The 72,089-nt window shown below is 37.0% G+C and overlaps 2 protein-coding genes across 6 annotated transcripts in view; one reads left to right on the forward strand and one right to left on the reverse strand.

Moving 5' to 3' along the window:
• The window catches only part of LOC131696567 (ETS-related transcription factor Elf-1-like), a 50,764-nt gene extending 48,988 nt beyond the window's left edge, over positions 1-1,776 (forward strand). For all 5 annotated transcript variants that reach the window (XM_058989323.1, XM_058989324.1, XM_058989322.1 and 2 more), the window contains one exon: positions 1-1,776. This exon is cut by the window's left edge and continues 1,370 nt beyond it. The gene's annotated coding sequence lies outside the window, so the exon portion shown is untranslated.
• Positions 1,777-13,210: 11,434 nt separating this feature from the next.
• Positions 13,211-54,402, reverse strand: LOC117963357 (tenomodulin-like). The gene is made up of 7 exons (XM_058989327.1): positions 54,272-54,402; positions 51,182-51,316; positions 33,482-33,622; positions 29,355-29,462; positions 24,164-24,317; positions 21,885-22,021; positions 13,211-14,850 (listed from the first exon to the last, which is right to left on the reverse strand). Exons 1-7 carry the CDS (start codon positions 54,317-54,319, stop codon positions 14,641-14,643), a joined length of 933 nt encoding a protein of 310 aa, XP_058845310.1. The 5' UTR covers positions 54,320-54,402; the 3' UTR covers positions 13,211-14,640.
• Positions 54,403-72,089: the final 17,687 nt, after the last annotated feature.

A 72,089-nucleotide genomic window follows, 5' to 3' on the forward strand; every position in this document is an offset into this window, starting at 1 on the left:
CAAAACATGCTGCGTTTCACTTACAATCCTACAATGTTCTTCTAAAACTCATCAGGACTAGGAGTTGTGTGTTTTTATTAAGACAACTCGCTCGCAGTCAGAACTATTAAAATGCAAGCCATTTTAAATAAGTTCCGTCGCAAACGATTGCAGAAGAATTTTTTTATATGAAAACCTTTTATGCAGTTGAAGCAGGGCTTCCAGTCAAGTGTTCGATCTGGGGGCGCTAAGCCAAATGGGATTGTATTTACTCCTTCTTACTCTCACAGCGGATTTTCCAAAAAAGGGGTTTAATGTGAACCCCAATTTGGACAGGACTCCCCCTTACTCCACAGTGGCTTTACAAAAGTCCCCCTGTGCTTTTCAGATGCCCCTCTATGCCTCTCCTGCTTCACAAGGCTCCAGAGTTGGAGAAGTGGCCTTCTTGTCGATGTGGTTGCCATGGGTACTGGCATTTTATGTTCTCTGAGACATTGGTGTGTGTGTACATAGCCATAGACATTGACTTCAGTACAGCTGATAGGGTTAAGAAAAGAGTGCTACCTCTGCTTCTTAACTTGAGTCAATGTCACATTTCACAGCTTTAAGAAATGTTAATAAGAAAGGCAGATATATATAAAGAAATATAGAAGAGTGACAAAATCTTAAGCCATGGGTTTATTTATTTTAGCAAATTCTAGAAGTCTATATTAAAATAAATAAATACATATCAAGGGGCACGTTTTGTCAAGATTGTAAATAACCAGTAACAGAGAGAAAATGTCTGCGGATAATATTATTATTATTATTGTTGTTATTATTATTATTATTATTACTCCTATAATACTAATAATAATAAAAATACATGATGCAGTTCTTTTAAAATGCCACTGCTTTTTCATTTTAAAATACAATAAGAAAAAAGAAAGCTGGCAGATTTTTATAAGCATTCCAATCCAGATACTGTAATCATCAGTTTGTTTGTTTTTTTAGTTTTGTTTTTTAAATATATTTTCTTACTTTTTTAAAATCAGAGCAAAAAACTAAATGTGAAGCTGGGACCCTTTTCTATGCAAAGTTATCTTGCAGTTGTTTTGTCTGTAAATATTTTATGTGGCGTGTCAAGATTCTGTTCTGTTTACCTGCTGTGTCTTCATTGGGTTAGCAGTACAGCTGACATAACCCTATCACCATGTCAACAGTGTGCCCAAATACAGCAAGACTTTTTCATTGGACACTTATGCTTTAACCCCCCCCCCCCCAATAAATACAATAAATTAAAAAAAAAAGAAAACCCTCATTCATTTTGATTTGCTTAGACATTACACTGACTCTACTTAACATAACCCACCTTAGTCAACAGGCAAAACACAGATAAGCGCAAAAGCTACATAAGTTGCATATATCTTTTGTACACAAATCCTACATCTTTGACATATAAATTTCCCATTTGTGAACCCAGGTTTCTTTTTGTATAACTTTTTATTGGGCCAACTTGTGTTACAAAATTTTCACAAGCTTGGTGAGCTCAAAATTGAATAGAGATACCTAGTTCTGTTCACCAGGGGACGGTGGAAGACAGGCACAGACTGAAATGCTATTAGAAGTCAATAGGGGTGGCCCCGCCCCTATAGGGAGAGCTTCTCCTGTGACAATCGGCACTGGATCTGTATTTGGTGTCTAGAGCACTTTGTGACTTGGCTCACCTGTTGAGTGGAGAAAAAAAAACACAACCAAACAGATTTTTTTACACTTTCATATACAATAGATGAAGAAAAGAGGTTAGAACTAAAAATACAGACATTTACAATACACAGTATTGTGGAGTACAGTACAGGGGATATATATATATATATATAAATGTGAACTTATATATATATATACAGACTTTTTTGTCGAGAGCCTTCATCAGTGAACTGTTTGTATTTTAGATATGTGTGTCTTCATTGTACTATTGTAGTGTAAGAAAACACCCACTCCTCCACACTTCCTGTAATACCCCCAAACCTCTCCACACAACAAGCCGGTCTGAGCTACAAGCAGACCCGGCCTCAGTGGGACCTGTGCCGCTGTTGGTCTTGCAGTAGGTGATATGGCAGCTGTGTCTTTCTTTTTCTGCGCTAGTTTGAGCTCTGGTTTGCTTTGCTTTTAAGAATAGAAAGTATTGTAGTGAATTTTTTTGATTATAAAAATAAAACTTCTTTGCTTTAAGAAAAAAAAAAGAAACAGAGGCTGCATTCTCCTCGTTTTTATTTGCGACTGTTGCTAATGGTTAAGGTGACCATGCTGTACAGAAGATAATGTAGGTTTTTGCGGCTCGAGCAAGACCCTTGCTGACACAAAAGCCTCAGTTTGCTGCAATGAGCAACTTCTATCTTAGACACACACACACACACTCCATCTAGTAGTTCAACTCCATTAGTAGTTTTGCAGACACCTCACAGTGCTAGGGCTTACCCATGCAGTGTATGTCTGTGACGCTTTGTACTGGTGCTTTGTACTGGTCAAGTCATCTGCTACCAGGGCGTCCTGGTAACAGCACAGAGAACAGCAGACTCAAGCAAACAAGCCTTTGATATTTCCCTAACGATGTCCTACACCAAAGTTACGTGCATGCACACATATTACCGTATTACTTTGTAACCCTCCACACTTCAGAACTGTCTAAGCCCTATTTATCTCGTTATGGATTTGTGTTCTTATGAGTCAGGGGTCCTCTCAGCTATTTAAAAACATCTTTCTAAAAACATATGTTTTGCCAAATACAATTTTCCCTTTAAGCCATCTGCTGTCCTTCCTTTTGAGAGTGCAAAGAGTAATGCTACAGAGGCTGTTGAATGGAATACTAAACCTCCACAAGTGTATGTGTCATTTGTCATAAATCCCAGCTTGCTTTGAAAGAAAATGTAGTTCATGTTGAAACAGAGCATACATCTGTTTTGGGCTTAATATAGCATTAAAATCCATAAAAGTTGTGTCTGCCCAGGTTTATTTTTTGCATTGGACAGATTGTGGGAGAAAGTCAGTATAATTGAATCATGACTTTGGTACAATAGATTTAGAATGATGACTTGTATAAAAGGTTGTGATAACTGATACAGTATGAATGGGATACAGCTATCAGAAATGTCCTGGTATTGGATGGCTTGTGTTACACAGATGTTACCTGGCAACTGAGATTCTTAAAAGTCGATACAGTTTATTAGACTAACTACAGGTGTTTACAATACTTCATCAGATTTCTAAATTACAAAATCCAGTTACTTCATTGTGTTTATCCAAAGAAAGTGTTATTTAAATGAGTGAGTAAGAGAAAGAAGGAAATTAAGAGGCAGAAACATGGTTGTACTGTCAGGTGAAGTTAGAAAAGAGGTATTGTGTTCCATTCACTTTTATTGGGATTCCAAGTGGTGTTGTCCTGCAGTAAACCAATAAGATACAGTTTGGATAAACAAAAGTCTCAAAGATAGATAGCAACAGCAGCCTGGTGCCAAAGTGACTTTTAAAACCAGGATCAAAGAAAGACCAAAACTTATGTTATGAAACAGCAATAGCTTATCACACGAAAAAGCTGTATGTTTCTACTGTACATGGAATTATGGCCTACCTAAAACTATGTATAATTTTGCCTCTGCCTGTGTACATATTTATATAGCACTGAGAGAAAGGGATCACGAACCTGCATACAAATTCACAGCACTGCCCCTCTAGATGTGCACAAATTCCCTAATTTACTTCACATTTTCGACACAGGTTCCCCAGAGCAGCAGCAGTGCGTTCTGAAGCTGGCAGTTTATGTGGGTCAGGACAGAGCCAGTGGCCAGGGGCCTGATGATGAAGGCTCTTGGGGGGGGGGGGGGGGTGGAGCTGTCAGGATGGCCACCTCTCCAGCTGCCAGGAGCTGTGATGCTCGGCACAGCTGCCCCAGGGAAGGTATCTGGGATCTGTGATATACTACGGACTCAAACAAAAAGGTTTCTTCTATAAAAAAAAATAACCTTTACATATATATAAAAAATATATATATACAAAACAGAAACAGGAAAATGAATAAACTCAAGCCCTCCTAAGTCAAACATCACCAGCATTGTCCTCACCCCTTTCTGCCAATCCAGTAAGTTGCCACAATGCCACAATCCTTTGGTTCACCTAGCTTTTGTACCTAGCTTATGGAGCATTCATTTTATATCTTAAAAATAAAAGAATAACCGCTAAAACATCTCAGTCCAGTATTATTATTATTATTATTATTATTATTATTATTATTATTATTATTATTATTATTATTAGTAGTATTATTTATTTATTTATTTATTTATTTATTTGTTTATTTGTTTGTTTGTTTGTATGTTTGTTTGTTTGTTTGTTTGTATGTTTGTTTATTTATTAGCAGACACCCTTATCCAGAGCGGCTTACAGTTACAAAATATCACACAGATAAGAGCAGTTATAAAATACAATGAAGTCAGTAGTAAATAAGAGAAAATTCAAATAAGAGAAAATAAAAAATTACAGTATATTACATTTGAGAGCGATTTCGACCAAGAGCAGTTAAACTTATAGTAAAAAATATGTGCTTATAAGAGTAAATTCCATTAAAGTTTTAAAAAAAGTGGTCAAAATGTAAAAAAAAAAAAAAAAAAAAAATTAAAACAATACACACACCTTACGTAAACAGTTGTAGCAACACATGGGAACATGTAACACAATAAAATAAAAAGGTCCTTATGTACCCTTTAATGACTGAATATGAACTTAAAGACAGCATGGACTTTAAGACTCCACTGGTCATCAGCATGTTTCTTTCAGCCAAAGAGATTGGATCAACCTGTTCTTTTTTCTTTTTAACATTAAAAAAAATACAATCTCAAAAAAAGAAAAGTCAATTACGTTTCTACTATCCATAGAGTAACAACTCAATACAAGGGTTTTTGGACAATGACTGAAAAGAGCCACAAGATGGCAGATTTTACAAAGACATGCAGACAGCAGCTGGTCTAATAAATAGCTGAAATACTTTGCAGCATCTGGCAAAGCTCAATGCAGACAACAAGAGCTCTGACATCGCCCATTCACATTGTATTCACGCTTTCCTCAGGAACTGAGCGACCCATGAGGGGAACAAAAAGCAACAACCAAACCTAAATGAGGTTTCGACCCACCCATTACCAAAAAAAAAAAAAAAAAACATTTTAAAGTAGCCACACAGATAATACAGTAACCTACAGTCAATTTCAACACAAATTCACATAAAAACAATGGCAACCCAGGCAAACACATTCGTCTAAACACCTAAAGGAAAATACATTAAAAAACAGAAAAAATCTGACAATATTATAGTTTTTTTTCCATGGCTGGGTTTAATGGAAGATGTATTTGAAGGATCTCTGATGCTTACAGTGCCCTATAAAACAGTTTGCTGGCAGGGAAATGCTCAGAGATATACATGATAGTATACATTTTATTACAAAAAATCATTAAAGCCTGTGGGAAAAATGGCAACATCCCCCGTTAATGCCTTTGTTATACTTGTTGAGCTATAACAAAGCATGATGAGGTAATTTATAACCTTCGACTGCTGCAGTCGTACCACCAGTGAACTGCTGTCCTTTCAGTGGACGCAGAAGCTTATGACCTTGTTGTGGCTAAAATCGGAATTGAGTCTGTGGATTCATGCAGTGGATCAGGGTGCTGTCTGAGTCAACATAATCCCAGCACAAATATCTTGTACAAAAAGGTGAAAATCTAAAGTGAAACAAGTGGCAATACAGTAGAGTAAGTTTGACAAATTATTACCTTTGAATGACCATTCATGGCAAGTAACTTCTGTGTGTTTTAAAAGCTGATTGGAAGAATATTTTCGTCTTATCCGGCGCGCTGACATTTTTACTGCCTTACTGGCATTCTGATGCCATAGACTGACAATGAAAAGTCAGTTTACTGCCTTGATACACCAGAACGACAGTACAATTCTCCCATTAATGCTTCAGCATTTCAGTTTTAAGAACTCGGGCATTTTCTAGACTAAAACTTCAGTTGATTTTTTTCTAATGCACACCTGCATGTAGAAAAACAGATTTAAGTTGAGAAAAAAAAACAGTAAGGTGAAGCACTGGTTTGACACAGAAACAACATTTATTTATAGCACAATCTACCTTAATCAAAGGTACCTCGCCTTCTCTTTCATACACAATCTGAGCTTGTGAAACCGTTGCATTAATGCATAAACTACTAACCATTCTAATTCAGTTTTTTTTTAATAAGATTCCAACTACGGGGTCCACGCCTACGCAATTTGGAAGTGCAACTCGTTAGGCGTAGTCAGGTATATTAGTATGCATTATAAATCATAATAAAAATATATATTCTTGGTTATTGTTGGTTTTTTTTTTTTTTAACCTCACCCTTAGTTGAGTCAATAGATTTGCCACAGAAATATCAATACATGCTTAAAAAAAAAAAAAAAAAAAAGAAAGCAGTTTCTGTTAAACAATTGATTTTAAAATTCTGCATTGTATACATGTACCTGTCATAACATCCTGGGGTCTATTCTATTGAAGTAACTCATGGCAAATCTAAGTAGTGCCACTGGTTATACTGTATAATTAATACAAGCCCCTTTGTCTTATAAAATATGTATATATATATATATATATATATATATATATATATATATGGTCCTATTTTAAATTTTTAAACAGCAGCAGTATTTACATCTGTCATCGATTACAATTGAATAGATTGCCCCATGTCTTATGAATAAAATATTTAAGGCAAGCTAATTTATCAGGAAAATGGTATGTGCTCCATTGTATACATAATTAGTAGTACGTGTCTAATGAATACCAAATAAAGTTGTTTATCACTGTCTTAGTTTGTCAAGACTGATGGTTATTATTATATGCATCTCAATGCAGACGAAAAAATACATACATCCTGATGGTTCTCAAATGCAAACTTCACAACTAGTGTTACTTGAACCACTGACTGTACTGTTTAAATATTCCTATTTCACGATATTTCATAAAGAATTATATAGTATAAGGTATGGTAAGAGAGAAGCTGTTTTTTCCAAGAACAATGCAGGGAATTGGAGAATTCTTTTATTTATGAGATTGGTCAGCAGCTACTTTGAAAATGGTATTTGGATAGTGGAATCCAGAGTTGTCAAAAATGTTTGATTTATTTATAACTCTTAGTGTTATGTATTAACATCCACTGGTAACAGTCTATGTTAATACTGCTAATATGCCACACTGTGGTCAGTATTAGGTAATTACTTTTGGGACTTACTAGGTTCAAGTTTCTGGATGTTATGAGAGGCTGTAAGATGGTGGCCACACAAATAATAAACACACTTTGAGGTTGTTACACAGACTGTGACTGAGTTATTCCAGTAATAGAGAAAATACTACACTTAGAATGTAAAGGCTCTCTCTCTCTCTCTCTCTCTCTCTCTCTCTCTCTCTCTCTCTCTCTCTCTTTCTCTTTCTCTCTCCTCTCTCTCTCTCTCTCTCTCTCTCTCTCTCTCTCTCTCTCTCTCTAAAAGCAGCTAAGGCTTTCATTTGTGTTGTCTGCTCTGTGTGTGTCCTGTTGTTGAATTTGTACCTGCCACATACCCCTGTCTGGAACATGTTGAAAATGAGGCACTATTGTCTGCTGTAGAAGCGTTCTAGCTAGAGATTCTGTAGAGAGCTTAAAAAAAGCAGGTGTTTCAATCATTCTACATTAGTGTTTTCTGCTACTGTGTATAAATTCAAGTATGAAATTAAAATGTGGACTATAGTTATTCCATGCTTTCAGATGCCTTCCCTCAGGTTGGTAAGACAACGGGGAGAGGAAATTCAGATCAAGAATCACCAACCAACTCACCTTACAAAGAATGCCAGCCTCACCAGGCAGGCAAAGCAAGCTGTTGTTCTACATTACAATTCAAAATTAGAAACACTTCATTCAAGGTTGTATCTTTGCAGGCATCTGCTGTTTCAATACTGCAGTGAAGTCTCATCTAAACACATTGCTTTGTTCTCTCTAAAAGACAATCTTCAATAACATTTAATAGCATTCGAGTTTTCTATCATCTCGCTAACTGTATAGCAATTTGAGCTTCATGATCAGCATCAGATTGGCTCTAACAACAAGCTATCAGACTTGTATTAAGAGATTCCATGTGCTGTTTGAACGCTCTATTGGCAATGAACTCAGGCAGCTAATCTAAAGTGTCTATTTATCAACAAGTCCTTGCTGAATTGACAAGGTATGATAGATTTATACTGGCTATCATCTGAACACTTTTCGCGTACAATAGCCTGGCACAGTTTATTTCAGCACAGGCATTTGCTTTTGTCCATCATCTCCAAGGCTTCAAACTTACATGGCCTTTTCAATTCTTTGCGTTTTGGAAAATCAGAGCTGTGAAAAGTAACAGAAGAAAATCAAACCATCTGAACCAGCAAATGGGAGCACAGATACAACGTCTTACCCGTACAGATATCATTTGGGTTTAAGTATGTTAAGCAGACCCATGACATCTTAAACAACCACAGCCTACAGCACAGCCATACCCTTGAATTACATTTACAGTCAAGAAACAATAATATCAGGATGTTTTAACCAGCTGAAGGTCAAACCTTAAGGCAGGCCAAATATAGTCCTTCAAAATAATTGATGACAGATATCAATCACCCAGCTCCTGTACAGCTCCAAATGCAATCTTTTCATTCACATCCTTAAACATTTCTAATATGTGATTTTATAAGCAATCCCTGTTCAAGATTTGTCAAAATTCCAGCGCTGGAGCTAGGATTTACTGGGTCCTGGTGCAAGACTGTGAAGTAGGGTTTGGCCATGCTCCAGATCTGGAGCCCTGGAGCCAGCTCTGAAGCCTGGAGCCAGAGCATAGCTTGCCAGTGCTTGAGTTCTGGAGCTGGGGATGCTGGAGCTGGGTCACTGGAGAGTTATGGAGCATGGAGCCTGAGCTGAGGTTCTGGATCAGCTCCACTATTTCCTGCCTTTCACATTTAAAAAAAATCCTTTTTGAATTATTCGGTTCAAATATTTGAATGAATAAAATAGTATGTAAATACCTAAATGTTAATTCATAAGTACTTTAATATACATAATATTTCTGCTGACATAAGGGGTTATCTGCAGCCATTACCTTTTATAAAACCCAGTCCAGGCATATAGACAGCCTCATAATCACATATTATTATTATTATTATTATTATTTATTTCTTAGCAGACACCCTTATCCAGGGCGACTTACAATTGTTACAAGATATCACATTATACATTATTTCACATTATACAGATATCACATTATTTTACATACAATTACCCATTTATACAGTTGGGTTTTTACTGGAGCAATCTAGGTAAAGTACCTTGCTCAAGGGTACAACAGCAGTATCCCCCACTGGGGATTGAACCCACAACCCTCCGGTCAAGAGTCCAGAGCCCTAACCACTACTCCACACTGCTGCCTCTCTATGGCTCTCACATAGTAAGAGGACAGTGATTGAAAGATTATTATAAGAGAGAATATTTTTGGAAAAGCGGAATACAAACCCCCAATGAACAATGAACTCCTGTCCAGTTTATGTAAATCCTTAGCAGTTCATTGTAGGATCAGTGGTTTTGGTTCTTGGTCAATGGCACTCTGAGAGAGGCGAAAACAGAGGCTATTTTGACCTATTTGTGATTAGATCATCGGTTCTACTCTCAAAAAGAGAGAACAATTAAAGAACCCTTACAGTATCCGCTCCCTGCTTTATGGGCTGCAGATAATTGCAGGAAGCGTGTATAAAAATGCTGACATCAGAAGCAGGCCCTAGGTTTTAAAAATGTAATTACAATACTGGTAGTCATTTTAAGGTAAATTATATTTCATAACAGTGTGTTTACTATTTAAATGGAAAAATACATATCCGTGTCAAACGGGATTGTATTCGTGAAGGCCTAGTTAGTTCAAGAGGTTATACTTTAGCAACTACAAATAAATTGCAAGAAATAAGTTGTGTTTTCTACACTGATTTCACAATAAAACTCAGTCGTATTGCTGTAATTTTTGGGGAGGTTTTTGGTTGAAAAAAGCTGTCATCTCATGTATAGAACGTAAAAGACATGTCCAAAGTAAAAAAAGGAAACCTTTTATTTTATGTTTAATAGTAGTTCCTGAGTGCAAGATCCTTTTCTGTCATTTATAATAAGTTTGTAGTGCCAGGTGTTTTCTTATTGTAAGAGACAGAATTACGCACAGTCCAAAGCTTGGTTTAACAGTCCTCTTGCCCAAACTGCATGAGATGACATCTCTTATACAATAAAAGACTACACTGCAGATATTAACACTGTAGATATTAACTACATTGTTATCAGATTCCCCTGAAAGGGACAGTATCACAGTTGTATAGATGTGTAACCCTGGTAGTTTGCAGATGTAAAATGGCATAGAGCTTTTTTAGCCAGTGTCCATGAACAGTGGAGAGCTGCAGTGGGACGCCTCACGTGGAGTTTCACCAGCACTCCGCTTCGGACTCCATTTAGGTAATGCATTATTGAAGCTTTTCACAAACCTGAAAGCGATAATACTGCACTGTGAAAAGAGGGCAACTAAAAATCCATTTGCGCTGCTGACCTGTGGAGGTGAACAGGTAGATGAACTAAAGTAGTTTTTAATTGCTCACTCACTCAAACCGGCATTCCTGTGCCCGGCTGCCACTAAAAGTTTACCTTGTGCACGCCTCGGTGACCAGCCGCTGCACTTACAAAGAGATCCTTGCTGCTGGTTTATTTTTCTTTCTTGCTTACTTGTTTTGCACAGACAACTCTGATTATCTTTCCCCGTTCCTTATATTCCCTAGTGTCTGCATACGCTATCCTTGCAAATGTGAATTCTGATTTGGAATGATTTTTTTCTGCCTTCTTCTAAATGGAAACTTTTGTTTTTTTTAACTTCCTTAACCTCACAAATCCCTTGCCTGTACGTAGTCTGTCGAATGCATTCCTGCTGCTAATGTACCTTTGCTGAAGTTGGAATCGAAGACAGAAAAAGAGTAGGTGCATCTCAGACGGGGAAAGTAAGCAGTTTTGGGTGTTAGCAACAGGTAATCCTTAAACTTGCAGAAGGTCAAAAGATTTACATTTTTAAGAAGGATGAACACATTTCCCAAATCATAATACCAAGGATTATTTCAGCAGACACTGCGGTCATTCAATAAGCAATGAGAATGGTACCCTTGGGTTACTAACAAGGGAAAAGACTTAGTGCTTCAGACGGCCTCATCTTGTTACCGGCATTTTCTTCTAAGTGTAAGAGCAGGAGCAGGCTGCTGTTAGGATTTGAGAAAGACACTTGCTGGTATTAGAACAAGTAATCCTTTACATTTGGAATTCCAATGAAATTGACTCTATCTGTAGATATAAAAAAGGTAGACACAACGAGTAACAAACATATGGAAAACTTTTGCAAGGAAAGCCATTTGAAGAAAGAAGCACCGTGCGTTCAAGAGAGAAGAGTATGGGCTGCAGATAAAACAATAATCTACAGAACAGATGAGCTTCAAGGTTTCAGTCACCTGTGGATTTCCTTCCTGTCAGTCATTCCAGTATTAAAAATCAGTCTGGGTACTCAAGTAACCTCCAAATACTGCCCCCCCCCCCCCCCCCCCGTTAGTACATGCTTGTCTGACTCCCACTCATGAATAAAGAGACAACAAGTGCTGTGACTGTCATTATCAGATACTCCTTCAGTCCTACCTGAAATCAATTGCTGCTTTTTTGTGCATTGGATTTTTCAGCCCTGGTATAAGTGGAGTTAAACATGAAACACTCGTCTATGAATACTAAGAAAAAAATAATGTTAATACTGCATCTAAAAGATTTTCTTTTGTGTGTTGTTTTTCAACGTTTGAAATGATGCAAAGTGGTGTGTGTAGTGCTAGCCCTGCTGTGAGGTTCTTTCCTTCGGCTGTGTCGGGGCTAAGGTCAGGTAGCACCAGGCTCATTCTTCTTTTCTCTCGCACAATATCGGTTTTTTTCTTTCTTTCTTTCCTTTATTTTATTTTTTAAAGCACTGGGATGCTTCACTGAATCTGAACTGTGATACTGTCCAGTGTATTTCTGTGCCAGCCAGCGAGTCAGAGAGTGAAGCAAAACCTTTAAAATGTGAAACAAACAAACACACAGTGGAACATTATGCTTGAGTGGGGCTAACGATTGCCACCATGTGCAATGTCACATCGAGCCAGTCCTGAAGCTCTGCTAAGACATGTTTTGGATGTGTAATGCGTTTGTAACTTCACTTTTTTTTTTTTTTTAAATAAAGCTGACGTGGCCTTTCCAAACAGTCTAAAAAACAACAGCTCTGGTATTCCACAGCCGTTCTCAAACAGCATGCTTTATCTCTGGCTGGAAATTATTTTAAAAAATTTGAATTTTTGGGGGGATTGGCTATCACTGGGGTGCACAGGCTGCATATGTTTCCAGCCATTATCATTCCTAGTGGGTATTCTGCTATTATGAGTCCAACTTGTGAATTCAATTTTGGTCAGCTTACTTTTCTTTACAGAGAAGCCTCCAGGGTACTGTGAAACTTGTACCGCAGCAAGAAGAGGAGCAGGATGAATGTCGGCAGAATGACTGGCGGGGGTGGGGGAATTAAAATGGGTGCTGCATTTGTGACTGACAACAAGGTTACCACAATCCTTTGCAGGACTGTTTTTTTTGGGAGGGGGGAGTAAAATAAGAGCCCCTACCACAAATTCTGGGTACTACAGCACTTTTCCATTCAAGGATACCACGATATTTAAAAAGTGGCCTGAGTATGTTAAACTTGGATGCAAATGTCCATTACCCACCGTTCTGGCCTTGCAATCTACAGTTGTACCAGTAATAATAAAAAAAGGCTAACAACTTCTCAATTTTAAACCCTGTTTAATGTAATAATGGATTAAGCAGTAGCAGTAATGCTGTCAGAATTTTAATGTCTTGCTCTTGTCACAGTAACCTAAACTGCCGTTGCAGTCAAATATCTAGCAGGAATGCCTGCTGCCTCTGGTATTTTTGCATACATACAGTCTCTTCTAAGTTATATAACACAAGTGCCACCATCCATCAATAGCACTTAAAGAAACAGCTGTAGTGTTCAACCAAGGGCACTGCTGCAGACAGCCTGGGTGAAGCAAAAATGGTGTTTGTTAACATTTAATATGGAAAAGAGAATTCAACATAATGCTTTTAAACCTGTATTTTATTGAAGCATACATATATTTTCACATATCATATTTAGAACAAATATTATAACTCGGGTTTATATAACAGTATTGTTTTATACCAGACATCGCAAACTGTGTTTAATAGACTGGGGTTCAGTGAGTCGTGCTTCAGCAACAATTTCAAAAGCTTTGTCACAGGCAGTTTAGTGGAGATAGTTCTAATCTTACAATGAAATGAGTTAGAGATTTTGGTTTACATATTCTTGGTGCATGATGATCTAAATGGAGATAGCATTTAATCTGTCACTGTTTTGATCAACTGAATTGACCCAGATTGTCTCCAGCTTAAAACCAACACCCTATCACAAAACATAACAAGAAAGTGGAGCTTTTGACCTGAAAGAACTACTGTGGTTTTCGGTATAATGTACATTGCTGAAATGAATGCCTGCAATCCCAGTTACCACTCATAATTTGTAGAGGAGACCTGAACCTTGGACCCTCTGGCTGACAAGCAAGAACTGAAGCAGCACATCTGCTGAAAATGGTCATATTTCTGTAGACTAGCAGATTTGTTAAAGTTATTCTGTCTTCTGCAGGGCTTCTGTTCCATAGCATTACTGTTAGAGCAGGAGACGTGGGTACAGCAACATATTTGATAGAATAAGTCTGAATGCAATCAAGCAGTGGTAATTCCCCAGTCTACACAAGATTAAGTACATTGTATTGTAACAATAAGCATGCATACATATGTACAGAAAAGTAATTTAAGGCTAATTCTCATTTATTGTAAAAAATAAAAGCTGCGATTTCGAGTACCAGTGGGTAAATTGAAAAGCAGTGTTGTGGACTTTAGTTAGGGTTTGCGTTTCTCTAAGGAGAAGACAGCTAAATGTATAAGAATCCTAAACTACAGCTGTGCTGAAGCTGTTCCAGTCCCACCTCTCAATGACAAGTGTGATATCTGAGGAGGGGTCCCATCCTCACAATTACAGAATTGTAGTGCATGAAGTGAATATCAGTTAATGGTAAGCACTGTGTAAATATGTGCAATTAATGTGCCTGTGTTATGAAGTTATGTATACTAAAATGTTATTTACAAGCTAGTTTAATAGCCCACACTAAAGCTTCCCATGCTTATTCTATGGGAGTGAGATTTCTTTCATTGAGGTTCATTAAGGTTATTAGGTTATGTTAAAATATGTAATGTTACAAGACAGAGTACAGTTGTAACAAGCTGAAAAACCAATACATTTGAAAAGGTATTAAAACAGCATAGAATAAGTGAAAAACGAACATGAATTTAATAAACATTAGATGGTATTTCAAAAACAGAAAAAGCTGCCCACTAAAAGATTAAAAAGAAATTAAAAGAAAATGGGTAAAACAATGCCTCAGGTCCATACAGGTGCAGTACAGTATGGAATGCAGATCCAGTAAACAGTTTCTACACTCTCCCGAGCATCCGGGCTATCCACCAGTTGCACGGCATGACGATTCGGCAGATCACTCTGCCCCCCTGGTAGTAGTAAGGGTACGGCATGTAACCACGAAGAGGTTCGAAGTAGCGCTGGCAGAAGCGGTAACCACGGCGACAGTACTGGCAGCAGATCCCCCTTTCGTCCAGTCTGTCGTCCAGCTCCACTTCATTCTCCCTCTGTTAGAAACAAGGAATCATTAACCCTGAACACTGCCAAAGCCATTTTACACTCTCCCACACTGTGTCCCCTGGCAACTGCAAAGAAAAAAAAGTTTGGGGCAAATTATAATTACCTTGAATGTGGAGCCTTGATATGATAGTCTTCCAAATTTAGACTGTCCAAGTACAGTAATCACCACAACAGCTCAGTATAACTGGAGCACAGGGGGAGTGTTCCATGACAACACCAGTATTGGGGAGAGCTACGTAGCAGCCTTGCAGGTATTAGACTGCCTAACCAGGGAGCACCAGAGTCACTGCAATGCTACCTGTGCAACCCCTGGCTAATATCGGCACAGCCAAAAACACCACACAGCCAGGACGTTCCTCTGTGCTCCACTGACTGTACCCTTTGTGCCTTCACCAGGCTAATCACTCAAGGACCCCTTGAGGGTGCAGATATTATTAAAATATTTCTTATTGTAGAATCAAGAATGTTTTTGTTTGTTTGTTTGTTTAGATACATATAAAAGATTGGCTTATGGAGTGGCACTAGGAGCTCATTCAAATTTTACAGATGTACTACATTTTCATTTTATGAGACGGAAACAAAAATATAGTGTTACCGACATAATTAAATATCCATTTGTTCTGTTATAATTTTTGAGCAGCCCCAACAAGGAATACAAAAGCATAGCCTGAGAAGGCTGCATGTCAGGAACAGGAAATTAAATTGCAAGCAAGCACTTGTTTAACCCACAATCCATCACACTGCATTCCTGGCACCCGACACCCATGTTATAATCAGGTGTGTCGTTAGGCTAACACAATGTGGAGTAGGGCTTTACAAATGCGCTAATCTCGATTCAGCTAATAAGCACATATGCAAATGGAGATCTAATTAGATGTAAAACAAATTAACTTAAACCATATATTCATCATGTAATTAGGTATGGCACCAGATTTATATATTATAGGCTTGCTGGACCTAATATAAGCGCTAAGCTTTAACTGTGCTGCAGGCAATGTCTGGTGATTTTAGTCACTTCAAATAACCTTGCTACTTAAATGTTCCACTTGTTTCTAAAAACACAATAATGAATCTAAGAAGAATATACAGTATTGAAGAGGTGACGGTACTGCTATAAGAATGTCCAAATATATAAACAGAACGTACTAACACACAAAACAAGTGGACGAACGTTTAAACAAGTACCGTGCTGGCACTTCCAGCACGCTGTAGCAATTGTTATTCTTTAGCTTTTAATTCTTTCTCCTTTCTCTCTCCCGTTCTCCACTCACGAACACCCAACCCCGAGTGAGTGCTACGTGTCTCTATATATACGTTGTGCTGGGATTCAATTACTAATTAATTATTCACTTGAATCCCAGCACGTGAATTCATTACGTGCAACCCTGTGCTGACATATTATTACGTGAAGTAATGTGCAATCCCGTGCCTAAATATAATTATACAATTTAAATACCACGTGAAACACAGACCCGTTTATATCCCGTGTACCAATCTCTATACACCAACATTTAACACACCACACGCAACATACAACACAGAAATGCACACAGGGGTGGAGCACATTGCCACACCAATACAGAGAGTTCAGCAAAATACTGCATCCGTGGTTTGATTCTGCAGATTCTATATTGAGTATTATGGCCATAAGACTTACAAGACAGGGACCTCCTCTCCTCTGTGCTGTTTCAAAACTCCTGTGCAATAACAATCAATTACTATTGAGAAGTGTTATGGGAAGCAAGCCATAGGTACAATAACAGTGATTTAACCTTTAACACTCATATGAAAATAACCAGTGTGAAACACACTAAGAGTGTATTGGCAATTCCCTTGATGTGGTTTACCAGGGCATAACACATAATAACACAATGCCCTTGACCTTGCCCTTGGTCTGTGCCAGTGACACAAATCATTCTTCACTTCCAGCTTTCTCTCTGACCCTTGGCAGCTCAACACTATTTTATTTGACGCCCCTTCAATTAAAAAGAGCTTGACAGAGCTGGATAAGAGGATAATTACACAATTGCTTCCATCACCCCCACCCCCCTATAATTTCAGCATACAAATGAAGGCTTTCTTTTTCCACTGTACCGTCTATCTTCCTGACCTTGACTTTAAGTGAAGGGGACAATCCTAAAGCAATTAACAGAATAATTATGGGCTAACAAGAATCCTTTTATTTGCACTTACCGAATGGGCCAGAATTTAAATAAGGGGTAAGTGAAACCCAAACGAAGGTAAATTGAGTAGAATTAATAGATTGTGTCTGGGCCTGATAAAGCTGTTACTGGATTAAGCATGGCAGCCTGTGATAAGAAAGACCTTGACTTGAGCACAGCCGGAACTTCCACCCTACTCCAGTAGGAGGTGCTCACTTACGGAGACATACAGTGCACATTTCAAGAGCAGGGCATGTGTAAGATGAAAATCCAGGGACACTGTTTACATGCAAAAGCTTCCCATTGAATGAACCAGGCACAGGTTCCTTTTTAATGGTACAATCAATAGTAATTTAATGGTACAATCCACAGAATGCAGGTTGCCTGAACTTCAACTGGACTGTTCCAGCACTTTATCTCTACTATGACTATACAGTAACGGTATTAACTAAAATATAGAAATGAGTGGGGACAGCTTTTTCTCACCTTTCACAAGTCATACAGAAAATGCACTTCAATATTGGTATTACTATGTTAAACTGTAGTTAATAATCAAAACTACAAGTGGCATTGTACTGAGCAATGGTTCTAATGTTGTTTTGTATTCAATATGAATAGTTACATACATCCAGTCACTGCATTTGCTCCCACTACATTTAAGAAATAAATGTTACAAAGAGCCCAGCCTGGGAAGTCTGGACTTGTTGGTGCCTGAGAGCAATGAGGCAAATTGGCTTGAGAGTGCAAAGGACATTGCTCCCTGCAGGTCCCAAGCCAGAATCTCAAGCCAGACTTGAACCACCCTTGCATAACTCATGCTGCATTCTAAACCACAGTGAGTCACCGCATTTATTATGCAATTCTGACAAAGTAAATAATAATGGAATGCTCTAAAATAAATAAATAAATGAGCAAATTCACACAATTGGGACAACTCACTAATTATTTCACAGTTTCAGGGCTGCTAATCCCAGTGGTACAGTAATTGAATACTGCATGTTCATTGCAGTTTATATTTATATGGATTTATACAGGTACTGTAGGTATTCTCAGTGGTCCTGTATAAATATGATGCACCCAGCCACCACTCTTTACCTAACTGAATCCCTTGCTCCCTACTAAGACTATAAAAAATAACCAAATCCAACATTAATGTGCGTTAAAGGCCTGAGTTTATCATGGTAAGTAGCCTCTGCTTATGATAAGAACTATCAAAGAGCCAAGGACATTTAAGAAAGTTCACCATTGTTCTTAGGACTTAAGTCTCCAATTTACATACCCATACAACTGTATTTGTTGCTACCTAACTTAAATCTCTATCCCGAGGAAATGGTGTTAGCTTTTCATGTAAAGTTGATTAAAAATGATATTGCTAGATTGTGGTTTAACATAGTGTTTCCATTTTTTAAATTGCTTTCTATAAGAAGAAAATAGAAAAATCAATAAATCAACTTACACATCCTGCATAACCAAATAATGGAAATGAATGGGTACCTTTGCATGACATAATAACGTAACTAACTCCTATCCATTCACATTTCAGTGAAATGTTAATATATACAGCATTTGCAAAAGGAAAATGTAACAATGTGAAAATTGTATCAGTATTATTCTAATACGTTATAGCCACTGTTTTACATAGCTGTCTTGTTATGTCTTGAATATCTGAAAATTAATTGTGACTGCCACTTTAGTAATGCATTTTAATACCAATAATATTGGTCATTGTGTGACACTTTAAAATATGTGTCTATGATGCATTAATGATGATTAAAGGTTTAATATGAATATGTGTTTAATTGCTAGAATATTTCAAAATAATTTAGTATGAATAAAAAAAATACTGGAGCATGTTTTCAGAACATTCACTACAGTCTTTAATTAATTCATTGTTAATCAAAAATGAGAAACAAACAACTTGAGAGTGTTTAATAGACCTTGGCCCATATTCATTAAAAATTAGCATGCCAGTAAATGCATTGAAACCTGCTAAAGCTCTATGAACATAGACCCTTGAATTATATCCTTTGCTTGTTCGTTCCTTTATATATATATATATATATATATATATATATATATATATATATATATATACAGTATATATATATATATATATATATATATATATATATATATATATATATATATATATATATATATATATATATATACAGTATATATATATGTGTTCTATGTCTGGGTGAGGCATAGCTCTGTGAATAGGTTTCACAGTAAGGTTTTTGCTTTGTTTTTCCATGCAGAAACTCTTTGCCTGCAGGTTCTCATTGAACTGCCTGATCACCTTTTTCCGATTTCCGAATTGGATTCGGAGACTGAGAGCGCAGTGGAAATCGAAGACTTGGACGCGCTTCTTGCTGTTAGAAACGCACAAGGTTTGATCTGAAGCACAGGGGTCACATTGAAGATGCTCAGCCTCCTCTGAAATTCCTGTTGGCCAGGATTTACAAGCCAGGGAGCTCGGCTGGAAAAAGGACCCAATCATCTCCAAGGCTTATCTGAGGAATCTAGGTCAGGGACCATGTTACAGTTTCTCTGATGTGCCTGGATGACAGTTATTCAGTTTGAAAGGTGTCCAGGAATGCTTCGGGATGGCAGCAGTGTTGAAAGGTCAGCTGTGTATTTCCTGTGACCTCTGTCACCAGAGCTTTAATGATTATTTATGAAAAGTACACAGCAGGGAAGATTAGTTTGAAGTATTAATACACTGTGGCAGGCTCTGAAGACATCGTCTGTTAAAGGCCTGAGTTATTTCAGTAATGACCAGGAACACATCGGAACTGTATACCCATACCTTTAATATCTGCTGCAGGTTCAGAACAGCGGCTTTGCGTTTCCACAGATAACAGCCTGTGTTCTTTGACAAAATAATGAGTAAATTGAGGATGCTGTGAGTTGTATACATGTTAATAAGACACAATGTATATTTAAGCTACACATGATTCTTGAGCCTGGTCAATGGACCACAGCCAATCTTAAATCAATCAATTAACCAATAAACCTAATTAGCTTCTCTAAAGGGAGTCTTGCAGAGTCATTCTACTCCAGGTTCAATCGATATATGAAATTATGAACTACTTTAGGACCTGGTTGGATGTTTAATTAGTTCAATTTAACAATTTAGAACAAAGGTTCTCAAACTGGGGGTCGGGACTCTCTGAGGGGGAGGGGGGGGCACCAAACTGTTTTGGGGGGGTAGCGAAATGACCACATCACAAGCCATAAAACTTAATGGTATTTTTTTTATAAACTAGACATTTCATTCAAACACTATCAGATTAAGTATACTACAGTATAACATTTTGATTTATTTTTTAGCATTTTTATTTTCCATGCTTATGTGTATACAATAAAATCTGAATTAATATATTTCTATCATTAGAAATGTGCTTTCTTCAATAGCAAAAGTCACGGGAATAGGTTTGAGAACCACCAATTTTATAACATGATTAAATTGCAGTCCCTGAGATTGATGCAGTTAGGTCCAGATTATTATTTATTCATATTTTGCTTAAGCGTCCTACTTTTCCGCTCTAGACCCAAACTGCTCTGCTTCTTCTATCTGGGTGTTTAAGGAGCAGGGAACGCAGCAGCATCACAGGGCACGCAGCAGCATCACAGGGCATGCTGCAGCATCACAGGGCACGCTGCAGCATCACAGGGCAGGCTGCAGCATCAAAGGGCACGCTGCAGCATCACAGGGCCAGATCTACTGTGTTTTCAAAAGCTGCAGTGTTGGTTTACTAATGCGGCTGTATGCCGGAGTGAGATTAGACTGCAGATGTGCTCCTCCCTAACAAAGACGTGCATGTGTGTTCAAGTGTGTGTTTGTGTGTAGATCTGCAGCAATCACCTGGTACTTGATTGTGTGCTTTGATCAGTTGAGTTACTTCATCGCCTGAAACACCCCACTGAGACCAACTACTTCCCTTGATAATGATGATTTATTCATAAAGGCATTATTTAATTGGATTAGAAAAGTTGTTAAATGCATCATTAATATGGTAAATGTGGTTTTATTGTGTTAGTGAACTGATTTTATAATTGAGCATTTTTAAACTGTGAAACGGATGCTGTTGTGCAGTTGTTATGCAGCCACCAGAGCCTGCCTGCTACAGCACTGAAGCACTTTTGCCTACAGAGTTTTCTCCTCATTAATTAACAGATAATTAATAAATAAATGGATTCATCCATTAGTTAATAACCTCAGGAGGATCTTACGTTAAAGGCTATTCAAAACTGTTAGCACCCGAGAAAAAATATTTAAAGACACTGCACAATTTTGTTTGCAATAAATTATTTCATCAACGTTAAAGGGCCAATTCTTTTTTTTGGAAAGGTAAAGGATCTTTGTTGATCTAAATAATGCATTCTTCTTCTTATTTAGACCTATCTTGTCTTTTCTCTTAGTTCTGCTAACCTGTCCCACTGCAACACTTCATTGGATGTTAGAAATACCACATTTGTTCTATGTGGTATATCCTTCTGTTGTATGTTTTGCATCCACTAAGGCCCAAGTGTTACAGGTGGACAGGTTATTGGTTGCACTCTGGTATACCAGGTGAACTTAGACAGAAATCATGTTTAAGAACACCAGCATGTGATGACTGAAACAGAAACTGATATGGAAAGTGAAGCTTAAACCACAAGCATAACAAGTAGTTAAAAAAACTGTGATACTGCATATCTAAAATTACTCTTTAAGGTGAACATCATCCCATTTTAAATTAAAGCTTGCTTTTTGCAAAGCTAATAATTCGCTATTGATTTCTCAGTTAGTGTGGAAACCGAGAAAACAGCACTCTGGTGCAGAGCAGTGTACAAGGAATCTGACCACTTACATAGTCGTTGACAGGGAGGTGGTCATTAATGTCTCGGGCCTTGCGGTTTCCTTTTGGTTTGGCGAGTAGGGAAGAATCCTCACGAGCCTCATCATCCTTAGATAGCTCTACATCTTCAATGTCATGGAACTCTGCATCTGAAATGTAAAGCTTTTTTGAATTAGCAAATTAAAACAGGAGATGAATGCAGGATACCCATGCAATCAAACATTTCCATTAACATTGTCTTCCGTGACTCCCCATCAAAATGTTTGTCATTTTTTAATAATCTTCTATTAAGTTGAACCTGTGTGTAGGAGGAAAGCAGGCAACAGTACTACTTGAAACTGAAAATACACCCACTCCTCGTTATACCGCCCCACGCTATACTGCGGGTTCGGATATATTGTGGTCCTGGAGTTGGCTCCCCATTTTTACAGTCTAACCACGCATGCCTCTGAATATTATTCAGTGCATTAGATCATCGATCATGCGACGGTTGAATTTGCTGTACAGAACTCAAACGTAGTTAAAAGATGGATGCAGAAAACGACAGCGACGAAGAAAACACATAGACTGTCATGACCATGCCAAGTGCCAGTGAAGCTTTACAGGGTTTACAGCCTTGCAATTCCTTGAGAGCTGCGGTGTCGACACAATTCAACTGATGGAGATCCGTAACATGATGCGCATTTTTCAGAACAGCCACGTGAATTTACTGTTCCACATTTTATTTGATCTTAATGCTCCTACAAGGCAATTAACATGGGAGTCATGCATTAAAGGAATCGTTTACAATGATGACAAATGTGTTGAAAGATGCCTACTAGAGACCTAAGAAACCATCAACTGTGGCCAGTTGAACAACTGACTTAAAGACTTGCGTTATTACCTTCAGAGCTATTTGTGCATTATATAACGATTAATTAATAATTGACTTTATTTCTGAAACACTGGAGAATGACTCCATCCATGTCTTGATTCAGTAAACGGAAGACTTGAGGAAGTAAATCAACTGTATCCAGAAAGTTGCTGCAATTCCTTTACTTTCTGTAAAAAGATCAAACTTTTCTCTCCTAGAATGTCTGTCTGTCTGTCAAATTATCATGCAGAATATTCCATGCTTTAAATCTTCTGTCCAAAACTGACACTTATGTAACAGGGTCAATAATGCCCCTGTAATCTTGCACATATTTATTTGTCATTTGTATGTTTAATTTTGATAATTTTACACTTTGATTTGATTAGTGCACGTTGTATATGTTGTTGACTAACACTTTGTAATTGATTTATCACTTTCTAGTAGCTTCTCCACTCAGTTCACTTGTTATGCCTTATTGGTACCGACTAACTGAATTATTGATAGCTTTACGCACCTGAAGATAAATAGCCCACACCTCTTGCAAACTGGATGGCCATCCTGGGGGTTTGTGTCTGTCTGTCCTTCCTTTGTTGTGTTTTGGTTGTGCAGGAATGGGAACACAATTTTAGTGTTTGGAACGGAGATTAACAGAGGGAAGTGAAACAAACCTGTACATGGACTTTCCTGATGATGAGTATTCAGCTGACGTACAGTATGCCGGTTTGAACAATGCGTGAATTAAGAGTTTTTAACCTGTCGGTAGCTAATCGTGACCTATGGTATGGAAAGTAAAGTAAGAGTTTGTTATGCAGAGTTTTCTCTCACTCTGATGCTCCGGCCCCTGCACAGACAATGTGTTATATGTTTTTTGTTTTTACAATAGTCAGTGTTGGTGTTTATTATTATCCTCTATTTTATGCCTGGTTAATGAACCGTACCCTTACTACATTCACTAAGCACTTTCCAAAGTGAAATATTGCCGTTTGCACTTTTGGTGATTAAAATTACTTTCAACAAATCTTAATGATGATGACCTGTTAATGGAAAATCTGTAATTGATCACTTGCTGGTGAACTGAATAGTTGTGGTCCTATATAAAGGTATTGAACAATGCGTTGCTGTTTCTTTTAACTGTGCTGTCAAATAGAAACATTCTCATTGATTTTATATGTTTCTATTGTCTGTGTTTTTCTTGGTGACACTGTTCCCCGTATTCAACTCTGTATCCGAATAAAAAAAACCTGATCAATTATTATTGAATATTGTTCTGTGCTTATCGCACTGAACTGACGTAGTCAGACTACATATGAAAAATAACCCCTCATTTTACAAGCTGTGTTCCCTAAAACTGCTACCTAATCAATATGGTTCTCAGTAATTACCAATTAGAATCAAAGCAGCCACCTGGAGTTTAAAAGACTAAGCAGGCACAGCATACCTTTGAGGGATGATGGGTGGATCCAGTGAATAGGCAGGGTTTCACAGACTTCAAAGATTTTCGAGTCCAGCAGGAAGGCACGGTTCTCAATAGGTTCCTCAGCTGGCACCCACACTTGAGAGTCCTCAAACTCGGTTGCTGTGATATCCTCCTCCTGCCGAAAAAAAAAAAAATACTTGGCAGACTTTTGTGCTCCCTTCAAAGGTCTTAGAGAGGTGCATCAGTCAAGTATAGTTTGATCTTTGTCTTTTATCCAGGGGAATAGTAACAAAGACTCTCCAGTCCTGCACTTGACAACAGACTCACATTTGCAGAAAGATTGTTTCCTGTGGTGCACCCTTGCATTTATTTTTTGCAGTATACCATGGTGTAAGGTTTGTTTTCTTCTTAATAATAAGAAGTCAATCTTCTTCAGGCAATTTCAATCAAAAGAGTTTTATCACATGGAACAAAGCAAATCCAAAGACAGTACAGGATGCAATCATGGGAATACTATAAGCAAAGTTACAGGTCTCAGCAGGTGAAATCTTGAGCAACAAACCTGCAGGTAAACCTAAAGGTCTCAACAGGTGGTCTTCGAGCCCTGAAACAATAGTTACAGACATTAATATACTGGGCAGCTAACTGCCCACAATGAGTGGAACTCCACCTTCACCAATGAAAAGGAGTCAGCCCCCCCTTTACTGGAGGTGCGCCAGCAAACGCCCCATGACACGGCACAAACAGCACAGTGTGTCACCCATAGCAGAAGTTTGTGAATTCAAACCAGGTTTGGCTGGGTTGATTGGGGTTCGCACCTATTGATTAAAATGAGCTTTTTAAGTAGAAACAACTTATGCATAAACAACATCCACCCAAGGTCACAACTGCTCTCTGAGCCATGAGAAACCAGTTTCTTTCTTACTCTCAGACACAGAGGCACCTCAAGCTGCAACAGAGCCACAAGGACAGGACAGCGCTAAGTAGTATATTTGAAAGCCTTACATTAAATAAGAAAATCACACAATGTTCAGACACAGTTTCAATGATTTCTCACTTCTTTACCATTTAAAGGGGCACATCAAATTATTACAATTGATATAAAACCTTACAATGGCAAATGGATAGCAAAGACTAATAGAATATCTCCGCCATTCACTTTCATCGGGATTAGAAATGCTTTTATACTGTGATAAAACTATATGGTTCAGTATGCATAGACACCCATCATGAAGAATCTATTGACAGCATAGCGACAGCATAGTGACATCAGCCTGGGAGTCGGGCAGCAGTGTTGGAGTAGTGGTTAGGGCACTGGACTCTTGACCGGAGGGTTGTGGGTTGTGGGTTCAATCCCCAGTGGAGGACACTGCTGTTGTACCCTTGAGCAAGGTACTTTACCTAGATTGCTCCAGTAAAAACCCAACTGTATAAATGGGCAATTGTATGTAAAAATAATGTGATAACTGTATAATGTGAAATAATGTATAATGTGATATCTTGTAACAATTGTAAGTCGCCCTGGATAAGGGCGTCTGCTAAGAAATGAATAATAATAAAATAATAATAGCTGAATGACAGAATCAGCTGAAGCAGCACTTACCTGATCTTTCTATTACGAAACAATAATAGCTATAATTGAAAGAAGCATCAAGTGCACATGGAAATAACAGTATTTTATCCACTCAGAAGACTGTTGTCCTCATACACTGTGATGCTCTTTATGACGTTTCCTCTCTGTATTTCTCGCTTAATTGAAAGCATGGTGAAGCACAGTGTATTAAAATATAGTACAAAAACCTGATTAACCATGGTAAGAAACGGCAAATACACAGTATAAGCATGGTAAACACATGACAATTAAAGTAGAAATTTACCAGTGTAAACTCTTATCAGGGTCTTATATTATTATTTATTTCTTAGCAGACATCCTTATCCAGTGTGACTTACTATTGTTACAAGATATCACATTATTTTTACATACAATTATATTTTTTTACACATTATTTTTTTTACATAAAATTACCCATTTATACAGTTGGGTTTTTACTGGCGCAATCTAGGTAAAGTACCTTGCTCACTACTCCTACAATTGTTAGTACTGGTACCGACATACATGACAAAAACCAGAAAAAATGGTAACGCATAATTGCAAAAATCATGGTATACAGTATGCAGAATTTAGGGTGATAAAAAGGAACTATATTATTAGAAAATGGAATACTTGAGTTTCTTTCAATAATTCCTCCCAAACAGCTTATAAATCTACTTCTGAAACCAATCAACACCTATTCAATATTAGTCTTATTCCATAGAGAAATGGCCTTCTAATTCACAAAAATAGAAGCCTTCTTCAAGAGTGGAATACAATGTGTTTTCCACAGCAGCCCTGGTAAAGTATAAATAATTATAATTTGATAGTTTGTAATCAATTATCTGTAACTGGGTGTGCCTCCAAGGACCCTCAAAGAATAGGGACAATATCATCTTGTTGAGTTCTTCTTGAAGAAATCATTTTAAATTAATATAAGGGATAAACAGTCATCTGTGGCAGATTTTTTTAATTGCTTAATAAATAGAAAGCAGATTGTGTGAAATAGCTTTTATTTTGTATTAATCAGATTAGTTCAGCTTGTTCACCTTTCCTCAAAATAATAATAATAATAATAAAAAAATCTGAGAAATCACCATAGAGAGCATATGATTGCTTGTCATTCATTTATGGTATGCTGAGGCTGTCAGCTCTCTCTCTGTATATATATATATATATATATATATATATATATATATATATATATATATATATATATATATATATAATAACACATTAAACATGGGAGTACTACATAACCTTACCTACCATGTAACAAGGGACAGAGGGAGAGTAATGTTTGATCTAATATTTAAGGTTATTTTTTATTGTCAATCCTTCTGGGCATATAAAGTATACATTGTATAGTTTCACATCTGCTGTCCACAAAAAAAATATATTTTTGAAGTAAACTTTAAAAGGAATATACTATAATGAGTTTTGGTAAATAATATAATAATATTTATGGACAGCTATGAATTAAAATGAGGATGAATTAAAATTAATTTGATTCTGTTTTTCTCAGGCTAGTAACAGAAAGACTTATGCCTCCTTGCAGTTTATTGTCAGGCCTCCAACAAGATAGATATCCATATGTTTCTTCAAACCCATTCACAAACATTAAGGAAAAAGGCTTGAAATTCCCAGTTGATTAAACTAAGTGCCGGTGAAACTGGCCGTCTGGTTGAATCCCAGGAAAACCTGCCCTCTTCAATATGCACACGCAGCTTACACTAATCCTCCACACTCTCTCTTCATCGCCTCCAGTACCTCACACAATCTACCCAGTCGTCTCCCACTGCAACCTGAGCAAAGCTCTGTTTTGATGGATTACACAGCTGTGAATTAGGGCTAAACAGAAAAATCTAATTAGGTTGTAAAACAGCAATGCAAAAAATATTAGGGACATATGGCGTTGGGCAATTAGTATTTTCAAACACAGATTAAACCTTAAAACTGAATGGAGAATAAAAAAAGGAAAAGACCAGCTTCTTTGTTGTGTCAGTGTTGTTTCAAGAAAAAGAAAAAAAAAGACATGGATAACACTATGTAACACAATTTTTGCCTGTTTTCTCATTGGAAATAGGTAAATTTCAAAATATCACTGTCCTGGTCACAAAAGCAAAGTTTGTGGTGAATAATAGCCATTTTCTATACTTTTGAGGCATAAGCAATTAGGAAATAACACTTACTACCCAGGAACCAAAAAAAAATAAAAAATTGTTACACGGTGTAATCAAGACAATGCTTATATTGCGGCAGACTAGAATTCAAAAGACAATTGAAGTTTATTTACGAACAGAGATGCAGCAAAACAAGTCCCCCAGCCTGGAAACTTCCCAAAGGCCTGATGCTCTGCCAGGGACCGAGCTTGGGGGGGGTTCAGAATCAGAGAACAAACTGCCAGTTGATCTACAGATCAAGCCCACCTTACGGAGCAAATTAAACTTACACACAGCTGTCGCGACTTTGAATATTTAACAGGAACAGCAGAAGAATTTGTACAAAATGGTGGAGAATGTACATGACCAGCAGAAAAATTTTAAATTCAAAGAAAGGAGCCTTGCACAGCTGTAGCTGTCATGTATGGCATTTAAGAGCTGTGTGTGTTATCTCCCACAGGCAGCCCACTTAAGCCTTACAGAATAGCCTAACCAAGATATAAGTCCACTTCCAGAAGGTGTATGCACAAAGCAATGCCTGGTTACTGAGGGAATATTTAAGACACATGGTCAGCATTAAGGTTACCAGGTGATGCTGCTTGATTAAGGTATTTCTCTTGGGAAATTATAGCCTCTGAACTTCTATCTGTGCAGGTTTAGAAAGGACAGCTGCTGTGAGCTGAGGATGACGGAGGTGGCACCGCAGCGGGAAGCCGAGAACCATGGCAACATATATTGTGTCTAATTCTATTGTGATGCAAGGTTTTAACCAGGGCTATAGTATAACTGCATGGCTATGATTACACATTTAACAGTATAACTGCATGGTTGAAGGTATATTTGCATGGTATGGTTTTGATTTGTGCTGTTGCTGTGTAATAAATAAACGTCAGTCTGTGCTCTGAGTGGCTGAACTGACATTGAGTGTTGTATAACATTAAATAATTGCTTTGGGTCTTTGTTTGAGGCTTAATTGGTTCAATTATTCAGTTAAGAACATAGCTGGATCAAATACCTGCTCTGGAGAGGTCATATTTGCCCATCCCTGACATAGATGGAATTGAGTAACTTCCATCTGAAGAGGATATATGTCAAATTTCAGAGGAGGGAAATACTATATATGAAATCTTTGCTGAAAGAAACAACAGCTGCGTTTTTTAACAATTATTTTTATTCATTTTCCAATTTTCTCCCAATTTGGAATGTCCAATTATTATTCAGCCAGGAGGTTCACCGCTGCAACCCCTGAGTCGACTCGGGAGAGATGAAGACAAGCACTTGCATCCTCTGAAACGAGTGTCGTCAGCCGTCCGTTTTTTTCACTCTGCAAGCCCGTCGTGTAGCCATATCCAGAACTTACAGCATCGGAGGACCGCGCAGTTCTGAATCCCGGCCAGCCACAGAGTGCAGGATGCACCACTAGGGAGCCCCAGCCCCTATTGATGTTAATAAAACTCACCAGCCCCACAGCATCTCCACTCTCCAGTTCTGTGATGTTGGGAAGTTCTTTGGTTTGGGTCCTGATGTAACATTTCTGATGTTTGGCAAAGCGGATTCCAGTTATTCCCTTTACACAGAGAAAAATAAAATAACTTAGTACGGGACAGAAATATTCAGAAACTAAAATGAACAAATTATTTAGAGAGATGGGATACACTTAAAAATACAGGTACAGAAAAGAGCAGCTTTGCATGGGTCTGAAATACATATACAGTATGTATATTGAAATATAGCAGTAGAAGATATCACTAAAGAACCGAAGAGGTTAACATTTTCACTGCTACCCAAAATACTTTAATACTTCAGGGCTTCAAGTATTTCATTTGAAAGCAGATTTTTGATCCACAGCCAGTTGGATACTCTTTCCATTGCAATTGTAGAAAAAAATGTTGGACATTCAAATATTTCATTGGATTATTTTATCATAACATTTTCCATCTGCTTTCCTAGACCATCGCTGCTTTTAGAGTAAGACACTAGTTAACCAAGAATAAACCATATCTGACTGTAACACAGAGCGAGATCAAGGTTTTAGTCTTATACTGTATGTGGCCAAAGATATTTATTGTTTTTGTTATTCAGTAGTGTATTTTAATTCCTTACCAAGGGGGCTACATTCACATGAAGGGCTTAATAAATTATATTCACATACTGTGAAAAATACTATAGTGCCATTCTAAAAAAAAAAATATATAGTGAGTTTCTTATTGTAAACTACAGTACATAGTTCAATATTTTACAAGATACCATAGTGTTTGTTTTTACTGCATGGGTACTGTGCATACATACTGTAAGTAGAAAACAAACTACCAAATAAAGTTTCAAATTCATTTGAAAGCGTCTAGTTTAACTTGAAAATAAAACCCAGAGTGTGTCTTCCTTTTTTTGTGATCAGTCCCTATTTAATTTGTTGGTTTGGAAAGAAATCGTCTACATAAAGAAAGGCTGTTTCTGAATCTACAGATAAGACACAGTGATTACTAGAGTTACTCAAGCAGAACATAAAGAAAGAGATGTAAAAGAAACTGCAACGGGATGTGATTACAAAATGCACCAAGTGTCAAAATAATTCCTTGTCATTTGGCTGATTAAACGTACAAACAGAAACTCTGCATTTCATTGTGTAATTATCTGGTTGTAATCACATATTGCTTACTCCTCAGTGTAATGGTTAAAGACCTTCCTTTTAATCTGGGTTGTATCTTTCTGTTTGCATTTTCCATGCTGTCAGCTCAAACCATGGAAGATCTACGTTATGAAGGAAATGGTATGCATGATGTTTTTTCTGTTATCAGATTGAGATATCAACATGTCTCCTTTAAAGAACATTTTTTAAAAGGAGACAACTGATCATCTTTCCTTTTTATATGGTAATAAACATTTCCTGGCTGGTCAGGTACACAACCATTTTAATCTATTTTGTATGCACAAAATAATGAATTATTACGAAGGCTATGGAGACAACACTAATTCCTGCTGTGGTCTTAAAATCCAGTCAATCCCATGCCAAGAACTTCAAGGAATTAAAGAAATGAAACCACAGCGAAATTATTACAGTGAATTTAACAATAGGGATCTAAAAGCAAGTCACTTGATACATTGAATCTAAAAGCTTGCCGTACAGGGATGTAGTTGAATTCTGAGAACCAGAACATTCAATATAGAGTCAGTTCTGGGTGTCTAAGAGCAAGTTTTCAAAAGGGAGAGGAAAACGTAATTCTGTTACCCCTGTAAATGTCAACATTATTTGAATTCTTGTTTTACTGAATGGGGAGCTTTTTTTGTTATTATCATTATAGTATAATATTCTGGAATTGTTCTTTTGTCTTTAATATTATTCTAAGAGCCGAGTTTTGCTATATCAACCCGTTTTAATAGACACGCCACAGAAAGAAGCTAAGGTCTTCTTTCACACTCCTATATCCCATACCATATACCTTTGCTGCATTCATATCTGCTGCTGCAGCAAATTTTTATTTTAACTGCTTCTTATGTATTTTGTTCAGTCCTCCAGTTTTTTCTTTCTTTCTGAGGTATCTCTCATGTTCTCAAGCAGCTTTTCTGTTGTCCTCAGGACATCCACATTAGCCTAAGAAAATTGAAATGGAACAGTGCTTCGGGTCCTGATGGCATTTTCTCCCTATTTCTATTCAGACTTTCTAGCCTTGGGTCTCAGAGAGGATTGTTTTTAAGGTGGCTTTAGAGTATCTAATGACCTGCAACATCCGTTCTCTATAAAAATCAATTTCACTCTCTGCCTTCAGCTAACACTTAGGAAGTTCCTGTTTTTTCAATGTTTCTAAAAAAAAAAAAAATCTTTGTTTAGTTGTGTTTTTTATCTCGCTCTCTTGGCACACCCCTCAACAAACAAATATAATAAGGTAATGTTTTTTTTCTTTTTTAATCAAAAATCTTTTGAACTCTTTACTTGCTTTGTCTTTTTTTCTTCCAGGTGTCTCTCGATCCAATAAATCTTCATGCACTAATAGAGACTGGAAATAACCAAGAACAGCCAAGGTAGAATTGAAATAAATGAATACAGCTTGGAGGTATTTTTAGAGTGGGGAAAAAGAAAAAGTGTGTGACTCATTATAAAGGGCCAGTAAGACTTTACTTTAAGTGTCTTTAACTACACTGCAACTACATTGTAGTTACACAATTATTACACATATGAATGTGTAGTTACAACATGTTTAATTACACAATGAAAAATGTTACTCTCCTCTTTTGTAATTACACTGTGTTTCAATGTGATTTATTATTTACAATATAAATACTATGTAACAGCACATGTAATTACAGTATAATTACAGTGTAGTTAGAGACACTCCATGTAAAGTCTTACCAAAGGACCAAACTAGATAGGAAATCAAGAACATATAACCCAGATGGTTAGAATGGCATCATTCTTATGTTTTTATATACCTGCCTTCCAAAAAAGCATTTTAATATCTGTGATAGATTATAGGCAGGCAACAAGTGTGCTGCTCTTTGTTTCATTCCCAAAAGTAATCAGTTATTTACAAAAGTGATTCACAGATGTTTCAGTATTAAAAAAAAAAGTATGTGAAATGATATATTTGGGAGTAATGCACTGCAATAAGAAACATGATAGAGCACATTCAAATATTTTGTAAGGTTCCTATATTTAAACAGGTTGCTTTGAATGTTAGCTAACTGGTGTCTGAACAATTTAGGAGCTGTTTCTTTATGAAAGAGTTTTTTTTTTATTCCAACCTCTTTCAAGAGTAGTCTGTTGCAAAAAAACAAAATTCGTACTTTAATATTTAATAAATAATGAAAACGTTAAAAAAAGCAATTTATTTCTAAACCACGGAGATGAAGGATGTGTCTGTGTATGCCGTAGGTTCATTGATATTGTTGTGAAGTTGTCAAATAGAATAGAGAATGATGTCTTTCAAGTAGCAGGTATGTATTTCCAATCACTGCTGTGATGCATATTTTTTTGTACCATCACTACAGTAATGGAGCACAACAATACACAAAACTACAGGGCGGATTCAATCACTAAATCTGTTTGAACCATTACAAAGTTTGCCTTCACTGTTTCTCAAGGGGGAAAACAATGTAAATGTTACAAAAACAAACCAGAAGCAGCCCAGAATGCTAATGTAACTGCTGCTCCCTAAACCCAAGCTAGTTTTATAATATAAAAGAGAAAGTAGCTCAAAATGTCATTTGCATTCTTTATTCTTTATTTGTACTGATGTATGCTGTTTGCTACAATTCCAAGTGGTTCTAAACTTGTCATTGATATAGGAAGAGAGTTGGTGGGACTGGCGGAGTTGAGAGGTCACATTGTCACATAATTTATAAGGAATGCGGCATGCTGGATTTCAGGATTCTCTAGACAAGCTCCACGTAGCTCAAAAGCAAATGCAAATAAAGCAAATAAAATGACATCTGAAGCTACAGTACTTCTTTAAGATTGAGGCAAACTTAGCACTGATACAGTACAAGCAGAAAATAAAGCAAGACTAAAATGATACCTTTGGTTGAACGTTGCAGGGGATAACTGTACTGTATTGTTTGAAAAAAAGACCTCATGCCAAGGATGGTGCTCACGTTCTTGAAGTCGTGGATCTCCAAAACCTCTTCACTGCCATTCCCAGTGCGGAAGACCTCGATCCTGTTCGCAGAGTCGATCTCCATTAAACTGTCTCTCTCTTCTCCATCGATCAGCACCTTGTACTGCAGGTCATACACCTGGAAGAGGAGAATCAGGAGCTCAGACAGTGGTAATGGAAAGGAGCACTTGTTCATACCCATCTGAAAGCCTTGTAAAGAATGCAGTGAATAAATCAACCTTTAGCACAGCTAGCTTTTTTACAGCATTTTACAGCACTGAGAAATCACCTTGGACTTTAACATTCTCTAAATAAATCCAGCTGTGGCTCATGCCAGTGGAAGAACAGATTGAACAAATCAATCGCCCTAGACAATAAACAGCTCATGGCTCGGCTGCTTCCCCTTGCAAAGATATACAGGTATACATATACAGTAAATGGGTAACACTTTAACAGCGTTGTGTGGAAATGAAGCAGGCTCACACAGGTTTTGCAGGTTCTGGAATGCAGCGGTTTATTAAGCTTGGACTCTACACTTGACAGGTAAAGCGTGCTGCTGCTTTACCAACCAGTGGTACAACTACAGCTGAGCAGCACAGTGCTATTCAGCCTGTGACGAAATAATAAAATAAAATTAAATTAAAGAAAGTCCAAAGCACCCTGTTTTGGCTGTGTAAGTGCAGTCTCTGGTTTTCCTTGGTTGTTTTTAGTCTCTCTTTCTCGTTGTTCTTCTTCTCCATTAGCAGTCTGTTCCTCAGCATCCTGCTACTTATCCCCGTGTCCAGGCAGGCCATGAATGCATGAATGCCTGCCTTATACATGTGATCAATATAATTTGTTACAAAGGAACATGGAATGGATATGGGTAATTAAATCCATATGAATTAACAGGACTGCATTCAAAATGAATTCCTTCAGAACTCACTGGAAGTGTATAAGATATTTGGGGGTTATTCCTGTGGTATTCAGTTGGAATTCATTATGAATTTGCAGCCATTATTTTAAAGTGTTACCAGTAAATGACTTTCACTAGAGTAGTTTTTTTTGTACATTTGTATGTATGTATGTTTTTTATGATCCTTGTATAAATCTGATAGCTTACAAATACATTATATACTAATCAATTATTATCAATTTCAAATGTAACTATGGTAGTAAATATTTAAATGTTTTGCCTTAACAGTCACTTTCATGACTTTTAAATATTCTGCACCATACTGTACTTGGTCTACTTGGCCCAATAGCAGTTCATTTTTAAATGCCAACACAAATAAATTGATTTATCTGTTCCATCCCAGAAGCTAATGTCATTTGTTCAAATAAGTGAATTTGTCGAAAGTATGTTTGATGCAAGTAGGCACTTGGCACAATTAATTTAAATGTCTGGTGTTATAAATGTCTTAGCAATGTAAAATAATCCAATAGAACATTTCAAAACATGTGCACTGAGTGTATAATGCTTAATCTGTCTTAATGTTTTACCAATTATTTTGCAAGCTTTTAACTACTGTAATGATTTCAAACACGGTCACAATCAGAATGGATTAAATCAGAAACTAAATTTGAAATTGAAATACTAATATTTAATGCCAGTGTGATGTGTTTTTATTTTAACAACTAAATCCCAACATTCATAAGGGGTGAGGGAGCTGAGATTCATTTTGATGTCAGAGTAAATTAGCATGACATCAAGCAAATATTTTGCTCATTGTTGAAATATTCACGTCCATTGTTGGTGAATACTATGTTCCATAAGAACAGGCCCTGTACAGTTATAAAAAGTATTGAATATTAGCTGTGATATTTATTAAACTGTTGTAGAATATCATTAAAGAAGGAAACAACTGCCTAGAAGAGTTTCATTAATATAAAACTGTATTTGACTAACACAAACTGGAGATTACATTTTCACTGGTGAGTAAATTTCATGCAATAACAATTAACTGTTGCAGGGTATTAGAAGAAGCAGGCACAGACATCAGAATAATCATTATTTAGTGGATCACAGACATGATAACAACCTTCCCCACTCTTCCATCCTCCTGTCTATCGATAGCTTATTACCTTTTTCATCAGCCTTCCCTAAAATCTCTATGATTTTAATTATATAGCCAAACCTTTCTTTCTGTTTCATTGTTCAGTCTACCTATTCAGTCAAGTTAGTCTGTTAAGAGTAAGGAAAAATCTTGACTTTGCTAACATCAAACAGCAGGAGTTAATTGGCAGCTTGTTGTTCCCATTTTCTAAATCTAACGCATGTCAGTACAAGGAAGTATCTTGCAAAAGGGAAAGGACAGGTCTAATTTAAAAAAAAAAAGGTTATTAGAAAAAGTGATTGCTCAGATGATAGTACTTATATTGCCATATCAGCTAATTGCAAATCTTGCATTTGTCGTTTTTTTAAAACAGAACTGCTTCGTTACTTAATTTGTTATAAATGAGATTCTACAACGCGAGTGGCAGATATTCATGGGTAAAAAAAGAATATTGTTTGATATTCATTTCAAGAGCTGTGCATACTGTATCTAATGAAATTCGCTGGTGTGTTTGTCTTGCAGAGATTTCTATCAACCGGTTTGCATTTCATTTCAGTACTACTGAGAAAACAAACAAAACAAAACACATTACATTTAGTCAGCGTTTTTAATATACCAACATAATTGTAGCTTTTTGTAGCATGACGAAAAAAGAAAAAAATACATTAGATTTCAAGATTACAGAGATATTTCCCTCAAAATTACAAACAAAGCCACTTCAGGTACTGTATTTGTGAAAACTAGTTTTTTTTAGTTTTTTATTTGTATATATATTTTTTGGTATAATAAATGTTTCTCCTGAACTGAAAGCAATCAACAGGTATTCAGAAGGGGTGGGATATTGTTTCGCTTCCACTTATAGAAGACATGCTTCTGTCTGCCCTTAAGACAGAGCCAAAGGAAAAGCAGACATGTGGATCAAAGCAGAATAATACAAATGAAAGGGGGGCGAGTAGGCCTCCTGTGACCCTCCCCATGCCCTCCCATTAGATCAGTTCTACCAGAGATTCTGACACATTTCTGGGAATTGAAAAACAGTAGGAAATAACAAGCAGCAAATATATGATATCCAATCACATCAGCAAAAGCACACACAGTCATAATCCACAGACTAGCAATAACAAGCAGTGTGTAATTTCAAATAAACTGCTATCATTATGAACTACACACACAAGATCCAATTACCAACCCACAATTTCTAACAGCTGGATATATTCCAAAATGAACTGGATTCTAAAATCCTAACTGCACATAGCAGATGGACAGTGCAATCTTAAAATACATAGTGTACACTAAAAAAAAAGTAAAATAAAAAAAATATATACATTAATATATACATTAATTTCAATAGAATTACAAATTATACATTATTCTAAAGACAGTTCTTTTTCTACACTGCAAGTGTGTTAACAAAAAATATCTCAGCTGCATTATTTCTCCACAGTCTCCCTTAGCTCCAGCAATAAGAGCAAGCGGCACCCATACATACCCACTAAAAATTCTAAGACTGCATATCTTTCAATGCAATTATATTTGGAAGTATTTTAAGGATGTTTTTTTAAGGACGTATATAAATGCATCCATACCAGGAATACTTTTTAGAAATACAAATAAAGTTTACTGAAAGATGCTCAGCATTCTGCAGGAAGTGTTGAACACTGTCAGCAGTGTGATTTAAGGCCTCTACACACCGGACGCAATGCGACAAGCGAAACTGTGCAGTGATGCAACAAAATGAATAGACCACAGACGGCACGACAGGCGACATGTCAGGTGATGCGGGAGCCACACGACAGGTGACGTGGGAGTGACACCAAGGCCACACTGGAGCAATGCGAAATAAATAGGGTGGATCCTTCAATTTGTCATGTGACATCTATGGAATTAACCAATCAGAGTACAGCTTTAATGTGTATGGTCCAGCAGGGTAAAGCAGAACCCAGAATGACGGAGGATAATACTTGCCGTTGAAAAAATACCCAGAGCTTTATGACAAAGGTCATTGCAATTATAAAGATACAGATTTGAAAGACAATATTTTAGCAGAAAGGAGTGCAACATCTTGATTTCAAGCGCTGCTTATAGGCAGACAGCAACATAAGAGACATCTCAAAACACAAAAAACAGAACCACACAATGCTATGTGTATAAATAAGAAAGAATACAGGTATTCACATTGCAATCACAATACTGTCATTCATGTTCTATTATTAACCATTAGGTTGGAAAGCTCAGAAAGGAAGCCACTGAATGAGAAAATAAGGATTTGTCTTGACGACTTCAAAGCCTTGTAAAGTACCTTGTTTTTTCAAGACTAACTGGCCCTTTGGAGAAATCCTTGGAAAGCAAACAGCAACGAGTAGGTTTCCAATAATATATCTGCACAGTTTGTTGTGGATAAAAAAAAAATCTATTTTTATGTATGGTAATTTATCACACCATAGGGCTTTAAGGTCCCATGTTACCTTGTGCTACAGATGAGTCCAGAATACTGAAATTCTAAGGTTGGTTCAGTCCCAGTCCCAGTTATCCAGACAACTTTAATGGATGTCTAATTCTTGAAAACAATTGAGCAAGATTAGCTTTTATAAGCCAGCCAAACCTCTTTGTCACTGAACTCAGAATTGTGTGTCAAACAGTAGTAGGCTGTGATTGCTGGGCTACTGTCAGTAATACAAGCTTGGGTTAAAAAACAGAGGTCACTTGCTAATATATCACCGGCTAAGCAAAGGAGAGGAAAAATGAGCATTTCTACCGCATGATATTAATCTTGCTGGGCAGAATGCTGGCTGTAGCAGTTGCATGGAATGCAGGGGAAAGCTCTCATGTTGATTGCTCGCAAAGTAAAAACACATCAGTCTCTGCAATTGAATTTATTTATTTTCATTGAACCAACTAAATCTACCTGCACCAATTTCAATAAAACCCCACGGCATGTTTTATTTTATTTATTTTATTTTTTTTGCAAATATGATCTTGAAGATGCATTTATTTTCCTTATTTTCCAACATGATGAGCAAACAAAATGGCAAGAAAACAATGGTACAAACATTGTCCCCCTGAGTCAAGAACTAGGAGCTTAGTTATTATTATTATTATTATTTATTTCTTAGCAGACGCCCTTATCCAGGGCGACTTAGGACATTGAACTGAGTTGAAACAAGTTTCTGGATCCCAATAACCAGCCGTCATCTCCTACCACTAAGCCACATTGGGCAGGATTTTCAAAAAACAGTGTTATTGTTTAGTAGCTTTCGAGGTCGTTAATGAACACATTTCTTGTTGAGCAGCCTCAAAGGAAGGCTGTTCAGCAGCCTCCGGAACCAGAAAACACATACATTAGATTGGCTCGGCGGAGCCCACGACAGGCTCTGTGGAGCGGCAGTCGTGTAGGAGGAATAGGCTCTTGCGCTGAAGAACCTGGAAAAGGAATGATAGAATAGGGAGCTGGAAATAGAGCCCAGTCTCATTTTGAGGGAGATAAGGAGCAGGAGCTGCTAAAGGATAGAGGACGTGGCCGGGGGTCTCTTCTGAATCACACTGTGAGAAGGCATGGATGGCAGCGGCCATAGAGGTCGGGGAAGTGAGCCTCACTTACCCCCCAGAGGAGACCTTGATGCAATGGCAACGTGGGAAGGAGGAGGGGGAGAAAACAAATAGGAAATAAGGAGAAGGTTGACAGGGAAAGCAGGGTGGAGCCCCAGATCTTTACATCCTAACCCATAGTTCTAGATGCCAAGCTACACTGCCTCATACACCTTAGCACTAACCCTTAGGCCTTACAGACCGACCTGCACAAACTACTAGGTCACTGTAGTCTGCAGATGTAAACACCATGCAATACTGCCTCCCAGGCGTCAGTTCTAATAACTACCGTGCTGCCTCCAAACCCTCAGCTTTAACCACTAAGCTTCACTGCCTCCCAGCCCTTAGCACTAACCACTAGGAGCCAATGCAAAGCCTCAGCTATAACACACTGCTTCAGAAAGTAGACAGAAAGGCTTCAGAAGGCTTGCTCCAGCGGAGCAGATAAATCATTAATAAACTTTCTTTTTTTTGTACACATATCTGTTTTTGTGTTTCGTCCTCAAACACCATCGAGGCAACACGGAGGGCTACTTGACTGTAATCAATTCAATTATTGGTGAATGAAAATCAGCTTGGTAAACAAGAGCCGGAGTGTGTGAGTGTTTGCTCAGCTGGATAAAAAAAAAACAGACACATAGTCTTGTTTTTCTGCAGTTTTTTGCCGTTCGTTCTTCCATATACCTTTGGAGAGTTGTACTAGGGTGCTGCAATCTACCCCTATTTATATTTTCAGACTGGCGTGGACCCCACACTCTACCACAACCACTGCATCAATAATTTATAGTAATGTGACCCATATTTGTATATCTGACAGCCATGTTTGACCACCTGGTCTGCTAACAATTTGAACATTTTTAATTAACAGTAGCACTGGGATCTTTTTTTCCCACCTCCACAGCATACTTGACTAATCACACCAGTCATTTTAAAAAACTTCTGCACTCCCTGGCAATATGACATATTGATACGAGCTATAGTGCTGGTGATAGAGCTGAGTTCAAATAGGGTAAAAAAAAAGGTTTTCCTTTAGGTCAGCGGGCTATTGTGTGCCCGTATAGGGGAAAAGAGACATATTGCTGTCTGAGATTGTTATTTTATACAGTATATTAGAAATTAGGATTAAAGACACTGCATAATCTCTCAAGTAGTAGACAAGAGGCAAAAAAAAAAATCTGTGTCAGTTCTTTAATCCATCTTAAAACGTTCAAATGTTAAGCAGCAATCTGCTCAATCTGCCCTGCCTGGATATTGCATTAGAACTGCGTCTGCTTTTGGGTTGGGTCACCGTTTGCCCTGATCACAGCCTTGACACAATGTGGCATAGACTTAGCAATGGTCTAGAAGGTATCTCGAGGGATGTTAACCTGTTCAGTCAAAAGACAGAAGTAAATCTTTAGTTTCTTTCCCTAAATGTTGCTGTTTTAAGATAACCCCTTACTTGCTAGTCAAGCCTGACATTTTCAGATGCCCCCTAAGGGGAAGCATCACCACTGTAATGAACATGCTGTACCTACTGTACCGTATATAATTAATGGTGCTTTCCAGTCAAGAGGAAGACCAGATTAAGACCCCCAAACCCTCGTTGTATACTCAAAAGATATGAACTAGCAGCGTTAAAATTTGATCCAGGAATGAAGCAAGCTTTTAAAGAAAACTTTGCTAAAATTGAATAAATATTTGACGTAATAAAATAAACACCCTAAGTGTTGATAGAATGTACATAGTCCTACAAGAATTGAATTATGCACAGGCTACATCATAAAGATATACCGCAATGTATCAAACAAAATGAATTACAGCTTTGCAGTGAAAAATGTTGTGGGAACCTGGAAAACATATATGCAGTTATCATTCTGAATGAGCTAAGATAATGGCAGTTTTGTGTGATGCACTGTCATTACGGACCCCTGTAAGTGAGAAGTGCTTAAAGCTCTAGGCAAGTCTGGTTCTGCTGTACAATGGTTTAGACGCTTGCTTGGAGAGTGTGTGGTTGAGGGTTATAGTCCACCTTCCATCCTGTTGCACAGGCACCAAACTGGGGACTCATTGAAAACACATCTCAACAGTAAGGCCCTTCAACTCAAGTTGTAACTTCATTTTCAAGGTTAAAAAAGGCAGAATACACCTGTAGATTTTAACTGATGTATGCGTATTAGTTTTATATGGACTGTGCTGATTCTGCTAACAATTTATAGAAGTAGAGAATACGCAATTAAAAGGCGAAGGACTTCTGTCATTGAGATTACATTATTAACAGTAGAATGTGACATTTTCACAGGGACACAAAACATGATGGATACCATGTTTCAGTTTGGTTAGGAATATTTTTCATACAGTAGCAGTTGTCAGCTGATATACAGATTTTTTTTGCATAGATTTTGTTTTTTACTGTGAATATTTTAACAAGAAGTCTGGACAGAAGTGCCTCATTACTTCATCCTCTTCTGTGAAGCATTGCGAGCAGGTGCCACAATATTAGAACAAACTGATATTACGTTACATTAAAACCACCGCCACGGTCCCTGCAGCTAGACAGATAACAATGACATCTGATTTTATAACTAGGTACAAATTATATAGACTTTCTTAGCTGTTCCGGTCAAGAAAAATAAACAAATCATCTTGAAAGCTACAAAACTTAAGTGTATGTCATATCTTACAAATCTGTTTTGATCCCTTGTACTGTAACTGCGTAGGAGTGCTGTCAATATGAGTTTACATTTATCTTCAAACGTCAACCAGAGTCTATGCTGGGAATCCTTAAAGTGATACAATCTGAAATTGAGTGGAATCTTGTTAGTTAAGAAATACATTTCAAGCAGCTTTGGTGGTTTTGTCTAGAGCAGAGGCCAGATACAACTTCCAGGCCTTGTCTGTTTTGTTGCCAGTGCAACAGCTATTTACAATTTGCATAGCAATGATTTGTCAGAGACTAGCTGTGAGGGTAGCTCCTTTGAGTCATCAGGGGCTGCACATGCTGTTAGGGGAAGGCAGCGGTTACTGATGGGGATGGGGTTAACCAGGAAAAACTGAAGTGTAGGCACATTGGAATTCATGAGTGGGAATCATTTTACATTGCTCTCGTAAGATATCAAGTTCATAAGAAAATAATAATGAGGTGAATTGCTTTTCCAGATAGTACTGAAAAAGAGCTTAAAGAGAAAGTAGCAGGGTTTCGAAAAATATAGCACTATACATCCCCACGTGTTGCTACAACTGAAATAACATACCTGTATCTTTTCTTTTCATTAACATTCTTACACATAGAACTTTAAAGTGTGTTTTAAAGATGTCTGCTCTAGTGCACTGATAACGTAAGGATTAATGACCAAATTGTCAAACAGGTAACACAGCAATAACGATCCATGATGTGGTACTGAACAGAAATCGCTCTTCCTGCAGTGATTTAGAGGACATATCTCAAACTCCAGTGCACTAGAGTGGTCATTTTGAAAAGAGTTTTCAAGTTATGTGTAAAATGTTGTCTGGATGTTAACAATGAAGAGAAAGATTACAGTTATGTTATTTAAACAGCTATAGCAACACATGGGGACTTATATAATACTATATTTTTCAGAACCCCCCTACCTACTCTTTAAGGCAATTGTTAAAAAAAATTAAAAAGTTACATTTTGCTGTAAGTTGGCCCCTTTTGACATGTCAGGTGAACTATTAGTAATTTGAGAACCTCTTCTCCCCTAAGACTAGTTTGGCTGTGTGACTTCCCAATGTCCTTCAAAGCGGGTGGCAAAACAGAGACATCCTCTACAATGGTGCCAGTTAAAGCAATCAGAAAATAACACATGCCTTACAGTGAACACACTGAACTTCCATTTCAAAGGAAAATGATGAGTGGAATTCCTAATCAGAGTTCACATCCAGACTAAAAACTGCATTTGGTTAGCCAGGCCTATTCCTGATGGTACTGAAAGGACTTTTATGCTTAAACTGAAGTGCTGGGACGCCTTGCTCAGAATGAAGTGGAGCAGACTGTCCCAACCTGTCTGAGGTTTTTATAAACAGTTTTAGCTATATTGCAACTTGAGGGGCTTTGTTTAGAAAAAAAGGCACTAAGGAAATCAAAATGTTGAATATTGAATAGTATAAGTCACACACATATACATTCATAGTGCTCAATGCATTTTAAATGTAAATCATTGCGCTGAAATAACACCAATGTGTTTTGGGTAGGCTAAACATTATATTATGTAAAAATATAAATCTGTACAGTAGGCCTATACAGTATACATTACAGTAGTAAAATCAAATGAATACCTAGCACACTTTCTTTTTACTTTAGTGTAACACAAAATAAATCATGCTGCTGCATTGTACACATGGGTGTACAATGCGAATAAAACATTATATTAAATTGAAACTAAATGATTTCAGCGTTTTCTTTTTTATTTGTATTATTATTATTTTTACCTTGGCTTACTTAGTAGCCTAGAAATGTGTTTTCAAGGCTTGTAAGTACACCCTGACTAGTGAAAATTAGGTACTTGGGTGTTCACAACTGACAACGCACAAGAAAAATTGGACTGGGAAATGCCAGCAACAATTGTGACTGTTTAAAACGTGCTTTCAAAAGGTCTTGACAAATTGATGCAATTGTAAATGTCGCAGTTGCTGGCAGCTTTAGTAAATTTAGTAAATATTTGAGAACAATATCTCCACCCCAGTTTTGCGAATATATGCAGGACCACCCATAATTACATATCCATCTAAGGTTGAACCGCAAAGAAAAAATGCTGCCGCAAAGCATTCCCTAAAAAGTCTAATAGCATTGCGCTTGTTTAGTACATTTCACCCTAGACTTCCAGCTCGTTTGCAACTGGTTTGTGACTATGGCGACAGGTGCAACACTTTAATACATCTAAGTGCTAATCGGGCTAAACTTTAAAAAAAACAATGCCTTTGACAGAGATCACTTAGACATAGCTACTGCAGATGTTTTATGACACATACTATTGCAGATTTACTTCTTGAAGTCATAGGACATTTCCCCCATGCCAGAATTAAATATGTGATTACAATGCACAAAAGCAGGTGCATTGTGAATGGTTATAGTCTATGTATGAGGCCCGTTGAAAATGAGGATTTGGGAGGATCCCTGCTTACTCCTCTTAAGTCTGCTGTTCACAGCAGCTGGCAATAAATGTCTCAGGACTGTGATCAAGTTTTACTGGCATTCCTTTCGTTTATACAGGACATTACCAGTGGAACATGTTGGGGAGAGAGACTATGGAAATAACTAGTGTAATGATTAGTACTGTGCAATCCATACAGGACCAGCATAATAATATAAAAACAAAAGCACAAAAAAAAAAAAAATACAGTTTTTAAATGAAGTGTGAGTTTACCTGTAAAAAAAACTCAAAAGTTACACTGCCTTATGAGTATTCAAGGCATGCATTAAAAGTTTCTTTGTGGCAATGCTTCTCAGAAGGATCGGATCCCACTGGCAGGCAAAGCACAAGCACAATCAGTCTACCAGCTGCCGAGGATTTGGGTAGAGATTATTTTTTTATGATTGGGCACAATGCATCATCATAAACTGAAACAGTGTTGATCAGTTTATTTAGATCGCTGGAGAGAAGAGGCATGGGGTTTTAAATTAATGAACAAGCCTGACATGTAAAATCAGAGATGATTACAGGCAGGAGACAGCGATTCCCAAAGGTCTTCACAGAGAGGCTGTTTAGACAGGCAAGGTATGCACACTCTTCTTTTTTCAGTACACAGAGATGGGATATCATTTTTGGACCTAATCGTATTAGCATTTATTACTTTTTTCAGTTGTTTTTACTGTTCCGTGCTGTTTTTTTAACCCAATAAGTATGAGATCATAATAAAAGTAAATAAGTAGCATTGCAAAACAGTGACTTTTGATGCCTATTTAATAATGTGGATATGTTGCACCGGTGAATTGAATTTAAAACAAAGGTAAGGTATGCAAGAATATAAATCATTTGCCTTCAGACTAGAAAAACAGTAGCAAGCCCAACTTTTGCTACTAGGGCTTCCTCCTGCTAAAATGTTTTACCGAACAACTTCAAGTCATCCACCAGCCTTAGGTCCCATGTGCTATGGGTGTTATCTGAAACCTAGCTGTGTGGCTTCATGCTGGTGTGTAGGTGAGTATAAAGGTTTATTCAGTGAATTCATTCTGAATGATCCTATTAAGATACCAAACAGTGTATTACCCTGAAGAACCCGTAGCAGGTTACAGTATTACCAGCAATGGCAACAACAATATCATGTGGAACAAAATCTAGAATGGTGTTTTGATATAGTACACACTGGTGGTGGTATTGTTACATGGTACCTTGAATAATGTTACTTCTGTGATACCCTTCCTCTATTAGTTCATACCATTGTTGATGCCCTTCTGCAACCAAAGCCCCTTGTACAGAACCATTTGCATTCCCAATTTAGATCATTTTGTAAGGGTTAATATACTATCCATTTTTATATTAAGAAGTCAACAATTATCTACAGTGCAAAACTTAAATTAACATAACTTCCTGTTCTGATTTGCCAGGGAGGCAGTTCTGCAGGCAGATGGAAACCACTCATCTGAAGGATCAGATGACACCACCACTGACACAGCATCCACTCCCACTCAGAAACATGCACACACGGAAGCAGCATGTTGTGCTGTCGGTTGATGGTGTCTGCTGTACACAGGCAGAATCCAAAATGTCCCTGAAGGGAGAGTGTTTCACACTAAGGCACAGTCACAAAGCTGCCTCAACTGTTAAACAGCAGGTCATTATACTGTTCATTCCATTCTGCTGACTTCCACTGGGCTTGACAAAATACTGCACGCAGACATAAATCCAGGTATGGAATTCATGGTGTTCTTTTCCATCATTTAGATAATCTGTGCAGCGCTATCTAATCAACGCTCTTGCAAATGGCACTGTATGTCATTTTCAGATTCATTCAAGGTTGCAAGATCCAAAGAGAAGTGCCAGACAGTTTGTGCTAAGGATAAAAATGAAAGCACAGCTGCTGTCATTGTTGTAGCAGTTCTGGTGTGAAATGTTTAGATCCTGGCAAACAGTACTGGTGGAAGTGAAGATGGAATTGCGATTGATTTTTTTCTTGAATAATAATAAGAAAAACTTATAGGCACATACAGATATATGAATAATGCTTTTGGTAATGCTAAAGTATTGCCACATCTTATTATCAGATGGATGTTAAAGCATCATCTGAGTTAGTATTTGTACATCAGTGGTCAATTCTTCTTGGACTACTGGCGCTTGGAATATTTTCTTCTAGCTGAGTTTGGTCCATTTCATAAAAGGAAGTGAAAAATGTCCTGCCAGCATTAAAACTCAAGCATTTTGAAACATAAAAACAACACGAACAAAGGAAATTGTGACCTAATATACAGATAACTAACTGATGGACAAAACTAGTTAAATTGAATTGGAATAATTCTCAGGGAGTGCGTGGGGACCTATGTGGCAACCATACACGAGATCACAGTCACACAGGAAGATAAAGAGTTTACCAAATGATGGTAAACTCTTTACCTTCCTTAGGTCCTGGAAGAACATGTTTTCTAATAATTAAATGGGGTTCCCAAGTGACTCCCATGTCATATTGAAATACTATTCACTGAACAAATTGCCTTTCCAAAGCGAGACACAGGAAACTAGTTCACCCACCCTGCTGCTATTGTGTGAGGGGAGGGGGAGTCAGACAGCCTCCAGCAGCATTGATGTATTGACTTAAAATGAGTTTGCAGGAGTTAAACCTTTCAGATGGAGAATAATTTAAGAGGGTTCGGAAGGCATTATGACGGCAAGAACAAGAGCATTTCACATTTAGACAAGACATTAAGATTAAAGAAAAGGCCTACATTCTCACATGTTGCATAAAACATTTAGCCATTTATTTAAAATATTCATACAGGATAATTCAAATACAAACCCTAATAGCAGAAACAGTTGCAAATACAGGTCAGAAAGTCAATATGCTTGGAAAATAGGCTCTCTAGCAAGCCCTGGGACTTACATACTTTCTCCATTAATCAGTCTCGACTAATAAGGTCAAGGAAGCTTGTGTTACAAAAGTGATTTTTCAATGTGCATTTCCAGATATGCGCTGCGACCGATTTTGAAAATGAAAGTCTCCTGTCGGACAAGCCTTGCAAGCCCAGGGTGATTGATTATTGAAGCCTGAAGGGATTGTTCTAGTCAGAAAACCTGTTTATTAGTCGACTGAAGAGAATTATTAGTGTTATGCCCCTTTATTTAAATTTATCACATGTGAATGAGAGAGCTTTATGAAAGTGGAAATTATAAGCACTTCAATCATAAAATATTTACAGAGGAACACAGTAAGATTATTAATGCAGGGACTACTGCCAATCTAAATCAACGTTTAACAGAAAGAAAACACCTTGTCCTTGTGGGCACCCCAATACCTCCCAGTACAAAGGCATCCTCTGAGCCTTGGTCAGTGAACTTTACTGTTAAACCCAGATTTCCAAAAGCTTTTCTTTCAGTGCAAAGTGTGTGCCATTTATTTTCCTAAATAGAACAACACAAATGTGGACACACCACACAATACAAATACATGAACTATACATAGGTGCACTGCAGTTACCATTTAGTAATATTTACAACATGCACTTTACACATAAATGTATACATTTACCACGGCTTACCTTTTCTTATGGGACACATGTGGCCAGAATTAGCATTTTAGTTAACATTAGTGGAGGACAACAGAAGAAAGACATAGATCACATAGTCCAAGAGAATTTTAAATTTCTAGATCCAGGTTTTTGTTCCAGTTTATATTTAAATGCATGTGGAATTAAACTCACAGCTGGAATTAACTGATGGCTAGCACAAATCACTTGGAACAAAGACAACAGTCTCCACAAGCTACAGCTCAGAAACTTCTAATAAAATAGGGCCTGGCAAATCAAATAATAAATGAGACAGCGGACTACCCTGAATATTGTGGTGCAGCAGCAAAAGACTTTCTAACTTAATTAAGCTTATTTAACTAAATAGACATAAGTAACACGCTTGCTGTCAAGTCAATTATTTATCTTAAGGGTGGAGGAAAATGATTAAAAGGATATTGTTTATTTTTCAGTGCCCAAGGCACGCTTAATTAAATGCTGATACTCTGACCTCACTGTCGACAGTAAATCTGTCCTTGCCACCTGGGAAAGCCCATTCGTCTCACTGTCTTGGAGATGTCTCTTGACTGTGCTTAAGTTGGTACCAACTCTAAGAAAACTCTGACAGAAGCTTTAATTCATAAAGAAACCCAGTGGCATTACTTGAACCTTTGAAGATAACTGATATTAGCTTTCCATCTAAAAACACTATAGTTTCCTATAGTATACTGCAAGACATACTTTAGTAAATTATAGGAGTGTTTTCTTATTTTTATTTTTTTATATATATTTTGGCTATTTATATTAAATGATGCACTGGAAATAAAGTAAGTCAACAATAACAATAGTGAATATTTGCATCAAATACTGGGATTTGTATGCAGTTGTGATCCCCCTCAAATTATTCTTGTAAAGCCCTTTTAAATCTCCCCTTCTCTTTCACTTTCTTTAACGCCCCCTCTTTGTTTCTCTTATCAATCCTCTCTTATATTACTTTCTTATGTAAAATGGTACCACAGTGGTATTTTGAAATACCAGTACCACTGAGATAGCAATGTTACTTACTAATACACATTCATCACAGCACTGTACATTACTGAGTTAACAAGATTTGAATCTCTGATGTTACAGACTGGAACTGATATGTATATATATATATATATGTGGATTTTCAAACAAGTCACATAATATAAGTGCAGACCGTGATTTAAATGTGGTCTTTTAGAGTTGCATTGCTTTGAAAATTTCACACAAGTTAATCTATTAAAGTATTATGCATTTGTTGGATGTTCATTGTCATAACCTGCTGGCAATATCTGTTCCTTTTCAGAGCTGGCTGTAAATGTGATGGCAGAACTGTGCATAGGGGTAATTGGCTTTTTTGTTCTTTTTTTTTTTTTTTTATAATTTCAATCCAAATTTAATGATGTTTTTGAGATTTTGTTCAGAAGCGTACATCTCAGAAAATCTCATTCATGAACAAATAATTTGCGCCAGCCTTTAATTAACCCCAATTGCATGAAAGGAGAAAATTATGCATACTTTGGAGACCATAAATTATTTTACTTGAAAATAAAATGAAAAGGTGTCTCCTTTAAAAAAAAACAGAATATAATTTCAGAATACTATAGACAGATAAGAGCTCTGGTGCTTTCATGGGCCTGCAACACAAGTGACAGGGAACAGGCATTACACAGTCCAGAGGTCGTTTCAGCCAATTGCTGAACAGACATCCATTCATTAATTACATAGCAACAATGCAAATCCAACTACACCCCAAACCATGCAATTGTATCACTAAATGTATGATTATAGCCATGCGGTTACTACAGTCCCGGATGAAACCAGCATCCCAATTGAATCAGACAACATGTATGTGCCATGGGTCAGTGCAAGCACAGCACATCTTGGTTTTGTTAATAAAGTCCATAACTCCTGCCACTGAGCTTACAGTATCCATTGAAACTGCACAGAGAGGGTGAACCGTAGACTTTAAGGGTTGCTTAAATGAAATAATCGAGCCGCATCACCTCATAACTACCAGCTTCAGTTCATGTTTAATAATGCTGGCTGCGTGGAAGCATTCCCTTGGTAACCAAATGCAGCTACTTGAGTATTCTATAAATATAAGCATCAAACAGCTTCAGTACTCTCACTGCCCCCTTTCCACAAGGTATAAATGATACATTCCATATCAGCGTGTTTAATACAGTAGCTATGGGCTCCCAGGCCCCATTCACGTTTCACTTCAAAATGTCTAGGGTGATATTCGGCAGTTGATTGGCAAATAAACCTAAACAATTCTGTTGTAATTGTTTATGCATTAGTAATGTGTTCGCTAACAGTTAATGGCATTGTTCTCAATTCTGTTTAGTCCTGCAGTGTGCTCATATTTTTTGAAAGGGGAAAAATCCATGTTAATGTTAAACAAATACACATGGAGTACAAAATAAATCAAGATTTCATGATCGCTTTACAATAGGCCACTGGTAGCACTGTGTGCTAGTAATATAAATTGAAAGTACAGCACTGTATCACATACCATATACTGTGTATCTATCTATCTATCTATCTATCTATCTATCTATCTATCTATCTAGATACACATATATATATATACACACACACACACACACACATATATATATATATATATATATATATATATATATATATATATTGTGTAAGGAAGCAGGTTGAGTGAGACAGCAGGGAGGGGGTTAAAACCTTCCTGAAAAAGAAACATGTGAAAATGCACTTTTGGTTTATTGTTTAAATTTAATTGTTTAATTGTTTTATTAATGATCATCCGCACCTGGGCGTTATTGGGGAATTAGACCCAGGTGTGGGGTGTAAAAGGAGAGTAGGCAGTCTGCTCGAGGCTGCTGAGTGGAAGGAGGCAGAGAGGTGCGCTGTCTCCGAGTAGCCATTGAATTAAAGTAAGTGCTGTGTTAAACCTGGGGAAACAGCTTAGCTGTCCCGTGTTAGTCAGGGAGTTCCTGTGTGTTAGTTAGTGCTCGTACAAAGCTAGGTGTTTGTTTTGTATTTTGTTTATTTTTTTGTTTATTAAAATAGCGCAACCGCGCAAGAAAAATCAATTTCTGTGTGTTGGGTCACTGTTTTTAAAGGGGCAACGAACCCGAGAGAGGTGGACTCATTACAATATATATATATAGTGATCAAATAAAATGTTACTTAAATGATTAATGTGATGGTATTTCAAGCAACTCTAACTGAAATATGTTTGATTATGGTAGCCACATTTAATATAGTGTTGCCAGTCCATGCACATCTTTGAGACAGGTACCAATGAGAAAGCACCAGTAATTGTAATGGCATTGGACAGTTTAGACACTGCTGGGAGCCAGGGGCTGCTGCTGTAACGTTGTTCAGGCGTGCGTGGATAGCTTGGTTCCCTTACCTTGCCAGTGCGCTGCATCCAGAAGTGCCGCACACTGAATATACTGAGAACCAGGGAAAGAATCACAAGAGCCCCGATCAGCGCCCCCAGCTGGAACCTGCGGTATCTACTCTGCTTTTCCTTCGCAGTTTCAACCTTTTAAGAACAAGAATAACACGCAATCAGCATCCTAAAAACCCACAATTGGTTATAACCTTTTTAAATACCGATACTCCAGCTCTTTGAGATACGCCCTACCCTCCTACTGTCCCAATGTTGTCTGGAGAGTAGGATAGGTTGTATATGAATATCATACGGAACTGTGCATTTAATGCCTGCATATTATATGCTGTTAAGTTTATATTTATCTGATAGACCTCATAAAGGAAGTGTTTATGGGTTGTAACTGTACTTACTTGTGGGCTCTCCTTTGGAGTGTGTGTTCTCTTTGTGTTCTGTTTCAATTTGGGCAAAGCAGCAGAGTACGTGTTTACTTGCACACCAGGCAACACATTGGCTCTAACAAAAGTAAGGTCTTTTTTTAACATATACCTCTGAGGAATTGAAGGCCATTGTGAGTTAATCTAGCATCTGGCATCAAGTAATTTTGGCAATTCTAAATGAGGGAGGCACCCAGCTCATAAAACACAGGGGGAATGTCAAGTTGCTGAGCGTAAAGGAGCTGGATGGAATTCAGAAGTTGAGAAATCACCTACTAAATCCTGGCAAATGAGATTATCCCTGCATTCCATCTGAATAACCTCTGGAAATTTGACTGCGGGACAACTTTCTGATGAGTAGGAATTTATATTATGACTGCAACTGCCAAATAACAGATTATATCGCTACCGAGTTCCATTTCTACCCTTTCTAGCTTGATGAAGGCAAGAGGGAAAAAGGTTGTCTACTTGACTTTGGGCCAGGTTTTCAAAGCGTTTACTCCAGTCTTTAGTTTATACCCAGTTCTGGACAGAAGAAAAATACTGTATCTGATCATTTATAAAACTAGAACCAAACCGCTCTAAATGCAATTCAGGGTGTTGATAGCGCTTTAAAGCTGGTTGCGCCTCATTATTGTTAATACATGACTTGAGTTAAAACCTGTCCCTTAGTTTCTTGCATGATTGGCCATTTGTGTTGCTCAGCTTTTTTACGTATGCAATTTCTTGAAGAAATTTTCAGAAACTCTGCAAAGAGAACCATAGGGTTTGGATACATTTACCTAAAACTTGGTAAGATATTGCTTTCTGGTTGCTTTAGAGTTGCTGTATATAATGTATAGGCCAGTACAAGGATGGTTATTATGAAACAAGTGTATTTATTTGTAAAAAAAATAACTGCTAACTAAGTAAAATATTTTATCAAATTTCAAATCCCATTGCATCGTGCATCAAGTACAATCCCCGGATTAAAAAAAAAGGTTGCCTAATAATAACATAGAAGGCTTTTATTTTCGACTTTTGTAGCATGACCCATCTAGCTGAAAGTTGCAAGTGTGTGCTGGGCTTTAAAATTTTACTTTAAAACTTAAAACAGCATTGCAATAAATTTGGTTTCAAAATCATTAACGTAATAACCATTATTTGTTAATGTAATTTAATTACCATTCCCTGCTGGTATAAATGTTACCTCTCATTATATTTTATCCTGTTTAGTGCAAAGAAAATATTTGTTTTACAATTAGCAGTGGCGCAATGTACTTGTATAATTGTATGATTAATACTCATATTTATCTAAAATAAACTTTCTTCATTGCAACCATACATCATCCTGAGTGTCCTAGGGCGCATATCAGCCATATTTGCATAGGGAGCATTCACACAATTACAACACAGTAAAATGCAAACAATGAATACAGTTGCGTCCCATTTTGAATCAAGTGCAAAAGCAGGTTGAATAAAATACTTTTTAACTTTATAAAACTACCAAGAATCTTCTATAATTGAACTGCTCCTATTTACCACTCCATTGTTGTTGGGTTTCTACTGTTAAAAGTGTTTCATTCCAGAAAGTCTGCCTTCAACGTGCTTCTAAATAGAGCCCTCTATGTTTCTTAGAAATCTTCCACTCAATTAGTGACCATGGCAGCTTTGGGAGAGCTGATCAGTAACCACCATATCATGAATGCCGTCTACTGAAATCATTGGGGTGGTTGTGGTGATTCAAAAGTAAAAACTGGATTACAATAATTGTCGGTGCAATCTGTGTCCTCAGTCATTCTCTGACTGAAGTTTTCAACCCTATCTCAGTTTGGAACAAATAAGCTAACACAAGCAGATACAGAACTGTTCATTAATCATGAATTTCTATTGAGGCACTCATTAACTACATATGAATCCAGCTGTTTTGAGGTCTGCAAGAAAATCACTTTTGTAAATTACAGGATGGTAAGATCACTTTAATAGATGCAAAACTGTCTCTGCCTCATTAGAATGACTAAGCAGTTGTCTTGTGAGTTATCCTCTGTGAATAAGCTATGGACAATAATGTTCTGTCATATCTTATTGAAATAGACCTGCTTTATAAAGGAAGCAAACTATATTGTAGTTCTTTGTGAGTTGATTTCTGTTTGTAATCGCACAAAACAACAGTGTAGGTTTTGTATCTCTAAATTGTATTTATGATACACGCTGTGAAAAACCAAACCACTAATGTTACTGCAGAAACCATATGGGTGGAAGGTGTCCTTCAAAGGGGATAATTACCTTCCCAGAGCTATCTGTCTATCTGTTCATATGCTAAATACTGGTAGAAAAAAAAACAATGTAAAATGTAAAATTACAGTAAAAAGGGATTAAATACAAACATATATACACGGTATATATACATATACATTATATATATAATGTATATGTATATATACAGTATATAAAACTTAGCTAGACTTATTTCCATTTTTTCAAAATAATTGTCATTCATTCTGTGAAAAAACAAAACTTTTCCCAACACATCTTGAAAAATATATACAGTATAAATATTTACACACAATGCAAATTCATCTATTTTCTTCTTTTTTTTTATTTCAACTGCCAATTTGCCACATCCCAGGTTTTTTCAAGCACACTTTCTACTTTAGCAAAATCTATTCAGATGAATAACAAGAAAACTCACATCTTTCCAGAGAGTCTGCTGGCTGTTGGATTGACAGTTAGTGTCCATGCTGAGTGCTGGGCTGGCTGCTCTGTCAGGCTCTTGCTTACTGTTCCAGAGAAACTGCTCTGCCTCTGTTGGACAGAGTAACTTTTAAACTTCATTCTTCAGGTAATCTGGAGCCCAGTATAGAGGAAGGGAGGGAGGTGGGACGGGAGTAGAACTCTTAAAGAGGTTTGTTGAAAATAAGCAATAAAATCTGATTTACGAAATGGAATGGGAAGAAATGAATGCCACTAAAGTTCAGTAACCGTGTTATTATTATTATTATTATTTTTTTAATAAATCCATGATCCTTGCTAAAAACTAATACAGAAAAAAACCCATGCCCTGTATGTACTGAAAAGATGCAACTGTTTCAGCTTCCATCATGATATCACACACACACACACACACAAATAAAAACGATGAGTAAAATATGAAGCTAAGGTAAATATTAAACCTCCTGCCATTTTCTTTGCCCCCCTCGCTCTCTTTTTGAATGATGTTTGTAAGTTCTGAAACTTTTTAATTTCTCATGCTTGCAGACCTGTGCGGTTTTGCTATGGTCTCTTCTTCCTGAAAGAAGAGACCATAGCAAAATTGCTATGGTCTCTTCTTCCTGAAATCATGTAGTGGAATATTACTATGGTCTCTTCTTCCTGAAATCATGTAATGGAATATTGTGACCTTTCAATGCATTTCCATTAACATTTAGTGAATATTTATACAGCCACAAAACATAGGTTGGCATCTGAGCAATGCTCCTTGAAGAACGTTCACACATTGTGATATGGGGGGAAGCTTGTAATGGGCAGGGGCATTTAGCTGCTTGCTATTAAAGAACTCATGATTGAACCAATGAAATTGTGATTATAATGCAAATGTGTTACCCAATCGGACTTAAAGATCAACCGAGGCTGGTCCCAATGTGTGCTGCCCAAGTATTATTGACCTTGCTCTGAATATTGAATCCGGTATAACATTGGGGGTTTGTTATTTCTGTTTGTTTATTCTATTTTACAAAGGTCTCAAGTAAAGGCAGTTCTATGTCTGTTTTGTAAATGGATATGTGTTGCATTGTGTCTTCGGAATGTGCATGTGTGGAGAAGATTGCTTTTTGTATGCCGATCACAACGTTCCACCTGCAAAGCTAAACTACAATATATTTGCCTCTCGAACTCCACAGACCCACACATTGCTGAACACTTGACACACACATAGCACTGAACACAGTTAGGCGTGAATCAGATAGAAAACAAGTGATTCCTTTATATTATAACTTCCTCCTAAGACATTAAATGTACTAAATTCACAAGGTTACAGGATGGATTTTTTTTACCACAATAATGCTTTGCTGGCATGGAAAAAAGACTTTGAAGAATATAATCGTTTTGAAAGATCTAAACAAATTAAAAAATAAACTATATTAACTTAATTTAGATTTTGTATTTAACATCATGTAATCAAATAAGCTACAGAATGATATTGCAAAAGTCTACCGGAAGCCATAATAGTAGTAGAGTATGTCATGTTATATTTCAAAATGTCACATATTTCAATTTTTGTCAGTTTTTCATTAAGTATATAGAAAACTATACATTATACTCATGGAAATAAGGAGTCACGATAACCTATGGTTACAATTCTAGAAACTGCATAACTTAAATTCCACATATTGATGTCCTACTGTGGGCAATGAAAATAAACCTTTTCCCCACTATTTCATCTTACCTCAGTTTCAAGCGAGCATGTAAATTACCACTTTAGAATGAAGAAAAAAACCTTTCATCAAAAATTGACGCCATTCACACAGAAGTGCATTATGTATAGAAACAGGAAAGCTTTTACCTTATTTCCACAAGCATTGAGGTCCATGTGCAATAATGCCGACCCCATGATATGGACGGAACTCTTCTCATGTTATATTATCTCCTGTGTACAATGCTTTGTGATGTCAATTGATTTCCCCAAAACATTTTAAAAATATAAACGCCATCATTGTGTGAAAATGGCACACTATCAAAGTAGTTTAAATAATGGGATGGACTCAATACTTTGAGCTGCGTTTTTTTTTTCTCCCCTCAGTCTTGAGGCAAGAGTCTGTTTATTCGTAGTAGTTCAGGATTAAGAGAAAAAAAAAATTGTGGATGCTTGAAAAAAAAAAACTGTTACGAAATCCGAATAAACAATTTGTGTTCTGGCTCTGCATTAATATCCAACACAGGGAAAACAATCAAAAGAAATGAAAATAAATGGGCTAAAACAAAAAGAAACTTAAAAAATAGACATTAATTAAATTCTTCCCTAACCCTTTTATGATGTTTGCAATCATTCAGTCATTCAGATGTGTATCGCCAGCAACACAAAAGTAACCTGTTTACTAGCTGTACCTCTGGAAACACCATTTGGCTGATCTGGCCTATGTTTTATATATAGACAGCTATGGCCAAACATTTTGCATCACCCTGTAGAATTTTTCTTCATAAAGTCGAATGAAACCTGCTGAATAATGTTACGTTAACATATTAAATTACATACCGCTTTATACTTTCCATACTTTATGAGAACTTCACAAAAATTGAAAAATCGAACATGAAATACTGTTCTACAGTATGGCTTCCGGTAGACTTTTGCCATCATCTTTTTGTAGTTTCTTTGACTACAGGATGTTAAAAAAAAGATCTAAATTATGTTTATATGGGTGTCATTTATTTATTTATTTTTATGATGTCTCAATCCTAAAATTCTAGGTGATGCTAAACTTTTGGCCATAGCTGTATATAACTACTTACTGTTTAATAGCACCACTGCAGGTCCTGTACAGAGACACTAAATAAGTTCTTAAAAGAATTAACTGAGAAATTCAGTCATCATCTTGAAGAAAAGCAGTATTCATTTCCCAGACAGCAACACAATAAATTTCTAATTGCTTTTGATCCTGGAGCTGACATCCGGCAGGGCACACAACACAAAACTCGCTGGTAATAACAGACTGCTTGGCCCTAGCAGTGTGATTTTCTAGTTGCAGAGCACAATATAATTTTAGTTTTCTAAATCAAACGTCTTTATAGAAGACGCCATGCAGGCCTGTATCCCACTTTGCTTTCCTCTGAGTATAAATTGACTAAAGACATTTACAGTGAAAATAACAATCTTGGTCAGCTGACACATGTTTAATATACTGGAGAATATTTTTACACATGTTAAGCCTGTCAGATCTGATTGCCAAAAGGCTTAGTCAGCTGTTGCCCATTTATATAAATCGTACCAATTACAAGAGTATTTTGCCTGGGTACATCGAGCATGCCTTTTAAGAATGCCATGTCAGCACTGGAATTAATTTTGAAGCTCAAATCCCCAAGCAGCTGGCTGCATGGAGTTATACATCTGAAAATATATATAGAAATATATATCGATCCTCCTTAAAGCTGGTAGTTAATCTTTATAAAGATTGCTTGATTTTATTTTGACTTGATGCTTATTACTTATCACTATTGGAAAGGCATATTAGATTTATCTTATCTAATGCATTATTCCTGTTGATAAAGATTCACTTATTCACATGTATAATTCTAAGGTCACACAAGGGTGCTTTAAACTTTTATAACGTTTTAAAAAGGATGTGATGCCTGAAACAGAAAATTATACAAACACAATCTAACAAGAAAAATACATAAATTATGATAACTGATACCATACCAACTGTTCTTTAATGTCTCCAATGTATGGTTAATATATATAAAAAAAACAACTGCGGTACTACACATGCATTGTAGTAGCTTTATCTGATATCATTACTGAACACCCTTAATCAGAAGATGTAGTATATGTTGCTTTTGCTCTTGCTTTAATATTATTTCAATAAAGGATCATATTTACCACAGCACAAAATATGTGGCACAACTAGAACAACTGAAGACTCATTTGTGCCTGTAATAATACTGTAGTAATTTGCAGAAAATATACACAAACAAACAAATAAGAATAACAAAATGTTTTATATTTTAGGTTTGTATGAAAATTAACATCAGTTATGGCAAGAGGCTTTTTGTCTCCCCCTGTGGGTAACTCTGCTTTATAACACTCAAAAAAAGAAAAGTAGAACTAAAACAATTTCAAACACTGTAACTCACACGCTCTGCCTCGTTTCTAGTGTTAACTGCTCACTGGTGTGACTATCTTTGTGGATTAAACCAGAATGATTCGCTCAACACAACAATTAGTCAGTTTAATACTAATGCTTTATTAAACTTCAATATCAGCATGCAATACGACAAAGGCATAAATGCGCATAATTACTGATTTCGTAACTTGTGTATTTACAGAGAAGCCTTAATTTCTTCCTCTGGTCTAACAAAGAGCTCTAAAGAAGCCTTTTTATACGTCACCTGTGCTGACATCATTCTTCAACAAATCTTTCTTTTCTAACTTTTCTCCATTACAGCTTGGTATCCTCATGTACCCTTTCTCTCCCTCTCTCTTGGTCCTTCTAATAAACATACTCCCAATTCATGCATCTCATTAAGAACTGTCAGGAAAAACTTGTACAGTTTATTTTGCATTGTCCCTCACTACCCATGATTCAGACACATCCAAACACCCCTGTGGCAAAGTGGTTAACAGTGTGCAGGTGCAGGAGTGCTGCAGTGGTCTGATGACAAAAGACAGTAAATTATAATGACAACAGGCAATACAGTGGCATGTATTGCTCCATTTTAATCCACGGGTTGGTCCTGAAATAATAGTCCCGATCTTTAACACCCACACGTAACACAAACACGATCACAAGTCCACAGTGAGTGCTACAGTGCTCGCAGTACAAATACAGTTAATTGTGAACAATAGTGCAGTGTTGTCCGGGTAAGTGCTGGCCTTTGGCGACAGCTCCGGATCGTGTTAGCCATCAAATAACTATAATTAGACACGACAAAAACAAACTATACAGGTTTTCCTTCCGGTACAGCATTAACCATACAAAGAAACAGATCACTTCGCTATATCCCCTTTTGTACCGTCAATCATGACGCCTTGGTTAACGAATGCAAAAGCTCCTCTAATCCGCGGCTGCCACATTGTTTCCATTCCGGGTCGATGATTTAGTGTACTGTAGCTCCGCCCCCTTTCTAGATGGCTGACTTCCGTCTAACCCTGAGAATGAATTGTCTGGCCATCCAACTCTGTTCCCTTTACACACTTTACTCACTTGTTTCTCTTTTTCTCCTCTGTGTTGTTTTCTCCCCCCTCTCTCTCTTCTCTCTCTCTATTCTCTCTCTCTTTCTGTCTCTCTTGGACACCCACTTGCTCCTACTGTCCATTCTTTCACCCTGCACTCCCAGTCTTTCTGTTTCTCGGTTGCTTACTGGTTGCCTCGCACACAACAAGTTGAAAGTCAGAGACAGAATTAATCTTGTCATGGTCAGTGCCAAGGACAAAGATTAACACCAGCTGAATGTGATGAGATTAGTTTTAGGTTGAATTTGACTCCATACCTGCACAGTTAAGGGAGGCATTAGCTAATCCTGCTACAGTACTCTGGACAGGTGGCCTTGTAAAGCCTTGAAAACATTATATTGTAATACTTCTTTAGATTTACATTAGGGAATCTTTGGAATTACATTGTATAGAGTGTTGAGATGACTTCAGGGAAGCAGCAGTGATGAGAAAATATGTATGAAAGTCTACTCCCACACACAAGGTATAAAAACTATGTGCATAATTAAAACCAATTACAGCACATGTAATGGGAAAAAGAAGAAAACAATATCACCTTTATAAGAAAGCAGTTACTCTGGTATTGATCCCCACTAACTGGAGGTGTAATAGAAATGATTAGAAAAGAGGATCAGTGCAAAACATCATTACACAATGTGTATAAAAAGAAATAGCATCCTGTTGCAGCTGGTGTATCCAAAATGTATGAGCAAAACACAATCTAATGCCACGTTTCTATTATTATTATTATTATTATTATTATTATTATTATTATTATTATTATTATTATTATTAATTTCTTAGCAGGGAGCCCGAATCATCAGGTCTGCATTATTTTGCCACTTTTCAATTGGCACGTTCACAAAGAAAAATGCAACACAGTTTTGCATTTCAATTTTTAATTCCAAAAGCATTCAAATAAATGTTTACTTAATGAAGTTTGTCTGCTAAAACAGTATCTCATTTACAGTAACTCTTTGTGATACCTGCACATGATGGGGTAACAGTCGTCATACAACGTATTGACAATAACAATCAAACATTGTGGCAGTGTCTAACAAGTCTGGCATAAACAATTTTGGCTGCTACTTAATTAAACCCTTGTAAAAACAGGAACACAAAAATGCTTAAAATAAAAAAGAACAGTCCTGTCAGTAGCAGGCGCAGTTTACACTGCCTCTGGCTTTCTGATCGCATCACATCAATTCCAGATTTTTGTGACTCCTTTGATGGAAATGTACTGTCTAATTTTAATGTTTTCAAGCAAATTGGCTTCATCACTGCCATTCTCATATCCTCTTTAACACCCATGTCCAGCGCTTCTTTCCCTGTTCTGTATACCAGTCTGCCAGAGGTATATGTACTGCATGAAACAAATGTGAAAGACTATCTAGATGGATTTATCATTGAAATCATTGACAATTTGACTGAAATACTGTCTGCAGCGAAATCATGTCTTGACCTTTAACTGGCAAGTATTTCTGGGGAAAATCGGTAGCATTTCCTGCCCAACTCACATGATAACTCTGGTAACTCGGAAAAGCATGGAAACGCAACCTTTTTCATCCACTCGAGTTCTGGTTGAATTCAGGCTAATTCGAGCCCAACTTGAGTTGGCTATCCACAGAAATTAGGTATTAGAGCTCAATAGGGACCTCCAGACATTCACACATAAAGCCTCTTGTTGAATGAATGTACATTAAGTTCAGTATTCATTAAGCAGTGGGCAACTCAGGAAAAGACTTAAAAGAAACAAACCTACTCAGTCTGGGCAAAATGTTGGTATCCTGCAAACATTTTGGCAATTTACAATATTTTTCCCCAATTCCTTCCTGTTTACAACAATCACCATGTGTGTATATTTCTTGAATACACTGCAGTATTGTCAGTGCCAGCAGTTCTAGTGCAATACCAGCAGCGATTGATATTCTTAAAGGTACAGCACTCAAAACAGGACAACATAATTATCACAAGTTGCAATCCCTGGGGAACAAAAATCAAAAACAATCGTTGAAAAAAAATATCACACTCATACATACAACACAGGATACTGCGTTTGTTGTCAATAGAACCAGCTGTTCTGTAACACTGTTAATTTTCTCACCTCCTTTGGCAGCTATTTTTAAATACAACCGAGTGTTCAATAACCCGGCTCAGCTCATTAAAACGCTGTGTCCTTCTAAGCCCGAGGCTGTAGCTGCCCAGGTGATAATGAACATGGTATCACCAGCCCGTGGCTCTATTACCGGTCCTCATAAACAGTTATCGTCCTATTGTGGGTTGCTTCTAATTCCTTAAGGAAAGGCGCATGATGATGAGACGTCCTTGTCCATTACTCTGCTGATCCATCGCTCATGTCATGCCTACAGATTTTACAACTGATTACAATGCAGGCTGCATATTTTGTTTTGGGCATAAACAAAATAAGAACACGGTATGTGCTATTGCAGTAGTACTAGTTATTAAACCAGAAATGCGAAATAATATAAACTCAGACTGTAAATATCTTGTAACTTATTTTCCCATACATGCAATGGTACAATCCCATGTAAAACAAAAGTAAATGCAATTATTTTTATATATATATATACACACACACAGGAATACAAAGTTAATACTAACATATTTTGTTTGGCAAGTACAATCCAAAGAAAAATGTAATATGAATAGGACATTAATTTTAAAACAACCCTTGCATCATTTTTGAATGTCTATTTTCTGTGTTTATCTTTCATTCATAATCTAATATTCCCTATGATCTGTTAGCAGGCAAAATAGAGAAGACGCTTGTACTGTAAGTTGTGCTAAAAGAAAAGGATATTAATTAGACGTTATAGTCTGTGATGTATCCCTGGGTAACAGTGAATAAAGTACAGTTCAACGACCCGCTGTCTGGGAGATATATTTACAGACAGCTTCCCTGCCTCTGGTGTCCGTTATTTTAGCTTCCACCTCCAGATCGTTTCAATACCCTTCTGTGCTCTCTCGGACATTGAGGAAGCAGTCACATTGTTTCTTCTGCACCATTTCTGTATGTGCTTGACTTTCTGTACGATAATCCTTCCAGAATCTGCTGTTAGTTCATCAAAAAAGGTAGCCACATAGGGTTGGAACAATAATCTATTACCATAATATTAACAATAACTTGTTTAGCTGATGAGCACCACTGCTATCGAGATTTATATTTCCTTTCTTTTCCCGTAGATCACAGAGATGCTGTAATTTTGATGTGAATAATTTCTCAATTTAATTGGGTATCGGAAAATTAGTCCCCCACCCCCCCATTTTGGGATTGAACAGTGTTATGACAAAAATAAATAAATAAATAAATGAAACCCACGGCCAGACAGGTCAACTGCTCACGCCATGTGTTTCCCAGCAAATAAGAAGACAGCCGATGTGAACAGATTGCTTACATGCAGGCCTATGAATATTTCCTATTCTTAAAAAATGAAACGAAACACTTATTTTTTGTGAGTTCATGGGTTGTGTACATCGACAGCATGCCACTGGTTACCTAATATTGCTACATCAGAGTCAGCCTGTAGCTTTTTATCAGACTCAGATTACATACAACCATTGGACCTGGCCTCGCTTTAGAGGTCTGGAGATCCTGGTTTCCGATGAGAATATCATCTCTATTTATTTTCATTTGTCACCTTCATAATTTCTACTTACTATTTATTATACACTTGGTGTCAAGAACTAATTCTCAGGAATTTTAGAATAAGCAGGATGTCAGGGAAACAAGGATTAATGGAGGTGTAGGTCCAAAGGCAATGGGACTTCTGTCATGTTTCTGTTGTTTTTTTTCTCTCACTCTCTAATAAAGGTAATTTTAAAATAAATAAATTAATAATGGTGCCAATATGTTGGGCTTGCAGAACTGGCATTAAAAAAAATACAGTGTTGTGTGTGCTGATGCGCCAGGGAGGCAAAATAAGCTGATCCCTGGAGCCAGCATTACACTTCAGCCATTAACACCAGACAGAAGGATATCTACATCATCATATGGAAGGAAACGTAAATGGATGGAGACACATATGGATCACATTAGTTTACTGTAAAGCTACGTCTTAGTTGGTGCTTATCTTGGCGAGAGCCGAGTTCAAATCAGCATGAAGTTTTAACATCTACTCTCGTGTAATGGAAATCATTTTACACTCAGGTATTATTTTAAAACGGTATATTCAAATATTTATCATGCATCAGTATTTTTAATTAGGTACTTTGTTTGACTATGGCACTGCACAGGGCCACACAACTCCAAATGATAGCACATGATTATGTGTTTATCACTGTTTGAATCATTTCCACCGTTGTCACATTAGATGGTTTTGGATCATTATTTTCACTTTCCTACTGTGTTTGCAGGTAAGGAAACAGCAGAACTTTGACACAGAAAGCTGCAGGGGAGATGCTGCCTATCACTACCTCAAGATAAATAGCAGAAGCTGTGTGGATCACTTTCTCATGCACAGTTTTTCTGTGTATTATACTGTCTATGCATTCCAATCCCTCCTTCTCTACCCTCACCTAAGTGGTGTTCAATCGCAAGGCAGAACCAGGACATACCTGTATGGAGAAGATTGCAAATTTCCTGAGTGAGATGGGTTCTTATCCCATTCTGTGCTAAAATAAGTGCAGGTGTCCATTATTTTTGGTTCCTGTTTTATACTTTATTTTAGTTTGCAATAATAGCATTCAGCATTACCCTATTTGTGTTTGATGCACTTGTTTTTCGCATTTCACTGGTTGACAGCGTGTTCGTTTTCTTGTTCTCTAACAGCTGTAACAGAATTCTAACATTAATCAACAGTTTTTTGCTCGGTAGTTGCAGTTTTGTTTGTCACAGTTGTCATTTTTTGCTTTACAATTGACGTGCGGTAATGGCTTTTCAAACTGCGTTCCTTCTTTTGAAGTATAAAGATGAAAGTCGTTCCTAACGATTTCGTGAGCCTGTTCTATAATGTGCAAAGCATCATGACAGCAGTTAGAGTACAGAAAGACTACATTATTTTCTACTGCAGTTTACAAAAAAAAAAAAAAAACAGCAAAGCACAGGCAAATGGTTTGTTTTGAAACATACAGGAAGAAACCTGCTTATTTTTTTTACCTCCTGTACACATCAAGTGAAAGGCTGTAGCATCTATTAAAAAAGGCCTGTGAGCTGGTAAGATACCATCATATACATATTTGTGGTTTCTCTGACAAACAATGGTACTTAAAAACTCAGTGGTGACTTAGAAAACATTGACGTTAGTAATATATGTGTTTTTTGGGGTTTTTTTTTGCGAATTACACACTAACCTCCATGCATTCTATTCCTATCGACCTTTTAATGTGGAAACATGAAATAAATACTTTACATGTATTTTTTTTTATAGAAACATATGCTTTTTATCATGGTTGCTCTCAACTTGTAAAAGTTGTAACTCATACGCACAATATAGTCAATAAATATGTAGACGTCAATGGCTAGGTTAACACTGCTATCTACTGATAAAGCAGAAAACCGGCTGCAATACCCCTGTCTTGATAGCTGTGCTGGTCCATACAGATTGGTAAATGCAATAGTAAGTTTAAATAGCGTGTGAGACATAACAAGCTAGGACAACATAAAAACACAAGAAATAAAGCATCATTATACACCAGTGGTAGCCCTTCCAATCCAGGTCTTTGTTCCAACCAGGTTCTTAATTCTTTATTGAACACACTATTGTACTATGCATAATACAATATTTAAATCTACCTTTTAAAACTGAAATAGGGCAGCCCTGTGATACAGTGCCTTATACCGCTAATGCTTTGTAACAGATGATGTCATTTATTGTTTAACCATTCATTTTCAATGTATTCCGAACTTTGGTGTCTGCTGTAGGAATTTACAGGCTTTGTGGACCATTCTGCACTGAAAGGGGGGCAATGTCTGCAAATGCTTTGTGAATGGTTGCATGAATCACAGGTAAAATGTGTGAATTAAGGTAAAAAGTGCACCATGCAATGCGGTGCTGTATTAAAAACATGTTACATTTATTGCACAGCTCCAATCCTCTCTAGACTATCGAACAGTGCTGTAAGTGTAATAATAGATATGGCAGCACTTTGGGAGCACTGCCTGATGTGATCTATTGAGGGTGACAGACGTGCCCTGGCATTAATGTGCAGAATGTTTCAGGCTGACAGTGCTGCTGATGTGATCATGACCAAGCCTGGCCTTGTGCGTGCATATTTATTGATATCAGATAATACCATGCCCTCTAAGAAGGGAATGTGGGATGAAGGGCTCCCCAGTTTAAAACACTTTGCACAGCTCCATAACCCCCCCCCCCCCCCCCCCCACTTCTACTGCAATGTTTAGAAATGTATTTAACAGTGCTTCATACACATGGAAAATGTGGTTATTTTTCAGTTTAACTGGGTATTAACATGTAGATTGCTTTACCATTGTTTACCATGTTTTTATCAACGGTCTGCGTGTCTGTCAATGTGTGCTTCATGCTCAATCATTCAAAGCACAATACACATCAGCACCTCATAAGAACTGAAAATAGCTGTTAATCTGTACGTGCTGGCTTTGACATCGCAGTGCTCTGTAATCTCTGTAAACCTTGTCGATAGCAAAAGTCGAGGAAGACGTGAGCCACCAAGCCACCAGATGGTTAATTTGTTGTTTTGTTAGTCAGTCCTGATGATGCCTGGGCAGCTCTGGCATTCGCAGTCCCCTGGAGAAAGCCATTTCATTTCTGTGCACTTCAATCTGCTTGAGCTCACATTGGTTTTTAGTGTAACTAAAAAACCAAAGAAAGCTATCAAGGCTAGATTGAAGGGGCTGTTGTTTTGTTGCTACAGCATTTGCCACACATTTGATAACATTTTCAGCTGCGGCACCCAGTCAAAAAATAAAAAGCTGATATTGCATTAATTCATTTTTGGAAACCCAAATATACCAGGGATTCAGTAATGTGGCACAGAAGCACAAAACATAAAATATTAATGTACTGTATACCAGTTCTAGCAGATAGTTTTGCAAGAATAGTGATTGCAAGTATGTCATTTATCATTTACTTTCAGACTGACAGCACTGGCTCTTACTCATTTGCTTTTACTCTTTCCTTTATATAAATGATTCAGTTATAAGGAACATGTCTATTATCACACAATGATATGTTTCAGGCAGCATGCACGGATTGCGTAGCTCTAGAGCTAAAAGATTGTCATCCCTTACAGTACCTACAACATCAATTATGAAGTTGTAATTGTACCATTATAATGGAGTACTAACATAGCAATTACACTGTAATTACCACATTATTACTTGCTAATTATTGTGTCATATGTGTCCTTTAACTGATGTTTTGATGAAGCTTGTTAGACTTCTTGCCTAGGCCACCACTGCAATTATTCTCAGTGGTATTACATGGTTAAATATAGGAACTGAGGATACCAGTTTATACTGTAAAGATGGTACAACCTTGAAGATGGAAATGAGAAGATGCTCAAGAAGAAAGGGTCTGAGCGTGCTTCAGAAGACAGTAACTCTGTACAACGAAAGAGGGGATTGATTTACCAAGTCCCAAAATGGACATCGTTAACGTAAGCAAGATGTCAAGCTGTGCTGTGTCAAAATGTTTTACATTTAACACACAACCACCATACCTTCTATACTATCTATCTGTGCTGTGATTGTAATACTGTAGTAGATAGAGCAGCACTCTGTGCTGCCTGATGTGATCTACAGAGGCTAACAGACGTGCCCCAGCATTAATGTGCTGAATGTTTCAGACCGACAGTGCTGTTTCTGATGTGATCACGACCAAGCCTGGCCTTGTGCATATTCACTGTTTTCAATAAAACACCATGCCCTCTACATGCAGAATGGATGGCTGCCTAATACACTTTTCTTTTGCTCATGGTATTTTTAATTGTGGTTGCTCTGTTCACTACTCCCTTTGTTCAAGTTCAAGTAGCTTCAAATTATAATGATCACATATTATGTTTTTTTTTTTTTTTACTGATACTGCATTACTCCTCTGTTCTTGTTGCTTGCCTTAACATAGAAGCCCAGGTAAAGAAGAGTGTCAGGAATGCAATTATGCTTATCTTCTTTACAGCTGTAGAGTATATGGCGCTGGCTATTACTTTTATAAAAATACTTTGGCTAATATAGTCTTAGTTTAATATGTCTATGGCATGCAATTCAAACAGAAGATCAGTTCCTGAACTCTAAAGGAACCTTAATACAGAAATTACAATAATAATAATAATAATAATAATAATAATAATAATAATAATACAGTTATTGCATTAAGAATCATCTAGAAAGATTGCAAACATCTTTAAAAAGTGTTTTTTTTTTAAATCTGATGCTACTTGCTCACAAATGTATACTAATTCTGCAATTTGCTTTAACTGTTAAGCAGTTTTGCTGTATACCCTGCATTGGCTTCAATGGATATACTGCTCAGTTGTCTAGCAGATTAGGAATATCAATCAGTATAAACAGTTGAGCACTTTTTGGTGAATAAGAGCAGTCAGCTCAGTGGTTATGCAATATGGCCAGATGTTTTGCATCACCTAAAATTGTAGGATTGAGACATAATAAAAACAATAAAACTATATGAACATAATTTAGATATTTTATTTAACATCAAGTAGTACAGTATTTTAATCATTTTTAAATGAATACGAAGGATGTAAGCCAGTAGCACAATGAAAAAGAAGAGGTGTAAAGTGGTTGGAGGTTGAAGTACAGAGGCAAGTGGTTCAAACCTTATTCATATCCAGAAGCCATAATAATAGCACAGTGATTCATGTTAGATTTCAAAATGTCACATTTTTTAAATTGTTGTCAGTTTTTTGTTAAGTATATGGAAAACTACAAAGCGGTATGTAATTCAATATGTTAACATAACATTATTCAGCAGGTTTCATTCGACTTTATGAAGCAAAATGAGTTAATTCTTTAGGATGATGCAAACCTTTTGGCCATAGCTGTGTATGGTGAGTGTACCAGGCAATAATAATGCAGTATCATCCTCTCAGGGGTCAACTACTACAATCTTTTACTGACACCTCGGATCTGAAGTGATAACCTCCAGTCTCAGGTGAGCTCACGTGTCAGACAAGCTTCTTCAGGTAGCAGTTCAATGCTTGGTGGTTATACTTCCCTTCCCCAAGTATTTTCATACTATGTTGACAAGCATTCCCTTAACTCCTGAACAAGGGTTCACTTTTCAATTAAGAGATTAAGAGATGATGAACAGGTAAAGTAATACTGTTTGAATAATCTTTGTTACTCTACAGTAGATTCAAATATTCTCTTCTCAGCTGTCCTGTACTGTATCACCATGATTAGTACTCTGGCACTCCATCCTCCACTTTGCAGCAGGGGAATGGAAAATAAAACCCCTGCTTTGTGTAACAGGCAGTGTTGGGCCATTACAGACTTTGTCCAGTCCTCTGTGGGTGAGATGCAACTCTTTGTAAAACCCAATTTATTTTACGCTTTGTAAAAAAAACTACTCCAGTCTGGATCAATTTATGCGTGAATTTAATCAAACAAAATTAGAGTGATTAAAAATGTGGTTCATTCGAGAGTAGACACAGTATTAAACTTTATAACATTTTCTCATTCAAATGATCTCATGTATAATTTTAATCAACCCATATGTACCCTCTCTTGTAAATATTCTGAATTCAGCTGGAATAGAGGGATATAATTGCTGTGTAATTGCTCTGTGATTTAATTAGACTGTGATTAGTGAAACGTTCTGAGTTTTAATGAAAAAGTGTTCTAAAAAAAACAACAAAAAAACATTGAACATGTTAATCATAATTTACGGGGGGGGGGGGGGGGGGGGGTTGAATGGAAAGATCAGGTATTGTGACAGCTTCAATTGCTAACCCAGCAATCACAACGAAACACCAAGAATACTAAATTGCACCTTTCTGTATTCTCATTGAACTCCCATGAACACTACAATAAAACCCTTATATCCTTAGTCTCCTTATGATCACAGTAATCCACTATCAACATCAAAGAATGCACTTATACACAAGGGGCTCTATGTAGTATTGATTTTTCTTTCGTATCGTGACTTTTCACTTCTGTAACTTGGTTTCATCCCTGCTGCGGTAGTTTAGTTACGAATGTTCGTGTCAAACTACTTTCATATGCAAATTTACGAATTTACGCGCGTACCCTTGATGTATTATCATTTTTTCTTGATTTACAACTTTGGTTTGTGCCAGTTATTTTACGCACGCCTTTCACTGGCATAGATTCAACAAGCTGTTCGTATGTGGAACTTCCTGTTTAAACGCTGGCTTTTAGTTACTTTAAAATAAAGCACCTTAAAATATAAAATAAACAAAACAAAACAACATATTTATTAATAGTCTATATTAAATAACACTGGCAATAAATGCATTTTGTTTTGGCTTCTTTCATATTTTAAGGTGCTTTATTTTAAACTTCCCATTAGTAATGGAATGGAAACAGGGAAACAAATCATTGCAGTTCTTTAATTAAACACAAACTGAAATATTTTCTTCTCAGTATTATGTAGTGCATAGAGAAGTGAAATACAATAAGGGAATATAATAAGGGTATCTGAGTTTTGGTGTTTCATTTCTACAAATGCCCAAAATACTTCATATTCTTGTTCACAGCAATAGCTTGTTATAGTATATCTAATTAATGACAGATGTCTTGTATCATTCATTATTAAACTGTTAAAATGTAGCTCTTGGTTTTTGATTGACAACATACCATTTTTGGACTGCAAGACATCTACTATTCTATATGTAATAAACGTCACGTTGACTGTTGCATGAACTGCATCCTCCCATCTCATGTTATTCCAGTTTCTGTTAATCCATTGATAACACTCAATTTGCTTTCCTTGTCCCAGCGAATCATAGCAATCTGGTTAATGTTGGAATCATTTTCGAACAAATCAGAATGCTACAATCTGTCTGATTTGTGACCAGTATTTGATATGATTGACATTCAACTTGGTTTTCCCAGGATATCCCAGCCCCTCTGAGTCAGGCACAGCAGCAAATCTTATCTTCAAAATAGGTGACTGTTTTGCCTACTGGGTCAAAACTAACTAATATACCAGATTTAGTATAGTAAGCTTTTAACAGTACTTTCCCCCCTCCAAAGTCAAGGTCAAAAGCACAGTTTGCTATGTTACTAATCTGTAATGCTGAAGAAAGCAATGCCAACATGGCTATATAGATCCTTCATGGATCAATCAACAACAGCAACTAAAACAAATTGCATGTACAGTGTAGTGCTGTTCCCATAATAACACATCCCAAGTTGCTGTACATGAGCTGAGTTCTGAATTAGCAGAGGCAGTGATTTGAATCTGTCTCAGAAAAAAACTAGCTATCAGTGTTCGAAAACAAATCATCTTATCTCAAGCTCTTGTCTGTGAGGGTTAAAAATCGAAGGCCTGTTTTGAGCAGCCATAATTGCAAACCTTAATGGAATTTTCTTTTGCCAGCAGAGCTACACAATGAGATTCTACCGCAAGTTATCTAAACACTTCTGTTGGAGACAGAAGGATTAACATAAACCATCAAATTACGGGGTTGTGGGGAGATAGTAAAATAATTGATGAGTCTGAAAAAGTAGAAAGACAATTCCTAGTTAAATTACTCGATTAAATTATGTTTTTGATGGAAAAACTACAGGGTTTATGCTGTTCTATATAATTATCATGTAGTTAAACTTTATGATCCATCCAATAGTGACAAGTAGAGAGACATTTAAATCTGCTGCTGGCTTCAGTCTCTCATCAAGAATTGCCAGTCATACAGTACCTTATAACAGGGGTATATCATGTTAAAAACAAAGGAAAGGGTATTAATTCATTATAAAAGCATTGTGAAAGCATTGTGAACCACAGGTATGCAAGGTAAATGACAGAGCAGTAAATCATAACTATCCAAGATACAACATGTTGAATACATATTATATCACTTTGTGGAATCAATCCCAGCATTCACTTTCAAATCATGTTATCCTGCAATGAAATGATACTGTGAAGTTTGGATAAAGTCCATTGACATCATAGCAACAACTTGAGGTCTTGAGGTCAAAATGACAATATAAACAGCACTTTACTGACTTAAAAAACAAAAAACAAACATCACCTTAAAATGTTCTTGCAAACTTTATGCACCCTGTAGTTATTGAACTGTATTAGCATAGGAAACGAATGGTCAGCTACAGAATTACTGTGCAATGTGTCCCTGGTCACTTTGTAACTGACCCTTTGGTTATTAGCTCATCTACGCAAGATGTGATTGAAGTACAGGGAGTTGTATTCAGGAAAATGGGCCATTGTGTAGCTGGCTCCATGATACCACTGTTCTAGGGAAGTATTTAATTATTAAGAATACAATAAATACTGGGAATGAATACAAGGTACTAAAATGTCTCACTTTAATACCTTATTATTTCTTAAGATCCAGGACCTTGTCCTTTATGGCCTCACCATCCAAAATATGCTGCACTTTTCTGAGCAAAATAATTGCCTCATAACTTCTGTCCTGAGTCGTTTTTTCT

This window comes from Acipenser ruthenus, chromosome 16 (genome assembly GCF_902713425.1).
Source record: "Acipenser ruthenus chromosome 16, fAciRut3.2 maternal haplotype, whole genome shotgun sequence".
Classification (NCBI taxonomy): domain Eukaryota; kingdom Metazoa; phylum Chordata; class Actinopteri; order Acipenseriformes; family Acipenseridae; genus Acipenser; species Acipenser ruthenus.

What these genes read in the sequence shown, in the direction of transcription:
- LOC117963357 (XM_058989327.1), bottom strand. Translation starts at nt 54,319, where the DNA reads ATGGACACTAACTGTCAATCCAACAGCCAGCAGACTCTCTGGAAAGAT. An exon ending in AGCAGACTCTCTGGAAAGAT is followed by an intron (nt 51,317 to 54,271) that starts GTGAGTTTTCTT and finishes TGTTCTTAAAAG; the next exon opens with GTTGAAACTGCGAAGGAAAA. An exon ending in CCACCCATCATCCCTCAAAG is followed by an intron (nt 22,022 to 24,163) that starts GTATGCTGTGCC and finishes TTTACATTTCAG; the next exon opens with ATGCAGAGTTCCATGACATT.